The 68928-nt window shown below is 40.2% G+C and overlaps 1 protein-coding gene and 2 pseudogenes across 1 annotated transcript; 2 read left to right on the top strand and 1 right to left on the bottom strand.

The window, feature by feature from the left end:
* Window positions 1–13831: 13831 nt before the first annotated feature.
* Window positions 13832–14864, bottom strand: LOC121434085 (vomeronasal type-1 receptor 4-like). The gene has a single exon (XM_041632891.1). It carries the CDS (start codon window positions 14768–14770, stop codon window positions 13832–13834), a length of 939 nt encoding a protein of 312 aa, XP_041488825.1. The 5' UTR covers window positions 14771–14864.
* A 32717-nt stretch (window positions 14865–47581) lies between these two features.
* Window positions 47582–56595, top strand: LOC121433977 (annotated as a pseudogene).
* A 1146-nt stretch (window positions 56596–57741) lies between these two features.
* Window positions 57742–58730, top strand: LOC121433978 (annotated as a pseudogene).
* Window positions 58731–68928: the final 10198 nt, after the last annotated feature.

Here is a 68928-nt window from a genome sequence, read left to right on the forward strand (position 1 = left end):
CCTTGCCTCTGTCTTTCTAATGTTGACATTACAGGAATGAATCATGATATTTTTCAGGGTTTACAGACATCTGAAAAATCTTAGGTATCTTATTGATCCATTTGGAAAGGTAACTTAGGCAAACACCCAGCCAGAGCTCTGTCATGATACTCCAGCCTGAGGATGGAGAGCAATGCCTCAGCATTTCTGTTCCATCTCTGTATCTACAGGAACTAGTCTCCTTTGATCTTTCTGGTGCCAGGGACAGAAGGAAAGTGGAGGTCCTGAGGTTTACTGCTGCCTGGATTAGTTAGAGAGACTCTTCTGCTTTAATGAAACTCTCCATGGCACAGCTGAGGGGATGGAAGATCTTACCTCCATGTACTGACCTGAACCTCTGTGGTGCAGACAGGATCTGGAGCAGCTCTGGGAAGGTGACATTTGTCAGGTCATATTTGTACTGTTAGGATTTGTGGGGCTCTTGGCTGACATCAGATGTTGCAGACTTCAAGTTTCATGTTGTCACGGTGTCAAGGGGAAGGAAGGCCTCTGCAGAGCCCCAGTCCCTGCCTCTCTCCACAATTACTATATCTATTTTGTTCAACAGTTATTTCAAGCTTAATTATGGTTTAATTATTTTGACAAGAAAAACAAGAGGTGAGAAAATGAACAACTAACTTAAGTTTCTGTGTACGGAGTGCCCTGCATCTTCTGACTGGTTTTCATCTTCTCAAAGTGCCAAACTGGGACCTGGGCAGGACCTGTTTCTGACACATAAACCAGGTGTTGTGCTTTTCTTTCTAAAATCCCTCATTGTACAGGAGAAGAATAAATGAGGCTAAGCACTGAAGATTCTGCTTTCTGAGCTAGTCCCAAACATGGACCAGGATGATTTAAAGTCCCTTGTTCTACTTGTAAAGTACTCTTCTGTAAATGATTCTTTCATTCCTACCAATTAAGTACTTTAAATTTCATATGAGCCTTGAAATATAAATGCCTCCCCAATACTGACTTTATTCTGAAAGTAATCTTTACTTACAATATTTTAAGGGAGTTTTTTTTTTAACTTAGTGGTGTCCAAAAGGGGTCCTTCTGTGTATTTTTCAAGCTAGTTCTTAGGAAACCCTTCCTATGCCAAATTAAACATGATGTAAATAAAGTGGGTTCAGGACTGAGATTAAAAATGATGGTATCATCATTGTATTCTTGAAAAATGCACAACAGGGTTGCCTTGGGAGATGAGTTCAAAGTTATGGCTCTTTCTCTGTGCCTTGAATTGTGGTGTCTCCACACATATAGGTGCAACTGGCACATTACAGAAGCTAAACATGCTTCTGTATAAATGAAATGAGAGATTTTGAGGAAACCAGGATTACTATTCTTTCTATTGAAAGGGGAATCCAGAAACATGGAAACAAAGGTATATATTACATATGTCAGGATCAATTGAAATTGAAAAATAAGAGTTGCTGGCCAAATGGGCCTTATGGGAATCCAAACAATCCAGGATACTTCTTAGACTGTAGGATGTTCCTCACAAACTCATAGCAAGGCCCCACTGCTGAAGATAACACCTGCTTAGCTAATTAAAATGGACAGGTGGGATCATTGCCTACATAGAGGCTTTATCCTGTGTTTCAGCTTCTTTGGTGCAGGAATGTACTCTCTATGCTTTCAAAAGAGAAATAAAACAGCAACCCAGCCACAAACCCTTTATCTGCAATGGTGTCTTACCTGCCTGCAAGAAAAGCCAAGGTATGGTGAAACAAAGCTTGTGGCAGTAACCAACCGATGAGTGATTCGTCTTATGGTGTCCATCAGATGAAACCCATGTCTAATCCTGCTAAGGTGATCAAGAACCTGAGAACATATTGCCAAGGGATCTAGAGTAAAACCAAGTAGGACTGGTTCAAGAAAAGAGAAAAATGTAGTAATTAAATGACTCCTAATGATATTCTATTGCATTCCTAGATCAGTGTCTTGTCCAGACATCATCAGAGAAGCTTCCTCCCAGCAGATGGGAACAAATACACAGACCCACAATCAGACAATACACAGTTAAAGAGAGACCTGAAACACTCAGTTCTTTTTTTTTTTTTTTTTTTTTTTTTAGAAAACACTCAGTTCTTAAATGGGATGTCTACATCAAATTTTTCCCTCAGAGAATCCTGTAGAGAGTAGGTGAAAAGAATGTTAGAACCAAATGGAATGCAGGATATCAAGAAAACCAGACTCTCTAAATGGACATGAGCAAAGCCCATGTGAACTCACAGCGACTGAAGAAGCATGCCCAAGGACTGCAGGTCCTCTGTGTATATATCATGGCTTAAAGTTTAGTGTTTTTATAGGATTCCTGAGTGTAAAAATGAGTTGTTCCCTGATTCTTGTGCCTTCTTTGGGTTATTTTCCTTCTGTTTGTCTTAGCCAACATCAGTATAATAGCACTTATTTTATCTTATATTTTTTTAAAAAATGAATGAATTGACTAAATGAATTAAAACCTAACCAGTGGGTTAAAGGTTAATGACTACACTGTCACTTATCCTTTCTCTGAAAGCAAAAATCAGTTTTCTCCAAGAGTCACACAGGGTGTACCATCCACTCCAGGATAGGTCTCAGGGGGAGGAGTAGCTGAAAGTATATGATTGCACTACAGAAACTTTGTTTCTGTTTGGTTGGTTTTGTTAAAATTTTTGGGTGCTTTTATTTGGTTAAAGTTTGGTGTCTGTTGTTGTGATTTTTTTGAATGTTTTTTTTTCTGGTTTTGTTGGTTTTGTGTGATTTTGCTGTTATATCCATTTTTGCATGTGTTGTGAGAAAGAGTTAAGTTTGGGTAGGTCGAGATGGGAAAATGATCTTGAAGGATTTAGAACAGAGGGAGAATTATAATCAAAATGTATTTAAATTTTAAAATTGTTTTAAATAGTAAGGTAAAAATAATAAAAAATTAAAATAATTATCTCTGATTCAACAAAGAGCACTTCCTTATGTCTTTTTATTTTGCTCAGAAAAAATTCTAAATATCTTTGTTGTCTTTGAAATAACGAAAAAAATGTTGCAGTTTAAAGGTTGCAAGGCTTGGAATAAGTTGATCTATAAGAGATGAGAAAATACCAGAAAGAGAACCCTGCATGTAGCTTCAATCTGGGAGGAGATGTGATGAGAAAATTGGCTCCCACAAGGAGAGTACATGGTGGGGTCACTGGTGACCTCTATTTTGTCCCACACTCTAACTTCATATGAAGGATATTACCTTGTAACAGGGTAGCACTGAAGAGTAATAAACCCTGGCTGGAGAGAGTGCTCAGTGCTTAGAATGCTTTGCTTCCAAGTCTGAGTGTCCCCTCAGTTAACACCTGGGGCAGGGGTGGGGGCAGCTTGCCTGTAATTCCAGACTCAGGAGCCAGGGACAGGCTATCTCTAGAGGAACTGGGTAGTGAGATTGGCCATTTGTTTTGCTCTGTGATTGACTGACAGCTCCTGAGGCAGTAAAGAGGACAATGGAGGATGATTCCTGACACCAACCTCAGTCTCCTGCATGCAGAGGAGCACAAATGTGCGTGTGCACCTCCTCACACACGAGTGCCCGTCCAGTCCCAAAGATGTAAACACACATGAAAATCAACACTACGAAAAAATCCACAAGGCCACTGGTTCTTTGAGAAATTAGGAGCCAAACTGACAAAGCAAATTGCTTTGTTTATTTTTGGCTAAAGCAGGGAAAAAGACTTCCTTTCTCTCCCTCTTGTCTGCAGCAAAGTTACAATTTTATAACAAAATAGAAAATTTAGAAAATGTCCATGTGCCCTCATTACTATCAGAACTTTCTTGCAGGGGTGCAAATTCCTCCTCTGGGAACAGAACATTATATTTTTGATTGTGAGCCTAGCCTTTGATGACTGAGCCATTTCTCCAGCCCAAGTTCCTTTTTTGACAGTGCCAGGGCTCCAGCCTTCTCCACCCCCACAAGGGTGGGACAGGCTCACGGGCAAATTTTAGTTATCTTTGAAATTTTTGTAAAAAGTTGGGAACATACGTCCCTTTTTAGAATATCTGATCTTCTGCCATGCCAGTGACATCCTGACACCTCTTTCCCTGTTTGTCTCATGCTCTTTGTCCCTGACAGAGCCTATGATAAACAGGCAATGGTGGGGTATTTCCCTGTCATGATAACCATGGGAGCACATTGAGGGGACACAAATGTGGATGATCATTAGCTCTTCCCTCTTGTTTGTAGCCCTACGTTCCTGGCAATGGGGTCTCCTTCAGTGTTTTTGACAAGTGAACACGAGATCCCAAGTCACATGATGGGTGCAGTGGAGAGGGAGGCAGGTAGGGATCTGTCCAGCATCCATCCAGGGAAATGTTTCTGCCAATTGAAACATCTATTTGGATGATTTAGTTATCTATTTTGTGTTGTTATGTTTAAGTACTTTGTGTAAAGGTCTATTTGGATCACAATTCTATTAACTGGAAGGTACAAATGGCATAGCACTATTGTGCTGGTGAGGGACTCCTGGATGCTTCACAATGTGTGAAGAAAAAGAACAGGAAAGGTATACATACAGAAGAGGTCTTGTTATATAACACACTTCCATAAGGATGACTTAATCCTTGACATCTCCACTTTGGAAGAGTCACCGATGAACAGACTCCATTCCAAATAAGGTTCTACATCATCAGTACTGCCAGATGGGCACCACACTTCCAACACATAGATTAGTAAGAGACCCTTAAACTATATGAAACCACAGGATTTGTTTAATATGCAAATAATATTTTAACATATCTTATACTCTACTTGTTGTATGCAATCTAATCCTCCAAACCATATTCATCCAATGAATTACCATCAACAGTTACCGAGGATTTCAAGTTAAAAATAAATCTGTCAAACTAAGCATTGAAGTCTACAGTAAACATTATTGATTCTATCTTAAATTATTGGAAATCAAGCTAAATCATACTATCCCTATAATTACTAACATCCAAATCCAAACATCTCGCATTTTTATATCTACAGAGATTGCTTGATCACATCTCACGTGACAACATCATGCTCTTTCTGTCAAAGAGGACCAGCTCTTGCATGGGGATTTTGAGTTTAAACTTCCACATTTTCTGTGGCTCATCCCCGATGGTGAGGCACAGGGAGTGTAAAATACATTTTCTGTTTTGGTTTCTGTTGAGAGTATTTTAATTACTGCTTCTGTCTGCTCCGATTTAACTGGATTTAGAGATCTGTTTACATTGTTCATTTGTTTGATCTTAATTTAACCGTGATAGGTTGCATGTATCAAGAATTTCTTTGATGTCTGCCAGGTTTTCCAGTTTGGTGGTGTTTCACTCTGACTGTTGGTTGTTTTTTTTTTGTTTTTTTGTGTTTGTTTTGTTTTGTTTTTCGAGACAGGGTTTCTCTGTGGCTTTGGAGACTGTCCTGGAACTAGCTCTGTAGACCAGGCTGGTCTCGAACTCACAGAGATCTGCCTGCCTCTGCCTCCCGAGTGCTGGGATCAAAGGCGTGTGCCACCATCGTCTGGCACTCTGACTATTGTTGTATGATGTTTCTGTCCTGTCAGGTTCCCACAGTTGTTAAATCCCAAAGAAATCACATAGAGGTCTACCTTGGTTATAAACTGATTGGCCTAGTAGCTCCAACTTCTTATTAACTCTTATAACTTATATTAGCCTATTATTCTTGTCTATGTCAGCCATGTGGCTCAGTACCTTATTCGGCGAGGCAGATACATGTTGCTTCTTCTGTGGCTGCGTCACCACAGCAGACTGTGCTTCCCTCTTCCCAGCATTCCCATTTCCCCGCCTCTACTTTCTGCTTGGCTTCTGGCCAATCAGCATTTTATTAAAAATAAAACAAGTGGCAGGATAAAAGACCATCGTTCCACAGCACACTGTGAACAGAGATCTGCTCCGAGCTTCAGGTTACTGTAATTATTGTCTAAAAAAACAAACATCTGCTTAAGCTACTGTGACGAGGTTTTGTTTCACATAAAACTCAGAATTCTTTCAAACTCATTTGTTAGCAAAGTGAAAGAAAGAGACTTTTTTTCAATATCTGTGTCTCCTGTTGACATGGCGAAATTCAGCCTCAAGTCCAGCTTTGTGAATGAGCACAAGAGGGCTGATATAGTATAACCAAGGGTCAGAAAGTCATGAATGTTTACTATCAATGAATTGTTCTCTAAAGAGAAACTTACAAGTTCGGGAAACCCACATTCTGTCCATTAAAGTAAAGAAAACACAACTTTAGGAGGAGGACACCGGGCAGCTTTCAACTCAGGATTACATTTTTGGGGAAACTTAAAGTTCTGAAGGTAGAGGACATACCAGTGGTGCTGAAGGAGATGAGACACCATGCAACCACTGTTTTCTCCCACGCCTCTCTGAAACATTGTGGGATGTAGAAGACTGAGAGTGAGGAAAGTCCCTTTCACCTTCTGTCCTTCCTGTAGAAATCAGCAGTGCTGAGCCATCCTCCTCAGCTGTGCTGTGTTCACGCTGATTTTCTGATGGATGGAGGAGATTCATGTTGGTGACCGAATTGTGCATCCAAAAGAAAAGCAGCGAGAGAAGCCCCTGCTGTGCAGATCTCAGCCCGAGTCTCTTCAGACCTGGAGGCTCTGGAGCTCACTGTGATGGTTTGAACTTCCCATAAAACAGAGTAGCCCTGGGACACCCCGTTCATGTAAACAATACCCTTTAGCTTGTATCATCCAGAAAGCTTCTCAAACCAACCGCTGTTATCTAAAGAAATGCTTTTAAAAGAAGCGTTATAATGTTGATAAAATTCAGATGGATGCGAAGAAGGTAGATTTCTTTTCAACTCCTTCACAAGAACCCAGTTGTTCCTCATAATACCAAGCGCAGTCAGAAGATAATTCCCTTGTCAAAATTCAAATCCATTTTGTAGGTCACAGACTGATAAACCTGGATCTTGAAAATACCCTTTTAAAGAAAGCATCAGTAACAATAATATATATCTGCAAATCTCTTTCTTCTCAGAGCTCCTTTCTTCTGTGTAAAGGACAGTCATGCTTGTAAGGTTGCAGTCCCCCATCCTTCCAATAGCTCTGGGCCTTCATCTGTGGTAATGTTTATAGATCATTCTGTATTGCCACGAATGCTGTTGTAAGCTCCACTTTGCTTATACTATCTAATAGATATATGACATCTACTTGTCTTAGTCCCTGTTATTTTGCTGTGAAGAGACACCACGAGCAACGCAGTCGTCAAAGGAAGCATTTATCTGGGGATATGTTTACAGTTTTAGAGGGGTGTCCGTTGTCATCATTTGGGGGCAAGGTGGGAGCATGGTGGAACTCATGGCACTGGAGCAGCAGTGGAGAGTTATGTCCTAGTCTGCAGGTAGAGAGGAGGTGTGGCGTGGGGAGGGAGAAAGAGAAAGAGATAAAGATTGGGCCAGGAGTGGGCTTTTGAAACCACCAAGCTTCCCCTGCTGACATAATTCTACCACCAAGGTCACAGCTCCTAATCCTGCTCATATATGTCCCCACCATGATGACTAAACTTTCAAATATAGGAGCCTGTGAGGGTCATTCTTATGCAAATCACCACATTCAAATTGCTACATTTCTGTCCCTGAGTCTTTCTCTGTCCAACCAGACACATGTCCAATAATGACACAGAGACTTCTTATTAATTATGAAAGTTTGGCCTCAGCTTAGGCTGCTTTCTACCTAGCTCTTACAACTTAAATTAACCCATTTCTATTAATTTACATGCTGTTATGTAGCTCGTGGCTTTTCTCTCTCCTCCTGCATCTCCTGCTTCCTCTGCCACCAGCAGGTGACTCTGCCTTTCTTCCTCTCTGAGTTGTCTCTGTCTCCAGAAGTCCCACCTGTACTCTTCCTGCCTAGCTATTGGCCATTTAGCACTTTACTGAGCCAATCACAGTGGCACATCTTCACACAGTGTAAAGGAATATTCAACAACACAGAACAAATATCAAAATTTTCTAGCTACACTGCTTGAGCCCCATAGTGGAAAATCAAGTTGTTTGAATCCTTGTTTATTCTGCCCATGGTCAAGCTCAGGATGGTTGAAAATAACCTATTTTTTTCCTAACTTGTGGAGTTATTTCTTATTTCATTTCCATTATCTCATTCTATCATATTACCATCATGCAATTCCAAATGGCAGGGGCTAAATCAGTGCATCCTATCTATGTCCTATGTACAGACACTTGGAGAATTTGCTGATTCAAGCTCTTTTACATCTCAGAGTCTATGGGTGTTGCAGCTTCTACTCTGCCTAAAGATACAATTTTATATCTTTAAAAACATTGATTTGTTTTATGTCTGTATATATGTGTATGTTTGGGCACACAAAAACTCTATGGTGTGTGTGTGTAAGTTGGAGGACAATTCCTAGGAATTGTTTCTTTCCACCATGGTTCTGGGATGAAACTCATATGTCACACTAGGCAGGAAGCATGTTTTCCTTGCAGAGCAGTCCCGTTGTCACACTAATTTGGTTTAGTTTTCCCTTCTGTCTCTCCCTTTAGTAAACATGGTGACCTCTGTCTTTGTTCCATGGCTTTAATATTTCCTGGGCTACATTTGAATCTCCTGGGTTGTCTTTGAAGTAGAATGATTTGCTGTTGTGTATTGTCAAGGGATTCAGAAAATTTCTGGAGTCGATGGCCTTACCCATATCCTTTCCCTCAATACTGTTAATAACCAGGTCACTGTGATCTCTGTCAGATCAAGTTGATTTTCTGATTTCTAGATGGAGCAGAAGTTTACTGTTTCACATCCAGGAACTCCATCATTACATCTCCCATATAGACATATTCATATGATAAAGGAAGCTATGCTGTTTAGTCCCCAAACATAGTTAGAAATTCAAACTGATCCCTGGCTCTTCTACTTCCTAGTTATTATTACAGGATTGCTTTAGAGTTTTCTGCCCTGCAGGTTTCTGCACACTTGACCTTTGTGAATCCTGGCCTGCACCTAGAATTGGTAGCCGGTAGCACCTAGCTTTAGGTTCTGCCTTTCAACTCCTGCTTCTTCCACTGTATGTGGGGACACCAGATGCCAGCAACATAGTGATGGAAGCAGTATCCAATGCTGAGTCTCTAACAATTAATGAATTATGTGAAAATTTTCGATGAGAAGAGCATTAGAGGTCATTAACAAATTCCCAAATGAATAACTATAGAGTCAGAAATTGGAAGCTCTTAAACATGACTTCCCTCAGCCAGATATGGTGCTGAATGTCTTTAATCCCAGTACTGGGAAGCTGAGACAGGCAGATCACTGTGAGTTTGAATCCAGGCTGGTCCATATGGTCAGTTCTATCCCAGCCATGGTGACGTAGTGAGACCACGTCAAAATAAAAAAAATAAAAAATAAAAACCTCAACCGAAGGAAAAAAATAAACAAAAAATAAAGTGAGTGCAAACTTGTATTACCAGCACCAGGGAGACTGCAGCAGGATGACTGTGACTTAGAAGCTACCTAGAGATAAACAGTAAGAAATTGTCACAAACCACCCTAGCACTACACTCAAGTCAACTAAAGGGTTTCAAGGTCTCCTTGCTGTGTGAGCCCAAAGGTGAGTGCTGGCCCAAGTCTGCAGTGTAAGCAATTCCAGGTCCTATCTGAAACTGAGAAGCTTCTGTAAAGCAAAAGACACAGTCAACAAGACAAAAAGGCAACCTACTGGATGGGTAAGAATCTTCACCAATACACTATCAGACAAAGGACTGATCTCTAAAATCTATTAAAAAAAACTCAAGAAATTAGACATCAAAATGCCAAATAACCCAATTTTAAAAATGGGGTGCAGATCTAAACAGAGAATTCTCATCAGAAGAATTTCAAACGGTTGAAAGATACTTAAGGAAATGTTCAACATTCTTAGCCATCAGGGAAATGCAAATCAACATGACTTACACCTGTCAGAATGGCTAAGATCAAAAACACCAATGATAGCTTATGCTGGAGAGGATGTGGAATAAGGGAAACACTCCTTCATTCCTGGAGGGAATGCAAACTTGTACAACCACTCTGGAAATCAGTATGGCGCTTTCTCAGAAAATTGGGAATCACCCTACCACAAGATCCAGCAATACCACTCTTGGGCATATACCCAAAAGATGCTCAATCATACCCCAAGGGCATTTATTCAACTATGTTCATAGCAGCATTATTTGTAATAGACAGAACATGGAAACAACCGAGATGCCCCTCAACCAAAGAATGGATAAAGAAAATGTGGCACATTTCCACAATGGAGTACTACTCAGCAGTAAAATAAAATGACATCTTGAAATTTGCATGCAAATGAGTAGATCTAGAAAAAAAATATCCTGAGTGAGGTAACCCAGACCCAGAAAGATGAACATGGTATGTGTTCACTTATAAATGGATACTAGCTATAAAGCAAAGGATAAGGAGCCTATAGTTCATGATCTTAGAGAAACTAAGTAACAAAGTGAATCCTAATAAAAACATACATAGATTCACCTGGAAAGGGGAAATAGACAAGATTACCTGACAAAAAGTGGACACATGGAAGTTGGAGGAGATGGGAGCGTGTAAGGGGAAGAGGAGAGGAGAAGAGCAGGGGCGAGGAGAACTTAAGGGAACAGGATAGCCCAGATGAAGGTAGGACAAAAATGAGAGCAAAGAAGGAGATATTTTAATTGATGACACCATTATGGGGCTATCAAGAAACCTGATACTAGAAAAAAATCTCAGGAATCCACATGGATGACTCCAGCTAAGGCCCTAAGCAATAGAGGAGAAGGTTCCCAAATTGGCCTTGCCGTATATAGTCAGACTGATATCTTAAATGTCACCATAAAACCTTCATCCAGCAACTGATGGAAACAGAGGCAGAGACCTTCAGTGGAGCACTGGGTTGAGCTAACAAAGTCCAGTTGAAGAGTGGGAGGAGTGAGAATATGAACAAAGAGGTCAAGAATGTGATGGGGACACCCACTGAAACAGTTTACCTGAGCTATGGAAGCTCACCAACTCCAGTAGGACAGGGAAGGAACCAGCATATATCCAATCTAGACCCCTTGAATATGGGTGGCAATTGTATGGCTGGGGCAGACTGTGGGGCCACTGGGCAATGGCACCAGGATTTATCCATAGTGCCTAGATTGGCTTTTGGGGAAGCTATTCTCTTTGGATGGATACCTTGCTCAGCCTAGATATAGTAGGGAGGGCCTTGGATCTTCTCCAAAGCAATGTGCCTTACCCTCTCTGAGGAGGGAATGGGTGAGGTGGAGTGTGGGGTTTGTGGAGGGACTGGCAGGAGGGGAGGGAGTGGGAATTGGGATTGATATGTAAAATAAAAAAGACAGTTTTATTTTAAGAAAAATAAAATAAATTAAAAAAGAAATACCACCAAGCAAAACATTTTTAATTATTTTACGGTTAATTTTTTGTGTTTATGCATGTGTCACAGCATGCATGTGGAGGTCAGAGGACAACATGTGGGAGTCAGTCTTCTTCATGAGAGAAAGATCAGGTTGTCTAGTTTGTTGGCAGATGCTTTTACCATGGGGCATCTCTCATGAACCCTCTCTATTCGTAATGTTGAACAATCTTTTCATCATTCAGATGTAACACATCTTTCTTCACTCCTCCTCCATGTTCATACATAGCTTCCCTTTGAGTCAAATAACACAGACTGACTGAGAAAGTGTTCTTTAGTCTGGTCCTCTATGTAACAGAAGAGGGTGAGACTCAGAGAAGTAGTGGTGTTCCCTACAAACAAGTCACATTATATGAGAAATGTGAGAAGGAGCTGCAGGGATGGTTAGGAGACCTGCTACTCTTGCAGAGGACCCTGGTTCCTTACCCAGCACTCACATCTAGGACTCATGACGGCCTGTAGCTCTTGCTCCTAAGGACCCAGTGTCCTTTTCTGGGTACCTGTTAAAATGTGGCACACACACTCACACAGACAACAAAACATACAGATAAATAAAAACAAATCTTTATGTTAGAAAACCAAGTTAATTAATAAACTATAGTACAATATGATACAAATCACTCACTTTTGTATATAGAGTGTAATACATAGAGTTTTGTATATAGAGTGTAATCAAGAAAAAAATGTACTCATCATGGTAGAGTAGAACTACAGTGTACCCCAAACCCAGACTGTTATAGCTGTTTTAATTGGATGTGACACATCTGAAAATTAGTTGTGGATATGATAACTGAAAATAAAACTGTACAATTGTTAGCTGTAGGCAGAGTTGTCTGTCTAGACAGCCAATCAGCTCTATCTTGTCAGCTGCTCCCCAAATAACCACACAGAGACTTATTATTAATTATAAATGCTTCACCAATATCTCAGGGTTCTTACTAGCTAACTCTCATATTTTTGAATTAACTCATATTTCTTGTCTACATGCTACCACCTGGCTCAGTACCTATACTCAGTAGGCAAGTTCATCTTCTGCTTCCTCTGAATCTCCTTGAGACTCCCGAGAATCTTTCCCTTCTTCTTTGAACTCTCTTTTGATTTGCCAGTTCCTCCTAACCTCTACCTGTTTAGCTACTGGCCAGTCAGCTTCTTTATTAAACTAATCACAGTGACATAAATACACAGTGTAAAGGAATATTGCACATTAGAGGTAGGTTTATGCCTTAATTTTTAAGCGTCACATCTGACATCCTTCATTTAAATTAGTGTAGAATCAGACCCTCTGCAGCTCTGGTGACAAACAGTTGGATAGTGTTGTGCAGAGAACCTGGCATTAACTAAGGGCAGCTGCAAACAAGCCTCCGTCTCTTTTCTTTTCTTTTTTCTTTCTTTCTTTTTTAAAGGTGAACCCTTAATTGAAAACTTGAAACACTCTTCAGCATCACATCTTCATCAAAGCTCTTACAAAGCCTGCACAGAAAACTGAGCTTTTCAACATGGAGGGTCAGTCACCTTCCATGTACATTTCTTTACGTATTTTGAAAAAGGCAAATTCACATTTTATTACTCAGCATAGAAGCTATAGACAGATAAAGAATGAAACTTAACTGGGTATTCATTAATCAGTTTATCCTTTATGTACAGTGTTTATTCCTGCAGAGAATGTTCACGAATATAAGACCAGTGAGAAGTTTCAGGGCATTTAAGTGCAGTGACTGAGCATTGGTCGTCTAGTGACTGACTGCACAGTACATGTCAGCCTCTCACAATTCTGTAAAGTCTTTTATGTGGGTGGAATCTTATAGACAGACATTTTGAACATTCCCAAAATAGCCTTGTGGTACTAAAATTTAGAAAAAAAAAAAGAGTGTCAGGTACCAGATATTGAATTTCTTGGACTAACAGAATTAAATCACTTGAATTTTGATAAATTTTACAAAATGCATCTTTATGCTTCCAGTCATGGTAGTAATAAATCAATTTTACAAATCCCAATTAAAACCATTTTCTCAGTGCTTGAGAGATGGTTCACTTAAGAGTACTACCTGGTTTTGCTGACGATCCAGGTTCAATTCCTAGCAAACATACTTTGGTTCAGAACCATAAGTCTTATTCCAGTCAGTAACAGGGCATTTTATGGACTCTTCCAGCATCTAGAGGCACACACAAGATATACAAACATAATACAGGACTATTCATACATAAGGAATGAATACAAATATGAGAAAGTTTAAAGAATAAAGTCCCTTCAAAGTGTGGCAATAAAGAGAATGAAGTTTCTATTTTGCTAGGGTCACCCCTTCTCTCTGCTTAAGACTTGAGGCTCTAGGAAGATAGTCTGAAAATAAAGACAAGCCTATGCTAATTTGAGATATTTTGACTTATGCACAATATTGTAGAATTGAAAGTTGATCCACATTCATTGCACAGAAAAATGGGAGAAATAGTTTCTTGAATGCTCCCAATGAGCATGCCAGCACTCAGCCAGAAGTCTGTCCCTGTGAATCAACACAATGGGGCTAACAGTTGCATAACCAAGGGTTATAAGTTTGTGAATATTTACCGTCAAGGAATTGTTCACTAAAGAGAGACTTAAAAATAGAGAAAAAGCACAGTCAGCCCAATAGAAGAAAACAAAACAGAGCATCAGAAGGAGGACACTCTGAGCAGCTCTCAGCTCAGGGGGAGTTCTGTAGAGAAGCTTGGAGTTCTGGAGGTGGAGGACATGCTGGTGGTGCTTGTGGAGAAGAAGTACCATGTAGCCACTGGCGCCTCCCATGGCTCCCTGAAACACAGCATCTCTCAGGACCATGAGAGGGAGAACAATCCACTTTATTTTCTGACTTTCTAGCATTAAGTAACAATAGCTGTCACCATTCTTAAACTGTGATATATTCAGGCTTGTACTTGTGATGGATTGGATTAGGTTCATACTTATTAAAGCACTGAGTATCCAAAAGAATGAAAAGAATGGAAGGATGTGCCATGCAGACTGTGGTCTGAGCCTCCTCCACCCAGATGCTCTGGGACTGATGATGATGGCCTGGACCACAGTGAGGAGACTGCTGGTGCAGATGGAGACCCCACGGGCCACCCTCTCCAAGTAAACAATGATCTTACATCCAATGTCATCTAGGAAGCTTCTCAAACCAAAAGCTGCTATTGTCTTTGGCAATCCTTTTGCAAGAAGGATTATGATGTTTGCCAAGGCCAAGTGGATGAGAATAAGGTGTATGTTTTTCTTCTCAGGGCCTCCCCACCAGCTGCACATATAATTCACAGAAACAGCAATATTCCCCAAAGTACCAACTGTAGTCATTAAGAGAAAAATTGTCTCCTTAATAAAATTCAAAACCATTTCTTTCTTCCTAGGTAGAAAACTTTGTGTCCAGGATGCAAAGACTTTTTCAAGAAAGTGTCAGTAATGCTACACGTGGATCTGAAAAACACATATTGCCGTATTAACTTCTAGTGTGCAAGATGCAGCAATGGACACATACAATGTTGCAGATTAGATCCCTGACATTCCTCCTTTTCCCCCCATTGTGGACTCTGGGATGTTTTGTGTGCTCTAACAGGTTAGTTTGGTAATTGCTATTCAAAATCTAAGCTTTTAGAGGAGAGGTTTTTTTTTTTTAGTTCTACACTAGGAGAAAATGACTTGTTCACATTGTGTGTCTGTGTGTCTGTCTGATTGCATGCATGTATTATTCTAGTTAACTCTCAGCATAGCTGAATTGAACTCCAAGTTCTCTATCCAAAAGTTCTTTCTGTTTCTCATTCTATTTTATTTTCCCCATGCAATTCCCCAAATCTGAGCCTCTTGCTGACCCTGTCTGCCTTCCCCACATCACACTTACAGACACTGGGAAACACTGCTGGGTCAGCACCTGTAACATCTCTCAGATCTTCTAACTTTACCCTCCACACTGCCCTCTCCTTTGTCTGATATTCCTTCCTTTTCTGCATCTCAAGTAATATAATAATTTCTAGATTTTCCTTTGGCTTCGAAGCTTTATAACTTTTGTTCCTATATTAACATTTTAAAGGTTACTATGTTGACCATTCTGTGACTTCACTCCATATACATGTTATTGGTTATTTTTTTAATGTAATCCTCAATGCCATGTCAAATTGTAAAACCTTTCCAGATAGGACCTGACAATTAATACTGAGTCATAAAAAGATATGCTGAAAAATTCAAGGATCCACCTGGTAGCAGCTAAGGAGTGTGTCTAGCAGAACCCTGTAGTTCTTCCTAGGAGAGGGGGTAGCAGAGAACTGTGACTCCAGTGGATGAGTTCAGGACATTTGTGACTCCAGTGAGTGACTTCAGGGCATCTCAGGGAGCAGGGATCAGCTCTCCACCAAAGGAGCAGATGAGGAGGATGGAAGAAAGGAATTAATGAAGGTGCTGTGGTGAGATGAGTGCAGTTAATGTCTGATGACCCCTCAGCATTGGTTTAGGTATACTGGGATGAGTAGGAATTCTCCCATCAAAGAAGCCATGGTGGCCTTTGCCTCTGTGGGGTTGTGCAAGCCTCAGTTATATCAGCTTGCTTTGAAATGTGCTTCTACTCTTGTTTTTTTCCAGTCTATTTATCAGTCAGGCTGCTTTATTCTACATCAATCTCAGCTGATTCCAGAACTTTAGCTCTCGGCGGGATGCTATTCTTCATGCATGCAAGTTCCGTTTACATTTCTCAGGGATTTGTGATAACTATTGGCACCTTTTCTAGAAGAAGGAGTCTGCATGTTTCATGAGTTTGTGTGTTATGAGTACTTGGAATGCCTCTGTTCACACTGCTCTTCATCCTGTGAAATTCACAAGATTGGTTTAAATGTCTGTGTCTTGATGATGTCACCTGTGCCCTGCATAAACTGAGCTGTGCTCCCAGGTTTAAGTTTATGTTGCTTCATGACATGAGAAATGTCAGTTATTGTTGTTCAACTGCTCCTCTGACAGAGGGGTAATTGTTGCCTGAATTATCAGTACTTCCTAGAAATCACAATAGCAACTCAAATATCTGCACATAATGAAATATGCTCCAGGTGTTAATACCAAGCACATAATCATTCATCAACATATTTGGAATAAAAATTAAGTGTTTAATCAGAGGTTGGAATCTGTAAAAATCCCTTCAATAATTCACCTTAAATACTGATGGAAAATATTAACACTTTCCTGTTCATTTAATGTTTGATTTTCTGATAATTCCTATTTTTCTAGTCTTCTCTTTTTTCCCCAAAAAGTTTCAATCATATTTCAGAACAGATTCTGATCTTCTAATAAGGGATTCCTTCTACTGGAATGCACTGTTAGAGGGGAGAGAGATGACTCATTTTCCAAATTATATTAAATAATGCTATAGGAAATTAATTTAAAAGACAGGGATAGACTTGGTTTTGGCTATATGGATAATCCCATGTCTGGGAATAAACCCCAATACCTGATAGATTACATCCTATCAGGTTTTCTAAAAACAAGCAAACAAAAGCAAAACAGATTATTTGTCTTTACTACTTAGCACTGGAATAAAACTAAAATGAACTATCTCAAGATGTTCTAGTTCACAACCTTAATCCATTATAGCAGGACTTCTTAAGATGGTAATGATAACTCTTTCACTTAGTGGTTTAAGTTTCTCCACATACACTAGCCACACAAAGACTATAATTGGCATAAATGTGTGTGTGTGTGTGTGTGTGTGTGTGTGTGTGTGTGTGTGTGTGTGAAAAACTGCAGAGACTAAGGGTAGATACAGAAGGAAAACCTTCAAATTAGGAGTTATGATATCACTGTAAAAGAAATATGTGCCAATACTTGAAAAGTGGAAACGCACCAAAAGTGAAAAGAGCCAATGTCACAAGAACTAGTGATACTGTAAGAGTCACAAGGCTGACAAACATGGTGACAAAAACAAGAAAGTTTGTTTGCTTTTCTTTTGTCTTGTTATTTTTGAGACGTGTGTAAACCAGGGTAGCTCTGAGCAGCAATAACCTTGCCTCAGTTTCTCTAGTGCTGACATTACACGAGTGTGTCATTATTATCTCCAGAGTTTGACAGACATCTGAAAATCTTCTATATACCAATGATTGCTTTAAGAAAAACAAACAACCACTTCGCCCCCACTGCCCTCTTTTGGCGCGTGGCATCGCCTAGCCCAGCCTATCTGGGCGCTGGGTCCGAGTACCCGGGGCTCCCAGGCGGGCAGCAGTTCCTTTGTTTCTGTGGCCTGCCTGCACCAAGCGGGGTAGGCGCTTTGTCTGCGAGCTGCCCAACCAGCACGGAGGCCTGATCTTTCGGCGCCAGGAGACTCAGCATTGGGGTGAGTTTCTGGCCCACGGCGCCAGCCTGGGACGGGGAGCTCGGAGGTTTCTTGGCCCCCTGTCCTGCTTGGGCTCTCTGCAGGGCCTCTACTCCCCGGGTGCTGCCTCTTTCTTCCTGGCCCACCCAGCTTCCATCCAGAGCCCTCCCCACTTCGCCCCCACTGCCCTCTTTTGGTGCGTGGCATCGCCCAGCCCAGCCTATCTGGCCGCTGGGTCCGAGTACCCGGGGCTCCCGGGCGGGCAGCAGTTCCTTTGTTTCAGTGGCCTGCCTGCACCAAGCGGGGTAGGCGCTTTGTCTGCGAGCTGCCCAACCAGCACGGAGGCCTGATCTTTCGGCGCCAAGAGACCCAGCATTGGGAGAGCCAACATTGGGGAGAGACAGCGTTTGGTAGGCAAGGAGACCTGATCCGGTAAAAGAAGATCCATAGGGAGCATTTGGAAGAAGAGATGGGCCGACATCAAGGCAAGAATTCGCCCAACAAGCTGAAAAGCAACATGAAGCTACCAGAAACAAGCGACCTCACAACGGGAGGACAAGAACCCCTTAATCAAGAGGAAGGAGAAAAGATTGACTTCATGAAAGTGATTGACACCCTTAAACAGCATGTAAAAAACGCCCTTATAGAAATGGATGAGAAATATAACAGAAAGTTTGAAGAATTGAATAAATCAGTGAATGATTCCCTAGAAAACCAAGGAAAAACAATCAAACAGATAATGGAAACAGTTCAAGACCTGAAAACTGAAATGGAGGCAAAGAAGAAAACACAAACAGAGGGCCGCCTGGACATGGAAAATCTAGGTAAATGAATAGAGACTACAGAAACAAGCATAACCAGCAGAATACAAGAGATAGAAGAAAGACTCTCGGATTCTGAAGATACCATAGAGAAAATAAACACACTGATCAAAGAAAACAGCAAGTCCAACAAACTCTCCTCACAAAACATTCAGGAAATATGGGACACAATAAAAAGACCAAACCTAAGAATAATAGGAGTAGAAGAAGGAGAAGAAGGGCAGCTCAATGGTCCAGAAAATATATTTAATAAAATTATAGAAGAAAACTTTCCCAACCTAAAGAAAGATTTTCCTATGAAGGTGCAAGAAGCATACAGAACACCGAATAGGCTGGATCAAAAAAAACATCCCCTCGCCATATAATTATCAAAACACAAAGCATACAGAATAAGGAAAGAATATTAAGAGCTGCAAAGGAAAAAGGCCAAATTACTTATAAAGGTAAACCTATCAGACTTACACCTGACTTCTCCATGGAAACCATGAAAGCCAGAAGGTCCTGGATAGATGTACTGCAGAAACTGAGAGACCATGGGTGCAAGCCCAGATTACTATACCCAGCCAAGCTTTCATTCACTATAAATGGAGAAAATAAAATTTTCCAGGATAAAAACAAATTTAAACAATACGCAGCCACAAATCCAGCCTTACAGAAAGTAATTGAAGGAAAATCACTAACCAAGGAGTCCAACAATGACCACAATAACTCAGACATCTAGAGACCCTTCACCAACGCAAAACAAAGAAGGGAAACACACAAACTCTACGACTAAAAAAAAATGACCGGAGTTAACAACCACTGGTCATTAATATCACTTAATGTCAATAGACTCAACTCACCTATAAAAAGGCACAGGCTAAGAGATTGGATAAGAAAACATGATCCAACATTCTGCTGTTTACAAGAAACACACCTCAACCACAAAGACAGACACCTACTCAGAGTAAAGGGCTGGGAAAAGGCCTATCAAGCAAATGGACCTAAGAAACAGGCAGGTGTGGCCATACTAATCACTAACAAAGTTGACTTTAATCTTAAATCAATCAGAAGAGATGGAGAGGGGCATTTTATACTCATAACAGGAACAGTTCATCAGGATGAAGTCTCAATCCTGAACATCTATGCCCCTAATATAAAAGCACCCACGTACATAAAAGAAACATTGCTAAAATTCAAGGCAGCCATCAAACCGCACACACTAATAGTAGGAGACTTCAACACTCCTCTCTCACCAATGGACAGGTCAATCAGACAGAAACCTAACAGAGAAATAAGAGAATTAATGGAGGTAATGAATCAAATGGACTTAACAGACATCTATAGAACATTCCATCCAAATAGGAAAGAATATACCTTCTTCTCTGCAGCTCATGGAACCTTCTCGAAAATCGACCACATAGTCGGTAACAAAGCAAACATCCACAGTTACAAAAAAATATTAGTAACCACCTGTGTCTTATCAGATCACCATGGATTAAAGTTAGAATTCAACAACAATGCTACCCCCAGAAATCATACAAAGTCATGGAAACTGAACAGTCAACTATTGAACCATACCTGGATTAAGGAAGAAATAAAGAAAGAAATTAAAGTCTTCCTGGAATTCAATGAAAATAAAGAAACAACATACTCAAACTTATGGGACACTATGAAAGCAGTCCTAAGAGGAAAGTTCATAGCACTAAGTGCCCACTTAAAGAAAACAGAGAAAGCTCACATTGGAGACTTAACAGCCCACCTGAAAGCTCTAGAAAGAAAAGAAGCAGACTCACCTAGGAGGAGTAGAAGACTGGAAATAATCAAAATGAGGGCTGAAATCAACAAAATAGAAACACAGAAAACAATACAAAAAATCAATGAAACAAAAAGCTGGTTCCTGGAGAAAATCAACAAGATTGACAAACCACTATCCAAGCTAATCAAACGGCAGAGAGAGAATTTGCAAATTAATAAGATCAGAAATGAAAAGGGGGACATAACCACAGACACAGAGGAAATTCAGAGAATCATTAGATCTTACTACAAAAGCCTATATGCCACAAAATTGGAAAATGTAAAGGAAATGGATACTTTTTTAGATAAATATCATATACCAAAGTTAAATCAGGACCTGGTGAACAATCTAAATAGACCTGTTAGTCGCGAAGAATTAGAAGAGGTTATCAAAAACCTCCCTACCAAAAAAAGCCCAGGACCAGATGGTTTCAATACGGAATTCTACCAGATCTTCCAAGAAGATCTAATACCTATACTCCTTAATGTATTCCACAAGATAGAAACAGAAGGGTCATTACCAAACTCCTTTTTTGAAGCCACAATTACTCTGATACCAAAACCACTCAAAGACTCAACCAGGAAAGAGAACTACAGGCCAATCTCACTCATGAATATCGACGCAAAAATCCTCAACAAAATACTGGCAAATCGAATCCAAGAACACATCCGAAAAATTATCCATTATGATCAAGTAGGCTTCATTCCTGAGATGCAGGGCTGGTTCAACATACGAAAATCTATCAATGTAATCCAGCATATAAATAAACTGAAAGAAAAAAACCATATGATCATTTCATTAGATGCTGAAAAAGCATTTGACAAAATTCAACATCCATTTATGTTAAAAGTCTTGGAGAGATTAGGGATACAAGGGTCATACCTAAATATAATAAAAGCTATATACAGCAAGCCGACAGCTAACATCAAATTAAACGGAGAGAAACTCAAAGCCATCCCGCTTAACTCAGGAACACGACAAGGCTGTCCACTCTCGCCATACCTCTTCAATATAGTGCTTGAAGTTCTAGCAATAGCAATAAGACAACATAATGGAATCAAGGGGATTCGAATTGGAAAGGAAGAAGTTAAACTTTCGTTATTTGCAGATGATATGATAGTGTACATAAGCGACCCCAAAAACTCCACCAAAGAACTTTTACAGCTGATAAACAGCTTTAGTAATGTGGCAGGATACAAGATCAACTCCAAAAAATCAGTCGCCCTCTTATACACAAAGGATATGGAAGCAGAGAGGGAAATCAGAGAAGCTTCACCATTCACAATAGCCAAAAGCAGCATAAAATATCTTGGGGTACATCTAACCAAGGAAGTGAAAGATCTATTTGACAAGAACTTTAAGGCATTGAAGAAAGAAATTGAAGAGGATACCAAAAAATGGATGGACCTCCCTTGCTCTTGGATTGGGAGGATCAACATAGTAAAAATGGCAATTCTACCAAAGGCAATTTATAAATTCAATGCAATCCCCATCAAGATCCCATCAAAATTCTTCACAGATCTGGAGAGGACAATAATCAACTTTGTATGGAAAAACAAAAAACCCAGGATAGCCAAAACAATCCTATACAATAAAGGATCTTCTGGAGGCATTACCATCCCTGACTTCAAACTCTATTACAGAGCTACAGTAATGAAAACAGTGTGGTACTGGCATAAAAACAGAGAAGTCGACCAATGGAATCGTATAGAAGACCCGGATTTTATCCCACAAACCTATGAACACCTGATTTTCGATAAAGGAGCTAAAAGTATACAATGGAAGAAAGAAAATATCTTCAACAAATGGTGCTGGCACAACTGGATGTCATCCTGTAGAAGAATGAAAATAGACCCTTATCTATCACCGTGCACAAAACTCAAGTCCAAATGGATTAAAGACCTCAATATCAGCCCGAACACACTGAACCTGATAGAAGAGAAAGTGGGAAATACCCTACAACAGATGGGCACAGGAGATCGCTTCCTATGTATAACCCCAGAAGCACAGACATTAAGGGCAACATTGAATAAATGGGACCTACTTAAACTGAGAACCTTCTGTAAAGCAAAGGACACTGTCACTAAGACACAAAGGCAACCTACTGACTGGGAGAAGATCTTCACCAACCCCACCACAGACAAAGGTCTGATCTCCAAAATATATAAAGAACTCAAGAAACTAGACTTTAAAATGCTAATTAACCCAATTAAAAAATGGGGCACTGAACTGAACAGAGAACTCTCAGCAGAGGAAGTTCAAATGGCCAAAAGACACTTAAAGTCGTGCTCAACTTCCTTAGCAATCAGGGAAATGCAAATCAAAACAACTTTGAGATATCATCTTACACCTGTCAGAATGGCTAAAGTCAAAAACACCAAGGATAACCTTTGCTGGAGAGGCTGTGGAGGAACGGGTACCCTCATCCATTGCTGGTGGGAATGCAATCTTGTGCAACCACTGTGGAAGTCAGTGTTTCGGTTTCTCAGGAAATTCGGGATCAACTTACCCCTGGACCCAGCAATACCACTCCTGGGAATATACCCAAGAGATGCTCTATCATATGACAAAAGCATTTGTTCAACTATGTTCATAGCAGTATTATTTGTAATAGCCAGAACCTGGAAACAACCTAGATGCCCTTCAATGGAAGAATGGATGAAGAAAGTATGGAATATATACACGCTAGAGTACTACGCTGCGGTAAAAAACAATGACTTCTCGAATTTTGCATGCAAATGGATGGAAATAGAAAACACTATCCTGAGTGAGGTGTCCCAGACCCAAAAAGATGAATATGGGATGTACTCGCTCATAATTGGTTTCTAGCCATAAATAAGGGCCACGGAGTCTACAATAGGTGAACCTAAAGAAGCTAAGTAAGAAGGTGAACCCAAGGAAAAACATATAGTTGTCCTCTTGGCTAAGGGAAGTAGACCAAATTGCCGGGGAGAAAATTAGGATCTTGGGGGTGGGGTGGGATGGGGGAAAGGGGAGATGGGGAGAGAAAAGGTAGAAGGGAAGGAGGGGGTACTTGGGGAATCAGGATAATTGGGATAAAGGAAAGGTGGATAGGGGAGCACGGAACCACAATTCTTAGTTAAGGGAACCACTTTAGGGTGAGCAAGAGATTTGACCCTAGAGGGGCTCCCAAGTGCCCAACATGAGGTTCCCAGTTAGTTCCTTGGGCAGCTGAGGATTGGGAACCTGAAATGACCCTATCCTAGAGCAATACTGACGAATATCTTGCATATCATCATAGAACCTTCATCTGGTGATGGATAGAGATAGAGACAGAGACCCACACATGAGCACTGGACTGAACTCCCAAGGTCCAAATGAGGAGCAGAAGGAGGGAGAACATGAGCAAAGAAGTCGGGACCACGAGGCGTGCACCCACCCACTGAGACAGTGGAGCTGATCTATTGGGAGCTCACCAAGGCCAGCTGGACTGTGACCGAAAAAGCATGGGATAAAACCGGACTCTCTGAACATGGCGAACAATGAGGGCTGATGAGACGCCAAGGACAATGGCACGGGGTTTTGATCCTACTTAATGTGCTGGCTTTGTGGAAGCCTAGCCAGTTTGGATGTTCACCTTCCTAGATATGGACGGAGGGGGGAGGACCTAGGACTTACCACAGGGCAGGGAACCCGGACTGCTCTGTGGACTGGAGAGGGAGGGGGAGAGGAGTGGGGGGAGGGGGAGAAGGGTGGGAGGAGGGAGAGAAGGGTGGGAGGAGGGGGGGGAAATGGGAGGCTGGGAGGAGGTGGAAACTTGTTTTTTGTTTATGTTTTTTTTTCTTCTTTTCTTAATAAAAAAATTATATAAAAAAAAGAAAGAAAAACAAACAAAAAAAACCAAGAAAGAAACCTTAATAAAAAGACCTAGCCAGAGCTCTGTCAGGATACTCCAGCCTGAGGATGGAGAGCAATGCCTCAGCATTTCTGTTCCATCTCTGTATCTCCAAGAACTAGTCCCCTTTGATCTTTCTGGAGCCAGGAACAGAAAGAAAATGGAGGTTCTGAGGATCACAGAGCCTGGAACCTGCTCCCTGGATTAGCCAGAGAGAATCTTCTGCTTTAATGAAACTCTCCATAGCACAGCTAAGAGAATCGAAGATCTTACCTCCATGTACTCACCTGGACCTCTGTGGTGCAGACAGGATCTGGAGTAGTTCTGGGAAGGTGGCACTTGTCAGGTCATTTTATACTTCAGGATTTGTGGACTCTTGGCTGCCATCAGGTATTGCAGACTTCAAGTTTCATGTGGTCACAGTGTCAGGGGAACGAAAGCCTCTTCCGAGCCCAGGTCACTGAAGTACAGCTTCCCTCTTTCCATGATTACTACATCTATTTTGCTCAGAACGTATTTCAAGCTTAATTAAGGATTAATTTTTTTGAGAGGAAAGATATGAGGTGAGAAAATGAACTAAATTTCTGTGTACAGAGCTCTCCTGATTCTTTCATTTCCATCACATTAAATGTCATATGGGACTTGAAATGATGCCTTCTTGGCCTTATTCGAAAAGCAATATTTACTCATCATGAAACTTCAGTGACATTTCTAAAACTTATGCTTACACAAGAGTGGACATTCAATTTACATTCCATTCTAGCTCCTAAAAGGCTCTACCTGTCCTAGATGGAAAATGGCATAAAGAAAAATACAGGGCTAAGATTAGAAGTGATGGCATCATTATTTTTTTATTAAAGAAAAGTACCATTGGGTTGACATAGGAGATGAGTTTTAGGTCATGGCTCTTACTCTGTGTCCTGCTTGATGGTGTCTCCATACATTTAGGTGAAGCTACACATGTTAAAATCCAAAAATGCTTCTTCTGTAAATGAAATGATAGGTTTTGAGTAAACCAGATTTTCTCTGATATGGGATTTCCCTTTGTATGTTATAAATACGTTTTATTGCCATTGGTTAATAAAGAAGCTGCTTTTGGACAATAGCTTCACAGAATATAGCCAGGCTGGGAAAGATAAAGAGAGAGAGAGAGAGAGAGTCGTCTGAGTCAAAGAGAAGCCATGGAGCCACCCTAGGAGACAGATGCCGGAAACCGGATAAACCTTATTGGTAGGCTACAACCACATGGCTAGAAATATGCACTTCCTAAATACAACCCCAGTAGCACAGACACTAAGAGAAACAATAAATAAATGGGAGCTCCTGAAACTAAGAAGCTTCTATAAAGCAAAGGACACAGTCAATAGGACAAAAAGGCAGCCTGCAGAATGAGAAAAGATCTTCACCAACCCACATCAGACAAAGGACAGATCTCCAACGTATATAAAGAACTCAAGAAATTAGAGTTAATAAGAAGCCTGAGCTAATGGGCCAATCCGATTATCATTAATATAGACCTCTGTGTGATTTCTTTGGGGTTAAATGGCCGTGGGACCTAGTGGGAGGACAGAATCCAGGCAAGACAGAAACCCCAACAACACAAGTGTAAGACTTGTATGACAAGAACTTTAAATCTTTGAAGAAAGAAATTGAAGGAGACACCAGAAAGTGGAAAGATCTCCCATGATCATGGATAGGCAGAATTAACATAGTAAAAATAGCAATCTTACCAAAAGCAACCTACACATTCAATGCAATGCCAATCAAAACACAGCAAAATTCTTCACAGACTATGAAAGAACGGTACTCAACTTCATATGGAAAAGCAAAAAACCCAGAATAGCCAAAACAATCCTGTACAATAAAAGAACTTCTAGAAGCATCACAATCCCTCACTTCAAACTCTACTACACATCTACAGTACTGAAAACAGCCTGGTATTGGCATAAAAACAGACAGGAGGACCAACGGAACTGAATTAAAGATCCAGATATCAATCCACACACCTTGGAACAGCTGATTTTTGACAAAGAAGCAAAAAGTATCAAGTGGAAAAAAGAAAGCATATTTAACAAATGGTGCTGGCAAACTGGATATCAACATGTAGAAGAATGAAAATTGACCCATATCTATCACTATGCACAAAACTCAAGTCCAAATAGATCAAAGACCTCAACATAAAGCCAGCTTCACTGAACTTTATAGAAGAGAAAGTGGGAAGTATACTTGAACACATTGGCACAGGAGACCACTTCCTAAACATAACCCCAGTAGTACAGACACTGAGAGAAACAATAAATGGGATCTCCTGAAACTGAAAAGCTTCTGTAAAACAAGGACATGTTTAACAGGACAAAATGGCAGCCTACAGAGTGGGAAAAGATATTTACTAACCCCACATCAGACAGACATCTGATCTCCAAAATATACAAAGAACTCAAGAAATTGGTCATCAAAAGAACAAATAATACAATAAAAAAATGGAGTACAGACCTAAACAGAGAATTCTCAACAGAGAAATCTAAAATGGCTGAAAGACACTTAAGAAAATGTTCAACATCCTTATTCTTCAGAGAAATGCAAATCAAAACAACTCTGAGATTCCATCTTGCACCTGCGTGAATGGCCAAGATCAAAAACATTGATGATAACTTATACTGGAGAGGTTGTTGGATAAAGGTAATACTCCTGCATTGCTGGTGGGAATGAAAGCTGGTACAGCCCCTTTGGATGTCAGTGTGGCGATTTCTCAGAAAATTAGGAAACAACCTTCCTCAAGACCCAGTAATACTACTTTTGGGTATATATCCAAAGGATGCTCAATCGTGCCACAAGGACGTATGCTCAACTATGTTCATAGCAGCATTGTTTGTCATAGCCAGAACCTGGAAACAACCTCAATACTCCTCAACCAAAGAGTGGATAAGGAAAATTTGGTACATTTACACAATGGAGTACTACACAGCGGAAAAATTAATGACATCTTGAATTTTGCAGGCAAATGAATAGAGCTAGAAAACATCATTTTGAGTGAGGTAACCCATATCCAGAAAAACAACTGTACTCACTCATAAGTGGTTTTTGAACATAAATTAAAGAAAACAAGCCCACAAATCACAATCCCAGAGAACTTATACAACAATGAGGACCTTAAGAGAGAAATACATAGATCTAATCTACATGGGTAGTAGAAAAGATACGATCTTTTGAGTATATTGGGAGCATGGGAACCTTGGGAAAGGGTTGAAGGAGAGGGGAAAGGTAGGAAGGGGGAAAGAGAATAATGTAGAACTCAATAAAAATAAAAAAAGAAGGTAGAAAAAATAGAAAACACTAACCTCAGTGAGGTAACTCAGACCCCCCAAAAATGAATATAGTATGTACTCACTCATAAGTGGATACTAGATATAAACATAGGACAATGAGCCTATATAGTTCATAATCTTAGAGAAGCTAAGTCATAAGGTGAACCCAAAGAAAAACATACAGACCCACTGAAAATTGGAAACAGACATGATCACCTGACAAAATTGGGAGCTTGGGGGCAGAGGGGAGAAGAGGAGCATTGAGGAGAACTTGAGGGAATGGGATAGTCAAGATGGAGGAAGGACAGATAGGAGAGCAAGGAAAGAGATATCTTGATTGAGGGAGCCATTATTGGGTTAGCAAGAAACTTGGCTCTAGAAAAATTTCCGGAAAACCACAAAGATGACCCCAGCTAAGACACTAAGCAATAGAGGAGAGGGTGCCCAAACTGGCCTTGCCCTGTAGTCAGACTGATGATTATCTTAAATATCACCACAGAACCTTCATCCAACAACAGATGGGAACAGAGGCAGAGACCCACATCGGAGCACTGGACTGAGCTCGCAAGGTCCAGTTCAAGAGTGGAAGTAATGAGAATATGAACAAAGAGGTCAAGACCATGAAGGGTTCATCCACTGAAACAGTTTCCCTGAGCTAATGGGAGCTCACCAGCTCCAGATGGACTGGGAAGGAACAAGAACAGCACCAAAATAGTCCCTCTGAATGTGGTTGACAGTTGTATGGCTGGGGCAGACTGAGGGGCCACTGGCAGTGGCACTGGGATTTATCTCTGCTGCATGTACTGGATTTTGAGATCCTATTCTCTTTGGATGGATATCTTGCCCAGGCTAGATGTAATAGGGAGGACCTTGGACCTTCCACAAAGCAAAGTGCTTTACCCTCTCTTAGGATTAGAGGAAATGGGGTGGGAGGGTATGGGAGGAGGGGAGGAAGTGGGAATATGGATTGGTATTTTTTTTAAAAAATCTAATAAAAAAGGTTTCATCATCCATCTTAGAGTTGTTGAAGAAATTATCCATCTCTTTCTCATGGTGTCTGCCCCATTATTCTCACTCATCTCCTTCCGTGAGGGGCCCCACTCTCTGATTTCATAGCCAATTTCAGGTTTCTTTTCAAGCACCACTTGTCACTCTCCAGAGGTAGAGGGACCTGGGAGAAGGAGGTGGACTGGAGTCTCATGCAACAGCCAAATTTATTCAGAGCAGCAGACAAGTATACTCTGAGGGTAAGAAAGTTCACATGAGGTCACACTGTATACAATGACAAAGATAAGCTGAGCATGACAAAATAATGCTTTTCACAGAAACACACAAAGGACTTTTTACACATTTAAGTGAATATTGATAGCAAGCAATAAGAGGCAATCTGAAATAAACCACTCTTTTCGCTATGCCTGGACGGAGCGTGGAAACACAGTAAAAAAAAAATACTATGATTTGAAGAAACAGAAAGAAAAGATTTTTGTCCTGTTTTCTTGGAATGTTTCCATGAGCATCAGGATTCTCAAACTGTTTCACTCCTCGTCATGTTCTTAAACGAAGAAAAGGTTTGTTTGGTTTATGCTTCCACATCACTGTTTATCATCAAGGTATCAGGACAGGAACTTACCTAGCGCAGGAACCTGGAGGCACAAGCTGATACAGAAGTTATGGAGGGGTGCTGCTTATGGGATTGTTCACCATGGTTGCTTGGTCTAATTTGTATAGAACCCAGAACCATTTGCCCAAGGATGGCACTACTCACAAAGGGCTGGGAACTCCCCCATCAATCACTCATTAATAAAACACCCTACATTTGGATCTTATGGCTGCATTTTCTCAATCGAGGTGTCCTCCTTTTAGGTAATTCTAGCTTGTCTCGAGTTGACAGAACTAGACAGTCCATGGCCATTGGCCACCATGAAGCAGTGTCTATAGACCACAGAATCCCTTTGACACAGTAGAGTGGGAGCCTTCCCTATGGTACTGGTAATGAGACAGTTAGAATCTCATGGGGATGTGGAGGCCATTTTCACAGCTTCATCTTAGATTTCAGTCTCCACTTCTTCCGAGTAGCCACAGCTGCTGCTTGGCTTGGGGAGTACATAGGAGGTAGAATCTTGATTGAGGCCTGGAATCTTTTCTCATACAGATTTTTTTTGTAGGTTGTCACCTATGTTGGAGCCAGAATTTCTGGTCATGCAGGTGCGTTTGAGTTTCCCATGCCCTATAAACTACAATGTATTCTGGTAATCCAAGTAACATGGTTCACACAATTCATCTTAGATGGCTAATTCTTTGCACAGTTTTTACCCTATCAGAGGTAAAATATTTTTTTCAATCTCTTCCTAGGAAAAGTCACGTGATAGAAAGAATTTGAAGGTGAAGACCGTAAAGCTCTGAGTAGCCACAGCTTCATATTCCTGATTATAAGGAGGAAGCAGCCACCAGCAGGTTCACAAACGGAGGCAGTTTCTGAGGGCTGTAGGGTACACACCACACTCTGAAGGCTCTATTCTCTGTTCTATCAGGTTCCACTTATTAGTTAAAATTACGTGGTAATTGTGTATATGCAGCTGACTTATATCATTTATCATTATGTCCCACAGGTCGTTGCTAGTGATGAGAAATCTGTCCAGCTTAAGGAAATGATGAATTCACTTATACCAATTCATGTGTCCAATCTCATGTGCTTTACCTGAAGGGCATAAATGAATCTGATATCCAGGTTGCCTTTACTATCCTCTATATATTTAGAATTTTCACCATATGTTAAATTTTAATTTATGTTATGATAAAGCTTTTATTTTATATTTTTCCCAATCTACTTTTTTTAGGGAAAAATTCACAATAGCAACTCTATATGCCACTCAGAGTCCAGTGTCAACAGGTATGTATCTCTTGTCTGTTTTTTTTTTTATTTTAAATTAAAGTTTTTGTAGTGAGTTCAAGTGTGAACGTCCAGCATGAAAATGGAGGTCAAAAGACGACATGTGGGAGTCAGTTTTCTTCATCAGAGATAGATCAAGTTATCTGACCTTTTGGCAGGTGCTTTTACCCAACAAGTTATCTCTCCAGAACTCTCTCTATTCTTAATGGTGAACACTGTCTCCATTATTCAGGTTAAACACAACTTCTTTCCCTCTTTCTCCATGTTCTCACATCACGTCCTTTTGAGTCAAATGACATGAAAGTGTTTGTTAGTCTCACCTTTCATGTCAGTTTCTGAACAATGGCTGTAACAGAAGAGGGTGAGACTCAGAGAAGTAGTGGATGTTCCCTACAAACAAGTCACATTATGTAAGAAGGACCTGCAGGGATGGTTAGGAGACCTGCTCCTCTTGCAGAGGACCCTGGTTCCTTACCCAGCACTCACATCTAGGACTCATGACTGCCTGTAGCTCTCGCTCCCTGTGGTCAGTGCCCTCTTCTGGTCTGTGTGGGAGACTGTACCAATGTGACACACTCACACAGACACACACTCATAGACATACACTCATAGAGACACATACATAAAATAAATTTTATGTTTGAAAAACAAGCTATTTAATAACCTGTATCACAATACAATACACATCACTTGCTTAAATAATTTGTATATACACTGCAACCAAGCAAAATATAAAACTTATACATCATTGTAAAGTAAAGCCATGAGGAATCCAAACTGTTACAGTTTAGTCAGAGAGAAAAGAGCAGTTTTTTTAAACAAAGCAAAAACCCACCTCTAGCAATTCAATACTTTCACGATCAATGATTATATCAATAAATATTTTTCAGAATGGGTCTATAATATTCTTAGAACTATGTCGATATCTTATTGTATGGATCTAAGTTAAGAAATCAGATAACGAATCCTTCACTTAAATGGATGTAGAATGAGATCCTTTTGAAGCTCTTTGAAACTGGATAGTGTTGTGGAGAGCAACCAGGCATTAACAAAGGGCAGCTGCAAACAAGCCTCAGTCTGCTTCACACTGCATATTAATCTTGAAAAAAGGATAATCCACATTTTTAAATCAACATAGAAACTATAGATGGATAAAATAAAACTTTACTGTGTATTCCTTATCCAGTTTATCCCATATGGACAACCTTCATTCCTAAAGAGAACCTTCATAAATATAAGACCACAGAAACATTCCAGTACAATTGAGTTCTGTGACTAGTGCACTGGGATTCCAGGAAGTGGATGTAGTTCTTACCGTTTTCCACAATTCTGTAAAAACAGTTTCTACAGAAGGAAACATACAAACACTTTGCAGAACCCCAAATCACATCATAGCTAAACTAACATTTAGCAAGTACAGCATCAGGTACAAGATATGGATTTCTTTGGATAACATGACTAAATCACTATGACACTGATAAATTTGATCAATTTCATCTGTGTGCTTCCTGTCTTGGTGACAGTCAAAAACAATTTTATAAAATATAATTACGACCATTTTCTCTGTGCTGAAGAGAGTTCAGGAATGGAGAGCTCTAACTTTTCTTCCAGAAAACCCATGTTTAATTCCTAGCAACCACACTTTGGTTGAGAGCAACCATCCCAACTCCAGTAAGTCACAGGGCATTTAATGACCTGTTCTACCCTTTACAGGCACCAGGCATGGATGTGCTACAAGGACATAATGCAGGTAAATTATTCATACACAAAAATATAGGAATTAAAATAATCACTTGAAAAAAGAGGAAAATTGGAGAATAAGATCTCTTTTATCACCATATGTTTCTAAGAACTCTCTCTCTCTCTCTCTCTCTCTCTCTCTCTCTCTCTATCTCTCTCTCAGGTCAAGGCTGTGGCCACCAGGAAGAGAGTGTGAGAATAACCCCAATCTAACTTGCTCTGTGAGAATTTTTTGGTCTTATCCACAAAATTGCAGAACTGAGAACTCATTCACACTCATTGAACAGAAAAATGAAAGAGATAGTTTCTCAATTTCTCCCACTGAGCATGCCAACACTCAGGCAGAAGTCCATCCCTGTGAATCAACACAGTGGGGCTAAAAGTTGCATAACCAAGGGTTAAAAATTCTTGAATATTTCCCGTCAAGGATTTGTCCACAAAAGAAAGACTTAAAACTAGAGAAAAAGCAGAGTCAGCCCAATAGAAGAAAACAAAACAGAGCATCAGAAGGAGGACACTCTGAGCAGCTCTCAGCTCAGGGGAAGTTCTGTAGAGAAGCTTGGAGTTCTGAAGGTAGAGGACATGCTGGTGGTGCTTGTGGAGAAGAAGTACCATGTAGCCACTGCCCCTCCCATGGCTCCCTGAAACACAGCATCTCCCAGGACCATAAATGAAATAACAGTCCAGGGAAGGCGGCCAGAACACTGGGCGGCAGAAGGCGGCCGGAACAGACACCGGACGGCCGGAGGACGCCCAGTGCAGCCCACGGGGACCGACTGGGACAGGCTGGAACTGGCTGGGACCAGAGCGGCAGCAGAGGACACAGGCAGCTGGGGGCGGGAACCCTCCCAGCAGCAGAAGCAGGCTGCAGGGACCGCCGGAAACACCAAGAACAGATCGCCCCCCTTCTGAGGGGAGAGAGGTATCTTGGCCCCCGGCAGGAACCAGGAAACAGAGCAAGGGCATTTTGTAAGAGGAGTCCCTGGCCAGCATGTAAACCTGAACCAGTTTTAACAGACCCCTTAGATAGCATCGATAGGAGGAGATGGGCAGGCGCCAAGGAAAGAATTCACCCAATAATCTGAAAAACAACATGAAAACACCAGAACCCAATGATCTTACAACAGAAGGTCTCCAACACCCTAACACAGAAGAAGTGGAAAAAATTGACTTTTTGAAAGCAGTAGAGTCCCTTAAACAACATGTGAAAAATGCCCTTATAGAAATGGATGAGAGATACCTCAGCCCGCCCACACTTCCAGGCCATCCTACAGGGGCTATACTGCCCAAACCGCCTCTCTATTTCTATCCCATTCAGCTTACATCCAGATCCCCACACCCCCTGTCTCCCTCCCTCTCTCCCTCCTTTGGGGCATAGCGCCTCCCTGCCCAGCCTGCTAGGACGCTGGGACCGAATCCGAACTGGGAGGACAAAGGGGTGGCCGGTAGCTCCTTTGTTCCCATAGCCTGCCCGCAGCGAGCGGGGTGGGCCCTTTGTTCGCGAGCTAACCAAGCAGCGCGGAGTTTCGATCTGGGCACCGAGTGAAACATCATTGTGGAGAAACATCTCTGGGGAGTGACATCACTGGGAAGGTACATCAGTGGGCAAGAAGACCTGATCCTGTAAAAGAAGATCCAAAGGGGAGTCTTGGGAGGAAGAGATGGGCAGACGCCAATGCAGGAATTCTCCCAACAATCTGAAAAACAACACGAAACCACCAGAAGCCAGTGACCCCACAACAGGAGGACATGAACACCTTAATCAAGAAGAAGTAGAAAAAACTGACTTCATGAAAGTGATTGACACCCTTAAACAGCATATAAAAAAACGCCCTTATGGAAATGGATGAGAAGTATAATAGAAAGTTCGAGGAATTGAGTAAATCAGTGAATGATACCCTAGGAAACCAAGGAAAAACAATCAAGCAGATAAAGGAAACAGTTCATGACTTGAAAACTGAAATGGAGGCAAAGAAGAAAACACAAACAGAGGGCCGACTGGACATGGAAAATCTAGGTAAACGAATAGAGACTACAGAATCAAGTATAACCAGCAGAATACAAGAGATAGAAGAAAGAATCTCAGATTCTGAGGATAACATAGAGAAAATAAACACTCTGATCAAAGAAAACAGCAAGTCCAACAAACTCTCATCACAAAACATTCAGGAAATATGGGACACAATAAAAAGACCAAACCTAAGAATAATTGGAGTAGAAGAAGGAGAAGAAGTGCAGCTCAACGGTACAGAAAATATACTTAATAAAATTATAGAAGAAAACTTTCCCAAACTGAAGACAGATGTACCTATGAAGGTTCAAGAAGCATACAGAACACCAAATAGGCTGGATCAAAAGAAAACATCCCCTCGCCATATAATAATCAAAACACAAAATATACAGAATAAAGAAAGAATATTAAGAGCCGCAAAGGAAAAAGGCCAAGTTACTTATAAAGGTAAACCTATCAGACTTACACCTGACTTCTCTATGGAAACCATGAAAGCCAGAAGGTCCTGGATAGATGTTCTCCAAAAACTAAGAGACCACGGATGCAAGCCCAGACTACGATATCCAGCCAAACTTTCATTCACTATAAATGGAGAAAACAAAATTTTCCAGGATAAAAACAAATTTAAACAATACGTAGCCACAAATCCAGCCTTACAGAAAATAATAGAAGGAAAATCACTAACCAAGGAGTCCAACAATGACCACAATAACTCAGACATCTAGAGACTCTTCACCAGCGCAAATCTAAGAAGGAAAACACACAAACCCTACTACTAAAAAAGTGACCGGAGTTAACAACCACTGGTCATTAATATCACTTAATATCAATGGGCTCAACTCACCTATAAAAAGGCACAGGCTAAGAGATTGGATAAGAAAACAGGATCCAACATTCTGCTGTCTACAAGAAACACACCTCAACCACAAAGACAGGCACCTACTCAGAGTAAAGGGCTGGGAAAAGGCCTATCAAGCAAATGGACCTAAGAAACATGCGGGTGTGGCCATACTAATTTCTAACAAAGTTGACTTCAAACTTAAATCAATCAGAAGAGATGGAAAGGGACATTTTATACTCATAACAGGAACAATTCATCAGGAAGAAGTCTCAATCCTGAATATCGATGCCCCTAATATAAAAGCACCCACGTATGTAAAAGAAACATTACTAAAACTCAAGGCAGACATCAAACCACACACACTAATAGTAGGAGACTTCAACACTCCTCTCTCACCAATGGACAGGTCAATCAGACAGAAACCTAACAGAGAAATTAGAGAATTAATGGAGGTAATGAAGCAAATGGACTTAACAGACATCTATAGATTATTCCACCCAAAGAGGAAAGAATATACCTTCTTCTCTGCAGCTCATGGAACCTTCTCGAAAATTGACCATATACTTGGTAACAAAGCTAACTTACACAGTTACAAAAAAATATTAGTAACCACCTGTGTCTTATCAGATCACCATGGATTAAAGTTAGAATTCAACAACAATGCTACCCCCAGAAAGCCTACAAACTCATGGAAACTGAACAGTCAACTACTGAACCATACCTGGATTAAGGAAGAAATAAAGAAAGAAATTAAAGTCTTCCTTGAATTCAATGAAAATAAAGAAAGAACATACTCAAACTTATGGGACACTATGAAAGCAGTCCTGAGAGGAAAGTTCATAGCACTAAGTGCCCACCTAAAGAAAACAGAGAAAGCACATATTGAAGACTTAACAGCCCACTTGAAAGCTCTAGAAAAAAAAGAGGCAGACTCACCTAGGAGGAGTAGAAGACTGGAAATAATCAAATTGAGGGCTGAAATCAACAAAATAGAAACACAGAAAACAATCCAAAGAATCAATGAAACAAAAAGCTGGTTCCTGGAGAAAATCAACAAGATTGATAAACCCCTATCCAAACTAATCAAACAACAGAGAGAGAACACGCAAATTAATAAGATCAGAAATGAAAAGGGGGACATAACCACAGACACAGAGGAAATTCAGAGAATCATTAGATCTTACTACAAAAGCCTGTATGCCACAAAACTGGAAAATGTAAAAGAAATGGACGCTTTTTTAGATAAATACCATTTACCAAAACTAAACCAGGACCAGGTGAACAATCTAAACAGACCTGTAAGTCGCAAAGAATTAGAAGCTGTTATCAAAAACCTCCCAACCAAAAAAAGCCCAGGACCAGATGGTTTCAATGCAGAATTCTACCAGAACTTCCAAGAAGACCTAATACCTATACTCCTTAATGTATTCCACAATATAGAAACAGAAGGGTCATTACCAAATTCCTTTTATGAAGCCACAATTACTCTGATACCAAAACCACTCAAAGACTCAACCAGGAAAGAGAACTACAGGCCAATCCCACTCATGAATATCGACGCAAAAATCCTCAACAAAATACTGGCAAATTGAATCCAAGAACACATCCGAAAAATTATCCATTATGATCAAGTAGGCTTCATTCCTGAGATGCAGGGCTGGTTCAACTTACAAAAATCTATCAATGTAATCCAGCATATAAATAAACTGAAAGAAAAAAACCATATGATCATTTCATTAGATGCTGAAAAAGCATTTGACAAAATTCAACATCCATTTATGTTAAAAGTCTTGGAGAGATTAGGGATACGAGGGTCATACCTAAATATAATAAAAGCTATATACAGCAAGCCGACAGCTAACATCAAATTAAACGGAGAGAAACTCAAAGCCATCCCACTTAACTCAGGAACACGACAAGGCTGTCCACTCTCGCCATACCTCTTCAATATAGTGCTTGAAGTTCTAGCAATAGCAATAAGACAACATAATGGGATCAAGGGGATTCGAATTGGAAAGGAAGAAGTTAAACTTTCGTTATTTGCAGATGATATGATAGTGTACATAAGCAACCCCCAAAACTCCACCAAAGAACTTTTACAGCTGATAAACAGCTTTAGTAATGTGGCAGGATACAAGATCAACTCCAAAAAATCAGTCGCCCTCTTATACACAAAGGATATGGAAGCAGAGAGGGAAATCAGAAAAGCTTCACCATTCACGATAGCCACAAACAGCATAAAATATCTTGGGGTAAATCTAACCAAGGAAGTGAAAGATTTATTTGACAAGAACTTTAAGGCATTGAAGAAAGAAATTGAAGAGGATACCAAAAAATGGATGGACCTCCCTTGCTCTTGGATTGGGAGGATCAACATAGTAAAAATGGCAATTCTACCAAAGGCAATTTATAGATTCAATGCAATCCCCATCAAGATCCCATCAAAATTCTTCACAGATCTGGAGAGGACAATAATCAACTTTATATGGAAAAACAAAAAACCCAGGATAGCCAAAACAATCCTATACAATAAAGGATCTTCTGGAGGCATTACCATCCCTGACTTCAAACTCTATTACAGAGCTACAGTAATGAAAACAGTGTGGTACTGGCATAAAAACAGAGAAGTCGACCAATGGAATCATATAGAAGACCCGGATTTTATCCCACAAACCTATGAACACCTCATTTTCGATAAAGGAGCTAAAAGTATACAATGGAAGAAAGAAAGCATCTTCAACAAATGGTGCTGGCACAACTGGATGTCAACCTGTAGAAGAATGAAAATAGACCCATATCTCTCACCGTGCACAAAACTCAAGTCCAAATGGATTAAAGACCTCAATATCAGCCCGAACACACTGAACCTGATAGAAGAGAAAGTGGGAAATACCCTACAACAGATGGGCACAGGAGATTGCTTCCTATGTATAACCCCAGAAGCACAGACATTAAGGGCAACATTGAATAAATGGGACCTACTTAAACTGAGAACCTTCTGTAAAGCAAAGGACATGGTCACTAAGACACAAAGGCAAACTACTGACTGGGAGAAGATTTTCACCAACCCCACAACAGACAAAGGTCTGATCTCCAAAATATATAGAGAACTCAAGAAACTAGACTTTAAAATGCTAATTAACCCAATTAAAAAATGGGGCACTGAACTGAACAGAGAATTCTCAACAGAAGAAGTTCAAATGGCCAAAAGACACTTAAAGTCGTGCTCAACTTCCTTAGCAATCAGGGAAATGCAAATCAAAACAACTTTGAGATATCATCTTACACCTGTCAGAATGGCTAAAGTCAAAAACACCAAGGATAACCTTTGCTGGAGAGGCTGTGGAGGAACGGGTACCCTCATCCATTGCTGGTGGGAATGCAATCTTGTGCAACCACTGTGGAAGTCAGTGTTTCGGTTTCTCAGGAAATTCGGGATCAACTTACCCCTGGACCCAGCAATACCACTCTTGGGAATATACCCAAGAGATGCTTTATCAAATGACAAAAGCATTTGTTCAACTATGTTCATAGCAGTATTATTTGTAATAGCCAGAACCTGGAAACAACCTAGATGCCCTTCAATGGAAGAATGGATGAAGAAAGTATGGAATATATACACGCTAGAGTACTACGCTGCGGTAAAAAACAATGACTTCTCGAATTTTGCATGCAAATGGATGGAAATAGAAAACACTATCCTGAGTGAGGTGTCCCAGACCCAAAAAGATGAATATGGGATGTATTCACTCATAATTGGTTTCTAGCCATAAATAAGGACCACGGAGTCTACAAGAGGTGAACCTAAAGAAGCTAAGTAAGAAGGTGAACCCAAGGAAAAACATATAGTTGTCCTCTTGGCTAAGGGAAGTAGACCAAATTTCCGGGGAGAAAATGGGATCTTGGGGATGGGGTGGGATGGGGGTAAAGGGAGATGGGGAGAGAAAAGGTAGAAGGGAAGGAGGGGGGACCTGGGAAACAGGATAATTGGGATAAAGGAAAGGTGGATAGGGGAGCACGGAACCACAATTCTTAGTTAAGGGAGCCACTTTAGGGTGGGCAAGAGACTTGACCCTAGAGGGGCTCCCTAGTGCCCAAGATGAGGTTCCCAGTTAGTTCCTTGGGCAGCTGAGGATTGGGAACCTGAAATGACCCTATCCTAGAGCAATACTGACGAATATCTTGCATATCATCATAGAATCTTCATCTGGTGATGGATAGAGATAGAGACAGAGACCCACACAGGAGCACTGGACTGAGCTCCCAAGGTCCCAAGGAGGAGCAGAAGGAGGGAGAACATGAGCAAAGAATTCGGGACCACGAGGCGTGCATCCACCCACTGAGACAGTGGAGCTGATCTACAGGGAGCTCACCAAGGCCAGCTGGACTGTGACCGAAAAAGTATGGGATAAAACCGGACTCTCTGAACATGGCGAACAATGAGGACTGATGAGACACCAAGGACAATGGCAGGGGGTTTTGATCCTACTTAATGTGCTGGCTTTGTGGGAGCCTAGCCAGTTTGGATGTTCACCTTCCTAGATATGGACGGAGGGGGGAGGACCTAGGACTTACCACAGGGCAGGGAACCCGGACTGCTCTGTGGACTGGAGAGGGAGGGGGGAGAGAGGAGTGGGGGGAGGGGGAGAAGGGTGGGAGGAGGGGAAGGGAAATGGGAGGCTGGGAGGAGGTGGAAACTTGTTTTTTTGTTTATGTTTTTTTTTCTTCTTTTCGCAATAAAAAAAATTAAAAAAAAAAAGAATAGAGTGGGATCTTGAGGGATGCCTTGGTGGGTCAAAGCACCTGCTGCATGTCAGACATGATCCATTTCTGTAGAAGGAAACTCACTCCCACATGTTGTCCTCTGACCTCCATATTCATGCTCAGCCATACAATATGAGCGCACACATGAAAACTTTAATTTAAAATTTTTAAAAAGTCATAATCAGGATATATATACACAACATGAACTAGGATGATCTGGATTCTGAGTGGCGTACAGTGTTGCTATTGTAAATTTTTCCTAAAAGAAGAGAGTAGTTTGGTAAAAAATAGAAAATCAAAGTTTGATCAGAACATAAATTAAATTTTAATATATGGTGAAAATTCTAAATAAATAGAGGATAGTGAAGGCAAATGGAAATAGTTATGCCCTTCAGGTAAAAGCACATGGGATTGGACAGATGAATTTGTATAAATGACTTTATCATTTTCTTATGCTGGACACATTGATTGTCATTAGCATCGACCTGTGGGACATTATGCTAAATGATATAGGTCAGCTGCATATGTACAAGTTCCTCTTGATTTTATTACCAAGTGGAATCTAATAGAACAGAGAGTAAAGCCTTCAGAGTGTGGTGCGCAGCCTACAGCCCTCAGAAACTGCCTCCATTTGTGAACCTGCTAGTGCCTGGTTCCTCAATATAATCATAAATATGAAGCTGTGGCTACTCAGAGCTTATCAATCTTCATCTTCAAATCCTTCCTGTCATGTGACTTTTCCTAGGAAGACATTGAAAAAAATTTTTCACCCCTGTTAGGGTAAAAACTGTGCAAAGAATTGACCATCCAAGCTGAATTGAGTGAACCAGGTTATTTCGATTACCAGAATACACTGTAGTTTATAGCACATGGGAGATTCAAATGCACCCACATGACCAGGAAATTGACCTAATATAACCTCTGAAGTTCCCAAGAATGATGGCGTCCTACAATAATGAATCTACTTGGCATGTGGTAATGCCACTAAGTTGACAAACACTATCCAAAGATCAGCACTGAGTTACAAACTGCTCAAGACATTCAAATCACTAAGTTCATATTAGATTGACACTAACATTTTACCAGAAATGATGATCCCAACATAGGTGACAACCAACACACACACACACACACACACACACACACACACACACACACACACACTGTGAGAAAAGATCCCAAGCCTCAATGCACTTCCCAAGTAAATTAGCGCAATGGCAGGAAGAAGTGGAGACTGGAAACTTGGGCAAATGGTGAAAACGGCCTCCATGTCCCCATGAGATTCTAACTGTCTCATTCCCAGTACCATAGGATATACTACCACTCTACTGTGCCGAAGATATTCTGTGGGCCTTACAGTCACTGCTTCATGGTGGCCAATGGCCATGTACTGACTAGTTCCATCAACTTGACACAGGCTAGAGTTACCTAAAAGGAGGAAAGAGCCATTGATAAAAAACCATAATAATATCCAAATGTATGTTATTTTCTTAATTACTGGTTGAAGACTAACTGCCAGTTATGGCCCCAGTGAGAGGCAGTTATGGTGAGAGACAGCAATGGGCAGACTACTGTAACTGGTGAGGCACTCAGATGCAAGGACCTAGTGAATGCCAGGTTCTCAGCTGCTCCAGTGAAATTTTGCTTTGCCCTAATGTACTAACATTTCAGATCATTAAGTTAATCAATGTTTTTTAAAAATAGATATGTATATTACCCTGAAACCCAAACCACATAAAGACATTACAAAGAAAGAGAATTACAGACGAATCTCACTCATGAACATTGATGCAAAACTATGCAATAAAATACTGGCAAATTGAATCCAAGAACACATCAAAAAATCATCCACCATGATCAAGTTGGCTTCATCCCAGAGATGCAGGTATGCTCAACATAATGAAAATCTATCAATGTAACCCACCACATAAACAAAATAAAAAATAAAAAACACATAATCATCTCATTAGATGCTGAAAAAAAAACCTTCAACAAAATACAACATCCTTTTATGATAAAGGTCTTGGAAAAAGAAGGGATACAAGGAACATACCTAAACATAATAAAGGCAATATACAGCAAGCCAACAGCCAACATCAAACTAAATGAAGAGAAACTCACAGTGATCCCACTGAAATCAGGAATAAGATAAGGTTGTCCACTCTATCCATATCTATTCAATACAGTTTTTGAGGCCCTAGCTAGAGAAATAAGACAACAAAGGAAGATTGAGTGGATAAAGATTGGAAAAGAAGAAGTCAAACTCTCACTATTTGCTGATGATATGATAATTTACATAAGTGGCCTCAAAAATTCTACCAAGAAGCTTCTACAACTCATAAACACTTTCAGTAATGTAGCAGGACACAAGATTAACTCAAAAAAAAATCAGTAGTCCTCCTTTATACAGATGATAATGGGCTGAGAAAAAAATCAAAGAAAAATCACCCTTCACAATAGCCACAAATAATATAAAATATCGCAGAGTAACTGTAACCAAACAAGTGGAAGACCTGTATGACAAGAACTTTAAATTTTTGAAGAAAGAAATTGAAGAAGACACCAGAAAATGGAAATATCTCCCATGCACTTGGGTAGGTAAATTAACACAGTAAAAATGGCAATCTACAGATTCAATACAATGCCCATCAAAATCCAGGAAAATTCTTAACAGACCTCAAAAGAAGAACACTCAACTTCATATGGAAAAGAAAAAACCCAGGATAGCCAAAACAATCCTGTACAATAAAAGAACTTCTGGCAGCATCAGAATCCCTGACCTCAAACTCTATTACAGAGCTACAGTATTGAAAATAGCCTGGTATTGGCATAAAAACAGACAGGAGAACCAATGGAACAGAATTGAAGACCCAGATACAATCCACATCTATGAAAACCTGATTTTTGACAAAGAAGCAAAATATATCAAATGGAAAAAGAAAATAAATTTAACAAATGGTGCTGTCATAACCTGATATCAACATGTAGAAGAATGAAAATAGACCCATATCTATCACCATGCTCAAAGCTCAAGTACAAATGGATCAAAGACCTCAACATAAAGCCAACCACAGTGAATCTCATAGAAAAGAAAGTGGGAAATATACTTGAATGCATTGGCATAGGAGACCACTTCCTAAATATAACCCCAGCAGCCCAGACACTGAGAGAAACAATTAATAAATGGGACCCCCTGAAACTGAAAAGCTTTTGTAAAGCAAAGAACATCGTCAACATGACAAAACGACAGTCTACAGATTGGGAAAAGATCTTCACTAACCCCACATAAGACAGAGGTCTGATCTCCAAAATATGCAAAGAAATCAAGAAATTGAACATTAAAAGAACAAATTATCCAATAAAAATTGGAGTACAGACATAAACAAAGAACTCTCAATAGGGGAATCTAAAATGACTGAAAGACACTTAAGGAGATGCTCAGCATCCTTCCCCATCATCTCTGAGCATAAAATCAAAACAACTCTGAGATTCTGTCTTACACCTGTAAGAATGGCCAAGATTAAAAACATTGGTGACAACTTTTGCTGGAGAGGATGTGGGATAAGGGGAACACTCCTAAATGACTGGTGGGAGTGCAAGCTGTTACAGCCCCTTTGGGTATCAATGTGGTGATTTCTCAGAAAATTAGGAAACAACCTTCCTCAAGACCGAGCAATACTACTTTTTGGTATATACCCAAGGGATACTCAACTGTACCACAAGGACATGTGCTCAACTATGTTCATTGCAGCATTGTTAGTCATAGCCAGATTCTGGAAACAGCCTAAATGCCCCCTTTCCAAAGAATGGATAAAGAAAATGTGGCACATTTACACAACGAAGTACTACACAGCAAATAATAATAATAACAACAACATCTTGAAATTTGCAGGCAAATGGATGGAGCTAGAAAACACAATTTTGAGTGAGGCAACCCAGACCCAGAAAGACAAATATCATATGTACTCACTCATAAGTGACTTTTATACGTAAAGCCTACAATTCACAATCCCAGAGAACCTAGACAACAATGAAGACCCTAAGAGAGACAAACATGGATCTAATCTACATAGAAAGTTGAAAAAGACAAGATCTCCTGATTAAATTGGGAGCATGAGGACCATGGTAGAGGGTTGAAGGAAAGGAGAGAGGAAGGGAGGGGAGTAGAGAAAAATGTATAGCTCAACAAAATCAATAAAAAAAATAGGTTTGTATTGTTTTACTTAAAATCTGTACTGTGCATTGTAAGATCTCAGGAATCAAGAAAACTGGACAGATTCTTCCCTTTTCACATTTCTTAAGTCCATTCATGCAATGGGTTAATTTTCTTTGCAAATAACTAGACATATTAGAAGAAAGAATATCCAACCTGTAATATTTTGAAGGAACAGGAAGCTCAGCTTTAATCTCAAAAGAAAATACAACTCAGAGCAATTTTATTTTTTATATTTTAAAATTTAACTCATTTTTATGTTTTTTACTGTTTTTATTTAAGACAAGTCTTTACTATCTAGCTCTAACTATCCTGGCACTCACTATGTAGATCAGTCTAGGCTCCTCGCACAGAAATTTGCCAGTTCTGCTTCTGTTCTGGGATTAAAGGCATGCAAAATATACTCAGCATATCTCTCTGCTTATCTTAATATTCAATATTTCCAGTACCATGTGGTCAGCATACAATTATATTATATACATACAAGTAATACATAAAGTCTGAGCATACTGTATCGATATAATTTGAAACACACATATACACTCGCATACATGTACACACAAAGCAGTATTAAAGAGAAAAGTTCCAGAGGTGATAAACTTGAAAAAGAAAAATGGGCTAGGTATGCAGGAGAATTTAGAGGGAGGAAATAGAAGAGGGAGATTATATGCTTATATTTTAATTTAAAAATTATTACAGAATTGTGACCAAAGACACTATCCACTAGTGAAAGCAAAAACAAAGCAGGAGAGTAGTATTTTCCATGTGGACTTTTGTGTAAGAGCATTCTTATTTCTGACAGATGGAAGGCATGCAAATGATGAGATAGGGATCAGGACTATCCAACAAAATGTTAGTAATAGTCACTATGTTTAGGCTTGGCAATGAGAATAACAGGAAGACACTGAAGAACTTTCAGTAAAACAATGGCAAATAACAGCACATTTTAAAAGCCACCCTGGTGTGGGATTTCCCTCTGTATGCTGTGATTACCGTTGATTAATAAAGAAACTCCTTTGGACATATAGCAGGACAGAACTTAGCTAGGCAGGGAAAATTAAACTGAATGCTTGGGAGAAGGAGGTGGAGCCAAAAAGGAGGCAGAGTCAAAAAGAAGCCATTTAGTCCCTGTCACAGACAAACATGGGACAGAACTTGCCCAGTAAGCTACAGCCATGTGGTGATAGACAGATTAATAGTGATGGATTAGTTTAAGATATGAGTTAGTCAGAAATATGCTCAAGCTATTGACCAAACAATATTGCAAATAATAGGGTTTCTGTGTAATTATTTCAGGGCTGAGGAGCTGGGAACCAACAAGCAACCTCATACAACCAATTGGCACTCCAAAGTGTGCTAGCTAAATCCGCATAAAACCTGAGAAAGCTTGAAAAGTAATTCTAGACACAAAAGAACAGAATTAAGCATGGCTTCTTGTTAGGCAGCATTTTGCTGGTGGTGTGTCACAGTCCCTTTAAGAGAGGACTTCCTGATTCAGTGATAGCAGAAAAATAGCCATGCCATTTTTAAATGGTAGCTTCCTGGTCTGTACTTCCAGTACAAACTCTGACAAGGTTTGGTCATGGAGCATTTAAATGGGTTTTGTGAGCAGAGTGATACAGTTTGCTTAATGACAGCATAGACCAGCTGTGTGCCTAAAAGTAGGGCGATGTACATGGCTCTCAGAGGCAGTGAACATGCTGGACTGGGTGGGGAAAGCAGGCAGTGGTTATTCCCCTTGCAATGCTGCAGCTTGGGTTCTTAGAGAAGTGCTTAGCATTTTAATAAGCCATCCTGGTGAGAAAATATTTACAGAAACACAATAAAGACAGATTCAGACAGATATAGACCTCTAAATGGGTCACTTCTAATCTTAGCACTGTATATTTCTTTACATCATTTTCCATCTGGGACAGGTAGATTCTGTTGGGAACTAGAATGGAATGTAAATGGAATGTCTGCCTTTGTGTACACATAAGCATTAGAAATGTCACTGAAGTTTTATGATGAGTAAATATTGGTTCTGGAATAAGACCAAGAAAGTATTCATTTCAAGTCCCATATAACATTCAATGTGAAGGAATGAAAAGATCAGTTACAACAAAGACTTTCACTACCAACGGGGAAAGGTAGAACAAAGGACTCTCAACTTGTTCTAGTCCATATGTGAAACTTGCACATGAATCCCCAGGGTTGAGCATCATTCATTCTAATCCGGTCTAGGAATGGATTTAAGAAAGGAAAGCCAGTGACTTGATCTGTGTGTCACAAGTTGGTCCATGCCAGGCCATAGCTTGGCACAAGGAACTCTAAACTTGTCTTGGTCCATGTCTGGAATTTACTTAGAAAGCAGAATTCCTAGAGCTGAGAATCATTTATTCTGCTCCTGTTTAAAATGGGATTTAAAGAGGGACTTTGGCTGTCATTCAGGAGTTGTTGCCTGCCAGACCACAGCTTGGTACTTTGGAAAGATGAAAAACAGTTAGGAGTTGTGGGGAGCTCTGCATACAGAAGCATGGTTAATTGTTCATGTTCTCACCTCACATACTCCCTCTCAAAATAATTAAGCCCTGATTATATTTGAAATTACTTCTGAGAAAAGACAATGTATTAATTATGGAAAGAGGGAAGATATGCTTCAGGGACCGGGGCTCAGCAGAGGCCTTCCTTCCCCTGACACTGTGACAACATGAAACTTGAAGTCTTCAAAACCTGATGTCAGCCAAGAGCCCACAAATCCTGAAGTACAAATAAGATCTGGCAAGTGTCCCCCTCTCAGAGCTGCTCCAGATCCTGTCTGCACCACAGAGGTTCAGGTGAGTGCATGGAGGTAAGATCTTCTATCCCCTCAGCTAGGCCATGGAGAGTTTCATTAAAGCAGAAGACTCCCTCTGACTAATCCAGGGAGCAGGTGCCAGGCTCTGTGATCCTCAGGATCTTGACTTTCTTTCTGAACCTGACAAAGCTGGTCCCTGCTCCAGAAAGATCAAAGGGGACTAGTTCCTGGAGATATAGAGATGGAACAGAAATGCTGACATATTGCTATTTGTTCTCAGAATGAAGTATCATGACAGAACTCTCGTTGGGTCTTTGATTAAGGTTTCTTCCTTGTTTTCTTTTTTTTTTCTTTTTTTAGGAATCAATAGTATATAGAAAATTTTCAGATGTCTGTCAAACCCTGGAGATGATCATGACACACTCCTGTCACGTCGAGACTAGAGAAATTGAGGCAAGGTACTTGCTGTTCAGGGCTAGCCTGGTTTACATAGAGAGACTCTGTCTCAAAAAATAGCAAGACGAAAGAAATATGAATTTTCTTGTTTTAACAACTATGTTTGCCAGTCTTGTGACTCATACAGCATTACTAGTGTTTGTAACAGAAAAATGTTAATATCTTTCCGTTAGGTTTTAGGGTGAATTATTGAAGGATTTTTACAGATTCCAACCTCTGGCTAGACACATAATTTTATTGTAAAAATGTTAATGAATGCTGATGTGTTTGGTATTAATATCTGGAGCACATTTCATTATGTGCAGATACTTGGGGTGGTATTGTGATTTCTAGACTTACCGATAACACAGGCAACAAATACCCCTCTGTCAGAGGAGCAGTTAAAAAACAATAACTGACATTTCTAGAGCCATGAGGCAACATAAACCCAAACCTGGGAACATGGCTCGGTTTATGCAGGACACAGGTGACATCATCAGGACATAAGCATTTAAAACAATCCTGTGAGTTTCACAGGAAGAAGAGCAGTGTGAACAGAGGCATTCCAAGTACTCAGAGCACACAAACTCATGGAACATGCAGACTCTGCTTCTTCTAGAAAAGGTGCCAATGCTTACCACAAATCCCTGAGAAATGAGACTGGAGCTCCCGGAAATAAAGAGTAGCGTCTTTCCGAGAGCTAAAGTTCTGGAATCAACTCAGATGGAAAAAGAATATAGCAGCATGCCTGATAAACAGATTGGAAAGGAAACAGGGAGAGAACCAGGCTTCAGAGCAAGCTGACATGACTTTAGCACACAAAGCCCTACAGAGAGGCAAATGACATCATGACTTTTTTTTGATGGGAAAATTCCTACTCATCTCAGTATGCCTGAATCTACGGTACTGTGCAAAGCCAATACTGAGGAGTCATAAGCTGTTAACTGTACTCATCTCAGGGCTGCACCTAATACCTCATTAATCCCTTTCTTCCATCCCCCTCATCTTCTCCCCTGGTAGAGAGCTGATCCCTGCTTCCTGAGATGCCCTGATGACACTCACAGGAGTCACAAATGTCCTGAACTCATCCACTGGAGTCACAGTTCTCTGCTACCCCCTCTCCTAGGAAGCACTACAGGGTTCTGCTAGACACACTCCTTAGCTGCTACCAGGTGGATCCTTGAATTTTTCAGCATATCTTTTTATGATTCAGCTGTAACTGTCAGCTCCTACCTGAAAAGGTTTTACTATTTGATTTGACAATGAGAACTACCTTAAAAATTGACCAGTGAGGATTTCTGCCTCGTCCCCACACAGGCAGAAATCCTTAATAAATAAATAAATTTAAAAAAAATATTAAAAAATAAAAAAAAAGAATATTTGGGCAACACATATTGGTATTGATGGGCTTTTTTAAAAAGGACACAAAGTTGGGTAGGTAGTGAAGGGGATGGGTCTTGGGAGAGTTGGGTAGTTGGGTGAATGTGATCAAAGATCTAATGTACATATTATTATTATTATAATATTATCTAATATATATTAGAACTTTGGTCATATGTATATGACATTCAAAGACTTTATGTAAGAATAAAGCAGATATCTGTTATCAACTACCTTCAAAGAGAACATTGTGAGTAGTTTTGCACTCATTTCACTGAAGTAGTTATTATGAATACAGCCTAACTTATCTACCCTTCTTATTGTTTATCGGCATTTAACAATCATAAACCATGCTGCACAAAAAAAAAAATTGACCAGTGAATATTTATACGGGATTAAATCAGAAATAGAAGTTACAAAGCTTCGACACCAAAGGCAAACCTAGAAATTGTTATGTTAGTAAAGATGCAGATAAGAAAGGAATATCAGAAAAAGAAGGAAGCAGTGTGGAGGGTAAAGTTAGCAGATCTGAGAGATGTTACAGCTGCTGACCCAGCAGGTTTTCCCAGTGTCTGTGATGTGGGGAAGGCAGACAGGGTCAGTGTGAACCTCAGATTTTGGGAAATGGGTGGAGAAATATGAAATAGAATGAGAAACAGAGGAAGAAATCTTGGTAGGAGAATCTTGGAGTTCAGTTCAGCTGTGCTGAGCGGTAACTAGGATAAGCCATGCACACAGACAGAAACACACACACACAAACACACACACACACACACACACGACATCAACAAGTCAGTTTTGCTAGTGTAGTGTTCAAAAATAAAAATCTTCTTTAAAACTTGACATTTTGAATAGCAGTTACCAAACTCACCTGTGAGAGCACACACAATATCCCAGAGTCCACAGTGTGGAAAAAGGAGGTATTTCAAGGATTTAATTTTCGACATTACATCTGGCCATTGCTGCCTCTTGAACACTAGAAAATGCTATTGTGTAAAATGTGTTTTTCAGTTCCTCTTGTAACATTATTGATGCTTTCTTGAAAAGTGTTTGAATCCTGGGCACAAATTCTTCTACGTGGAAAGGAAGAAATCGTTTTGAATTTTATTATGAAAGTGATTTTCGTCTTTATGACTGTGTTTGGCACTCTGGGAAATATTTCTGTTTCTGTGAATAATATGATCAGTTGGTGCGGAGGACCTGAAAAGAAACCCATACACATTATTCTCATCCACTTGGCTTTTACAAATATCATGATCCTTCTTGCAAAGGGATTGCCAAAGACTATGGCAGATTTTGGTTTGAGAAACTTCCCAGGTAACATAGGATGTAAGATCTTCATTTATCTACAGAGAGTGTCCCGTGGGGTCTCCATCTGCACCAGCAGTTTCCTCACTGTGGTCCAGGCCATCATCATCAGTCCCAGAGCATCTGGGTGGAGAAGGCTCAGACCACAGTCTGCATGGCACATCCTCCCATTCTTTTCATTCTTTTGGATACTCAACGCTTTAATAGCTATGAACCTAATACATTCCATCACAAGTACAAGTTTGAACATATCACAGTTTAAGAGTGAAGACGGCTACTGCTATTTTATGCAAGAAAGTCAGCAAACAAAATGGATTGTTCTCCCTCTCATGGTCCTGAGAGATGCTGTGTTTCAGGGAGCCATGGGAGGCGCCAGTGGCTACATGGTACTTCTTCTCCACAAGCACCACCAGCATGTCCTCTACCTTCAGAACTCCAAGCTTCTCTACAGAACTCCCCCTGAGCTGAGAGCTGCTCAGAGTGTCCTCCTTCTGATGCTCTGTTTTGTTTTCTTCTATTGGGCTGACTGTGCTTTTTCTTTAATTTTAAGTCTCTCTTTAGCAGAAAAATCCTTCATAGGAAGTATTCAAAAATTTCTGGCTCTTGGTTATGCAACTTTTAGCCCTGTTGTGTTGATTCACAGGGATGGATTCCTGCCTGAGTGTTGGCATGCTCAGTGAAAGAAATAGAGAAACTATCTCTAATTTTTCTGTTCAATAAGTGTGAAAGAACTCTCAGTTCTGTAATGCTGTGGGTAACACAAAATCTCACCCTGCAGTTTAAGCATGTGTTTATTCTCAGACAATCTTCCTGGAGACCCAAGCCTAGAGTGGAGAGAGGAAGACCATAGCAAATTATAGTCATATAGAAACGTCATTCTGTTTATTTCCACACTTGGAAGGGACTTTATTCTTTAAACTTTTTCATGTTTATATTCATTCCTTGTGTATGAATAGTTTGCCTGAATTATGTCTGTATAGCTTGTGTGTGTCTGGTGCCTTTGGAGAGTGGAAGAGGCCATCAAGTGCCCTGTTACTGACTGGAGTAAGACGTATGGTTCTGAACCAAAATATGGTTATCAGGAATTGAACCAGGATCCTTAGCAAAACTAGTTAGTGCTCATAACTGAACAATCTCTCAGGCACTAAAAAAAAATGGCTTTAATTAGGATTCATAAAATTGGTTTACTTCTACCATGACTAGAAACATGAAGATGAATTTGGTAAATTTTATCATAATTCATATTAACTTAATCCTGTCTATCCAAGGAATTCCATATCTTGTTCCTGATGTTTTTGATTGCTTAATGTTAGTCCCACAAGTCTATTATGGGATTATTCAAAGTGTCTGTAAGATTCCACCCACATAAAAGACTTTACAGAATTGTGAAAGGCTGACATGTGCTGTGCAGTCAGTCACTAGATGATCAATGCTTAGTCACACTGCACTTAAATGCCCTGAAACTTCTCACTGGTCTTATATTTGTGAACATTCTCTGCAGGAATAAACATTGCATGTGTAATAAAAAATTTTATTACTCAACATAGAAACGTGGGATAATGTAGATCAAGGTAAAAAAAAGTGAGAACTCTTTTTAAAAGGGTTACAAACACACGAAAACAGAGCCGAGCATGGCTTCTTGGTAACCACCTTTTCTTTGGTAGGCTTATTGCTAGTGGCAATCAGAGGCACAGCCACTTTAAGTGGCCCTGCTACTGAGCACTTAAATGGGGTTTATGAGCTGTGTGCAGTGTGCTACTTGGTGGTAAAGCAGACCCAACAACTTTCCAGAGCTGGAGCAGTGAAGGTGGCTCCTGCTGGTACCTTGGCCATGAAGCTAAACTGTCCGGGAGCCAAGAGGCAAGGAGCCAACCACATGTTCTATGCCAACACATGTGGTAAGCTGAGTAGTGCCAGTGACTACCATAGCAGTTTAAGATCATCTCAGGCAATGAAAGAACAATACAGATTCAGATGGAGAAATACTCTAAACAGGTTGCAAGGTGTTTATAAATATACATAGGCCTGAGAGAGAGAAGAGAAAATGTATATGCAGTTATAAAATAAAAAAATAGTTTAAAGATGATAGTAAAGTCTTTAGACATTTTTAGTTTAAAACTTTTAAAGTTAAAAAATTAATAATAAGCCACATAAAGATGGGAAATACACAGAGAGTCTGAATCCTGCATGTTACTGTGCGAACTTTAGATACTTTGCTTACTAATGAAGGAATGGCAGCTGCTAAAACACATTGGATTGTGAAAACTTCTGGATTAAACTAACCTATATATTTTAAAAATGTCGACTTCATATTGAAATATGCTACTTTGAAGAAGAGAGATGGGTGGGCAGTGGCTACATGGTACTTTTTCTCCACAAGTACCACTGGCACACGCAGAACCCTACGTTTTCCAACCAAACCCCCCTGAGCTGAGAGTTGCACAGAGTCCTCCTCCTAATGCTGTGTGTTCTTTACTTTAGTGGACAGGATGTGGTTTCCTGCATTTTTAAGTTTCTCCTTAGACAACAATTCCTTGACAGTAAATAACAAAACTAAATCTCATCACAGTAGCTGAAGAAGACTTTTTTTTTTTTTTTTTTTTTTGAGACAGGGTTTCTCTGTGGCTTTGGAGCCTGTCCTGGCACTAGCTCTTGTAGACCAGGCTGGTCTCGAACTCACAGAGATCCACCTGCCTCTGCCTCCCGAGTGCTGGGATTAAAGGCGTGCGCCACCACCGCCCGGCTCTGAAGAAGACTTTTATTTAGAACAGAATTATGGTAAATTGAAGCTCTAAGCAGACCTAAAGTTCACAGTCGAGTGAAACAGACACCTCATTCTCCATTCTGCTGCTCGTGAAGTAATTTAACTGTAAATCTTCCAAGTCTCCAGACTGAGTTTTCACTAGTATTATAGACCAGGAATCATTTGCCAAATTTTTATCAAGATTAGGATTTGTTGCTTCATTTTCCCTGGATCTCCTTTTCTAAAACCTGACCCTCCAAACATACTTGCTTTGAGAAACACAGCAGGAAATGCTGTAGATGGGGATGCTCATTATTTCATAGAGATAAATGGCAACAGCAGGGAAGGCGTTTGGTTCATTTACAAGGTCTGGGTGGCCAAGTGTGGTGGCTTACACTCAGTGCAAGCATGTATGGTAGTCTCACTAGTAGAAACTGGCAGGTTTCAACATTGCAGTCATAATGACTCTGCCTCCCACGTGCTGGAATACAGAGGTATTCCATGTATTACACTCAGTCACAAAGCATAATTTCATTCACTAGAACAGCATGGCAGAATAATGGGTTAAAACTGAAGTGAATCATTTCTATCATGTTAACTGCCCTCCCCAAACCTCTCCTCCTCAGTCAATGAAAAGTCCTCTTCAGCGCTACACTGGATCCACAGTGCTGGGCACTGCTCCTTTCACCCAGGCCAGGGAGGGAGAGGACACGTGACCACACATGACCTTTGGACCAGGGTGTGTAAATGCACTTATTCTTCACAATCTCCAATTTATGAACATCATCTCTGCATACCAGTGGGAATCTGCATCATTTATGGGACCTCTTAGCCTTTTAAACAGAAACACTCTTGCTTTCTTTGTTTCTTGCATCCTTCCTTCTTCATTCCTTTCTCCATCATTTCTCTCTCTCTCTCTCTCTCTCTCTCTCTCTCTCTCTCTCTCCCTTCTTTCCTCCCTCCCTCCCCTCTCTCTCTTTCTTTCTTTTTTCTACTTCCAATCCATCCAGTCCAGGATCTGAAATACAACTATGTATATTATCACCGAGAACTGAGTGAAAAATAGACGCAAGGCCACACAGTAATACCTTTAGAAAATGGTTCTTAAACACATGCTGCTAGTTTACATAAAGAGTTTGTACCCCAGATCATTGAATCTGCAATAGTTGCCAGTACATTATGTGACCTGGCTCCCCCAGGAACAATGTGCATAAGAGAAAAATGAGGAAGAAGAGTCAGGAGATGTCTCTTATCAGGGTCCAGTTTACAGGGCCCAGTGGAGGTGGCCAGAGAAAGTAGCAAACTCTCCAGAGTACAGTGGCCTCCTCTAGGCATTACTTGGTGCTCCTTCCAAAAGTGCTAAAGAAACTTGTAAGGATAAATGAATAAATCATAAAATTCATGCGCATTGAGTCATGAATGATGGGCACAAAGTACACAGGAAAGTACAGGGGATAAATTCTTCTCCAAGGGTGCTATGTGGGTTTAATAGTCCAGGTGAGGCTCAAATTCAAAATCCAGCCATCACTCCTCATGTGGAAATATCCCACACCAACAGATTGCATCATGGGGGCATTGCTGCATAGCTATTTCCTTCAGATTGAATTATTTCCTCTGGATGTGGCAAGAGACACACAAGCCAGGGGAAGCTTACTAAACTTAGCACACTCACAAGGTCCTCTTCCCAGGGAGACATAGCAGGAAACACTTGTTGGGGGGAGTGAAACAGCTTTCTGCAAATCGGGCAGGAAATGCCTGTGTGATCTTTAGTTTCTTCACTACAGATGGGCACAATTAGAACAAGGGACTCTAAATTGTCCTGGTCCATGTTTGGAACTTTCTTATTAAGCAGAATCCCTAGAGCTGAGAATCATTTATTCTACTCCTGTCCAATGAGGGATTTGATAAAGAACAGCAAGAGACTTGTCCATGTGTCAGAAGCAGATTCTGCCCAGGTCACAGCTTGGCACTTTGTGAGGATGAAAAACAGTCAGGAACTACAGGGAGCTCCATACACAGAAACATAGTCAGTTGTTCATTTTCTCAACTCACATTCTTCCTATCAAAATAATTAATCCCTAAGAAAGCTTAAAATAGGTTCTGAGCAAAACAGATGTAGTAATTGTGGAAAAAATTAGGGACCAGGGCTCTGCAGAGGCCTTCCTTCCCCCTGACACTGTGACAACATGAAACTTGCAGTCCGCAATACCTGGTGGAAGCCAAGAGCCCACAAATCCTGAAGTACAAATATGACCTGGAAAGTGTCACCTTCCCAGAGCTGCTCCAGATCCTGTCTGCACCACAGAGGTCCAGGTGAGTACATGGAGGTAAGAGCTTCGATCCCCTCTGCTGTGCCATGGAGAGTTTCATTAAAGCAGAGAAATCTCCCTGACTAATTCAGGGAGCAGTAGAGAGGCTCTGTAAATCTCAGGACCTCCACTTTCCTTCTGTCCCTGCCTCCAGAAAGATCAAAGGAAACACATTCCTCGAGATACTGAAATGGAACCGAAATGCTGAAGCATCAGTAGCCATTTGCAGGCTGGAGGATCATGATTGATCTCTGACTGGGTCTTTGACTAAGGCTACCTTTCTAAATGAATTAATAAGACAGATAAGATTTTCAGATGTCTCTCAAACCCTGGAGGCAATCATGATACATTACTGTAACATCAAGACTAGAAAGACTGGGGCAAGGGAATTGTCATTCAGGGCTAGTGTCGTTTACAGAGAAAGTCTTTCTCTCTCTCTCTCTCTCTCTCTCTCTCTCTCTCTCTCTCTCTCTCAAAAATAATTAGATACATGAAAGAAAAAAGTTATTTATTTCTGGTGTCAGTTTGCCAGCACTGTGACTTCAACAGTGTGACTAGTATTAGTAACAGTTGTACTTTTCTCTTTTGATGCATTTTCATTTTTCTAATATGTGGCATAGTTTTTACAATAGCCTTCTAACTCTGTTTGATGGGTTTTCATTTGTATTTATCCTTAAAGGCTCTAGATTTTATCACATACTGTTATGTAACACTTGTCTTAAATTCAGTCATTATTTGCCTGAATTTATGAAGAATATAACACTCAGTGTACAGTTATTGTTACCATCTTGAGAACTGCACTATTTAGGATCCAGGCTGTGGAGGAGGACACCCTGAAACAGCTCATCTTAAGTTTATCCCATGCTATGCAGCAAAAAACAATAATCTTTTTAGTTTGGTCTGTTTGCCTGCTTGCTCACTTCTTTTAGAGAAAAACAGGATGAGTGGATGTAACTTACTTCATCAATTTAAGCATAAGTCCATTCCACCTTTTAAATTCATTTCCTTTAGCATTTCACAAATAATGTGGAAGATGAGACATCTCTTCCTCCACTTACAGTAATTTCAGTAGAAAAGAATCAATTATTAGAAGATCAGAGCCTGGTCTCAATTATGACTTAAAGCTTGGAAAAGGGAAGAGGGGACTGGAAAAAAATCCCTATGAAAACAAGGATTAAAGAAACAGGAAAATGTTAATATCTTCCATCAGTACTTGAGTGAACTGATATCAGGGATTTTGACAGATTCCAATCTCTGACAAAACACTTAATTTTTTATTCTTAATATGGCAGTGAATGCTGATGTGTCTTCTATTAATATCTGGAACACATTTCATTTGTACAGATATTTAGATGGTACTGTGCCTTCTAGGACTCAGTTACACAGGCAATAATTACCTCTTTGCTAAAGGAGCAGTTGAAAGCAATAACTGACATTTCTAGAGTCGTGAGGCCACCTATCACAAATCTCAGAACAAGGCTAGGTTGATGAAGGTCACCAGTAAGATCATCCGGACATAGACATGTAAAGTTATCCTGTCAGTTTAACAGGAAGGAGGGCAGGGAACAGAGACATTGCAAGTACTAAGAACTCTTAAACCCTTGCAGCCACTCTAATGTTCAGATTCCTCTTATCCTAGAACAGAGCCCAAAGCTTACCACAAATCCCTGAAAAATGAGAATGGAGCTCCAGAAGTTGAAGAATAGCATCCTACCCAGAACCAAATTCTGGAATCACCTGGGACTGGTAAATAAAAAGCAGCCTGCCTGACAAACAGGTTGGAGGAAAATCAGGCTGCAAAACAATCTGACATAATTGCTGTTCAAAAGGCCCCACAGAAGCAAATGCTAACACGAACTCTTACATAGTGGAACACCTGCTCACACCGTTGCCCCTACTTACTGTGCTACATGCAGTTGACATTGAGGACTCATGACTCAAAATGCACTCATCTCATGGCAGTATATAACCCCTCATTAATCCAGTTCTTAGGTTTACCTCATCAGCATCCCCTGGTCCAGAGCTGTTCCCTGTTCCCTTATGTGTCCTGAGGTAACTGAGTGGGCTACAGATGCCCTGAAGTCATCCGCTAGGATCACAGCTCTCTGCTAGCCCTCTTCTAGGAAGCAACACAAGGTTCTGCTAGACACCATCCCTAACTGCAGCCTGGTAGTTCTATGAAATTTTTCACATTCTATTTTGATGATTCAGCTTTAACTGAAGGCCTCTATCTGGACAGGTTGTGCAATTGGACTTGACATTTAGAACTATTTATTAAAAATAACTAGAAAACATTTATATTGAATGAAATCATAGAAGAGTCAACATAAAAACTTTAAAAATATTAATATGTAGAAATTGAAGTTACAAAGCTTTGAAGCCAAATGCATAACTAGAAACTGTTACACTAAGATAAAAATAAGAAAGGAGCCTTTGTCTTTGAACCTGGGGGGGGTATGATGAAATAGAGAAAAAAGGAAGAAATTTGGTTGCAGAAAAATGAAGTTCAATTCAGGTATGCTGAGAGGTAGTTAGCATAATCCATGCACACAGATAAACAGGGACACACACACAGACACATTCACAGAAGTCAATTTTGCTAGTAGAGAGTTCAAACACATCTCCTTTAAAACCTTAGAGTCTTATTCCAGTTTCCAAACTCACCTGTCAGAGCACACACATAACTCAGAATCTACAGGGAAGAGGAGGAGTTCGGGGACCCAGTCTACAGCAGCACATGTGTCCATCACTGACTCTCGTATATCAGAAAATGCTATTATGTGAATTGTTTTTCACATAAATGTCTAGAACTACTGATGCTTTCTTGAAAACTCTTTGTATCCTGAATACAAGGTTTTCTACCCAGAAATGAAAAAATGTTTTTGAAATTTATTAAGCACATAGTTTTCCTCTTCATGACTGTGTTTGGCATGCTGGGGAACATTTCTGTTTCTGTGAATTATATGATAAGATGGTGTGGAGGACCTGAGAAGAAACCCATACATCTTATTCTCATCCACTTGGCTTTTACAAACATCATAATGCTTCTTGCAAACGGGTTGCCAAAGACTATGGCAGCTTTTGGTTTGAGAAACTTCCTAGATGATATAGGATGCAAGATCACCATTTACCTGCAGAGGGTTGCCCGTGGGGTCTCCATCTGCACCAGCAGTCTCCTCACTGTGGTCCAGGCCATCATCATCAGTCCCAAAGCATCTGGGTGGAGGAGGCTCAGACCACAGTCTGCATGGCACATCCTTCCATTCTTTTCATTCTTTTGGATATTCAACGCTTTAATACCTATGAACCTAATCCATTCCATCACAAGTACAAGTCTGAACATATCACAGTTTAAGAGTGAAGACGGCTACTGCTATTTTATGTTAGAAAGTCAGCAAACAAAATGGATTGTTCTCCCTCTCATGGTCCTGAGAGATGCTGTGTTTCAGGGAGCCATGGGAGCGGCCAGTGGCTACCTCATATTTCTTCTCCACAAGCACCACCAGCATGTCCTCTACCTTCAGAACTCTGAGCTTCTCTACAGAACTCCCCCTGAGCTGAGAGCTGCTCAGAGTGTCCTCCTTCTGATGCTCTGTTTTGTTTTCTTCTATTGGGCTGACTGTGCTTTTTCTCTATTTTTAAGTCTCTCTTTAGCAGAAAAATCCTTGATGCCAAATGTTCAAAAGTTTCTGGCTCTTGGTTATGCAACTTTTAGCCCACTTGTGTTGATTCACAGGGATGGACTTCTGCCTGAGTGTTGTGAGAAATTGAGAAACTATCTCTTTCATGTTTCTGTTCAGTGACTGTTGAAGAACTCTCACTTCTGCAATATTGTAGGTAAGACAAAATTTTCATAAAGTAGGTTAAGCATGTATTTATTCTCACTTATTCTTCCTGGTGACTCACAAACTTGTCCTGAGAGAGAAATCTTAGAGAATTACAGTGATAAAAGAAACCTTATTCTCCAATTTTCTTCTCCTTTGAAGGGATTTGCTAAATTACTATATTAGTATTGTGTATGGATAATTTACCTGCATTATGTCCATGAAGCACAGACAAACCTCTTTCCCATAAAGGGTAGAAGAGGTCATCAAATGCCCTGTGACTGACTGGAATTAGAGAGGTTGCTCTCAACCAAAGTGTGGTTGCTAGGACTTAAACCTGACCTCTTGAAGACTAGCTAGTGCTCTCAACTAAGGAGTCATGTCTCCAGCACAGGGAAAATGGTCTTAATTATATTTAGTAAAACTGTCATCATGAATTTGGTCAATTTTATTAACTTCATAGTGATTTAGTCATGTTAGACAAAGAAATTCGTATCTTGTACCAGATGTTGTACTTGCTAAATGTTAGTTTAGTTATGATGCTATTTAACGTGTCTGTATTTTTCCATTTGTAGATAATATTATACAGAATTTTGAAAAATGATATTGAACTACCTCCACTTCCTGGAATCCCAGTGCACCAGTCACAGAACTTAAATGCACTGAAATGTTTCTATGGTTTTATATTCATGGAGGTTCGCTACAGGAATTAACATTGTCCATATGGGATAAATTAGATAAGAAATACACAATAAAGTTTTATTTTATATCCATCTATAGTTTCTATGTTGATAAAAAACTTGGATTTGCCAATTTGCAAGATTAATGTGTTATATGACTGAAGCAGACTGAGGCTTGTTAGCAGCTGCCCTTTGTTAATGCCTGGTTGCTCTCCACAACACTATCCAGCTGTTTGTCATCAAAGAGCTGCAAAAGGATCTGATTCTACATCCATTTAATTGAAGGATTCGCTGCTTGATTTCTTAAATTGGATCCACACAATGAGATACTGACATGGTTCTAAAAACATAATAGACCTATTCTGAAAAATACTTATTAATATAATTATTGATCATGAAAGTATGGAATTTCTAGAGGTGGATTTATGCCTTTTTTCAAAAAAAGAAACTGTTCTGTCATATTTGACCCTTGAAACATTTTCGCTTCCTTATGGTTCTACTTTACAATGATGCATAAGTATTTATATTTTCCTTGGTTACATTGTATAAATATGCAAAATATTTAAGTACGTGATGTGTATTGTGCTATAGATTATTAAATAGCTGGATTTCTAATATAAAGATTTATTTTACTTATGTTTCTCTGTGAGTGTGTGTCACATTTGTACATTTCCCCACACAGACCAGAAGTGGACAGTGACCACAGGGATCTAGAGCTACAGGCAGTCATGAGTCCTAGATGCGAGTGCTAGGTAAGGAACCAGGGTCCTCTGCAAGAGGAACATGTCTCCTAACCATCCCTGCAGCTCCTTCTCCTATTTCTCATGTAATGTGACTTGTTTGTAGGGAACATCTACTACTTCTCTGAGTCACACCCTCTTCAGTTACATAGAGGAACAGACTAAAGAACACTTTCTCAGTCAGTCTGTGTAATTTGACTCAAAGGGAAGCTATATATAAACATGGAGAAGGAGTAAAGAAAGATGTGTTTAATCTCAAATTGGCAATGAGATTGTTCAGTGTTAAGAATAGAGAGAGGTGGCAGGGTGGTGGTGGTTCATGCCTTTAATCCCAGCACTCAGGAGTCAGAGGCAGGTGGATGTTTGTGAATTTGAGGCCAGCCTTGTCTATAAGAGTTAGTTCCAGGACAGGCTCCAAAGCAACAGAGAAATTCTTCCTTGAAAAACAAAACAACAACAACAACAAAACCAACAACAACAAAATAGATGCCTTGGTGGGGAAAAGCACCTGCTGACTGGTCAGAAAAGCTGATCTACCTCTGACAAAGAAAACTGACTCCCATGCCTTGCCCTCTGGCCTCCATATTCATGTTGAGACATGCACACATGAATAAACACACAAAATCTTTAATTTGAAATTAAAAAATAAACAGACAGGAGATACATAACAGTTGACACAGCATGAACTAGGATGGTCTGGACTCTGAGTGGCATATAGAGTTGGTATTGTGCATTTTTCTCTAAACAAAACAGTAGATTGGAAAATATAAAATAAAAGCTTGATCAGAACATAAATTAAAATTTTAACATATGATGAAAATTGCAAATAAGTAGTAGATAGTAAAGGCAACCAGGAAATCGGATTCAGTTATGCCCTTCAAGTAAAGCACATAATATTAGACAGATGGGTTAGATAATAACTTCATCATTTCCTTATTCTGGACACATTGTAACTAGCGTGGACCTGTGGGTATTATGCTAAGTGACATCGGTCATCTGCATACAGACAAACACCACGTGATTTTACTACTAATTGGAACCTTATAGAAGAGAGAATAGAGCCTTCAGAGTGTGGTGTGCAGCCTACAGCCCTCAGAAACTACCTCATATTTGTGAGGTGTTTGTGCTGGTGCCTGGTTTCTCCATATAACCAAAAATATGAAGGGGTGGCTACTCAGAGCTTACCAGTCTTCACCTTCAAATTCTCCCTGTCATGTGACTTCCTAGGAAGACATTTAAAAAAATCATTGACCCTAGATCAGGGTAAAAACTGTGCAAGGAATTGGTTCATCTAAGCTGAGTTGAGTGGACCAGTTTACTTGGATATCCAGATTACATTGTAATTTATAGGTCATGGGAGGCTAAAACGCAGAATTTCTGCATGACCAGAAATTCTGGCTCCAACATAGGCGACAACCTACAAAAAAATCTGTATGAGAAAAGATCCAAAGCCTTGATAATGATTCTACCTCCTATGTACTCCCCCTAGTCAATAAGCAGCTATGGCAGGAAGAAGTGGAGACTGGTGTCTTAAGTGAAGCTGTGAAAACAGGCTCCAGCTCTCCAAAAGATTCTAACCGTCTCATTACCACTCTATTGTGCCAAAGGTATATACTGTAGGACTTACAGTCACTATTTCAAGGTGGCCAATGATTCTGTCAACTTGACACAAGCTAGAATTGCCTGAAAGGAGGAAACCTCCATTGGGAAAATGCCATAATCATATCTAAATGTAGGGTATTTTCTTAATCACTGATTGAATGAGGAGTTCCCAGACTTTGTGGATAGTGCCATCTTTGAGCAAATGGTCCTGGGCTCTATACAAAAGTAGACTGAGCAACCATGGTGAACAAGCCAGTAAGTAGCACTCCTCCATAAGTAACTTCTGTCTCAGCTTGTGCCTCCAGGTTCCTGCACTAGGTGAGTTCCTGTCCTGATTCCTTGATGATCAACAGTGATGTGGAAGCATAAGCCAAACCCTTCCCTCCATTTAAGAACAAACTACTCCATTTAAGAACATTTATGAAAATGGAGAAGTTTGAGAATTCTGAGTGCTTGAAGAAACACTCCAAGAAAACAGGACAAAAATCTTCTCTCTCCGTTTCTCCAAATCACAGAACTTTTCGTGGAATGTGTTTCCAAGCTCTGTCCAGGCAGAGCAGAAAGGAGTGGGTTTATTTCTGATTGCCGCTTATTGCTTGTTATCGATAATCATTTAAATGTTTAAAAAGTCCTTTCTGTGTTTCTGTGATTCTGTGAAGAACACGATTTTGCCATGCTCAGCTTGTCCTTGACAATGTACACAGCATGACCTCATGTGAACTTTCTTACCCTCAGAGTATAACTTGTCTGCTGCTCTGAATAAAGTTGGCTGTTGCATGAGACTCCAGTCCACCTCCTTCTCCCAGGTCCCACTACCTCTGGAGGGTGACAAGTGGTGCCTGAAAAGGGACCTGAAATTGGCTTTGGAATCAGAGAGTGGGGACCCTCATGGAAGGAGATGAGTGAGAATAATGGGGCAGACACCAGGGAAGGCTTTGTCTTACACTGAGTTTCTGCTTCATTTTTTAAAGAAAAAAGGAACACCACTATCAAAATCACAGCTATTAAGTTGTTTGTGAGTACAAACCCTGGCTTTCGGAAGAAGGAACTTTACATGAGGAAGTATGGAACAGAGTCCCAAAAACACGTTGAAAAGACCTATAAACAAGATGAAAAGATCCCAGATCAATTCTGGGTCACTTGGGCATTAATCTGGACAGTCGTAAAAATACTTAGGGAAAATGAGGATGTTATTAATCATGAGAAACAGATAGCTAATTCCTTTCATGACTATAAGCTGGATAATGAAACCTTAAAATTGATTTTCAAAAAACAAGACAAAAGATTTTCCCATTCAGGAAAAATGGAAAGTGAAAATGCCCCACTGACAAATCTGGGGTGATTGCTCCCCAGCTCCCTTACTGGAGCCTCTTTCAGATATGTGCCTTCCCTTTTCTGAAGATTTCCCTAAAGCATGGGTGAGGAATTTGATGACCAATCTAATCTTGAAATCTTGACATTTTTTAATGAGGACTTAGGAGAGCCTGTGGAAATCTAAGTTTAGAACTCAGGGAAGCTAGGAGACCCAGGTAAAAGAAATTCATTTACCAATTCCTCTCCAGCCTCATGAGCTGAGCTTGGTAATTCCAGTTCAATTTCAACAAAGTCAAAATGTATGTCAGTGATTGAACTTGGACATAAGGAAAGATTTTTGTAAAGGCCTATGCTCCCTATGGGACTATTCCATACTGTTATGAATATCTTACTGTCACAATAACACTACATAATGATGGCCATGATTTTTTGTTTATTTCTATTTTTTATTTTTTTGGGTTGTTTTTTATTTTTTTATTAAAAATTTCCACCTCCTCCCATTTTCCTCCCACTCCCCCTACTCGTCCTCCCCCTCCATTTCCAGTCCTAAGAGCAGTCAGGGTTCTCTGCCCTGTAGGAAGTCCAAGGTCCTCCCCCACTCCATCCAGGTCTAGGAAGGTGAGCATCCAAACAGACTAGGCTCCCACAAAGCCAGTACATGCAAAAGAATCAAAACCCAGTGTCATTGTTCTTGGCTTCTCAATCAGCCCTCATTGTCAGCCACATTCAGAGAATCCGGTTTGATCACAAGGTCCAGCTGGCCTTGGTGAGCTCCCATTAGATCAGTCCCACTGTCTCAGTGGGTGGATGCATCCCTCAAGGTCCTGATTTCCTTGCTCATGTTCTCCCTCCTTCTGCTCTTCATTTGGACCTTGGGAGCTTAGTCCAGTGCCCCAATGTGGGTCTCTGTCTCTATCTCCATCCATCGCCAGATGAAGGTTCTATGGTGATATGCAAAATATTCATCAGTGTGACTATAAGATTAGGTCGGTTCAGGCACCCTCTTCTCTGCTGCCCAAGAAACAAGCTGGGGACATCTGCTTGGACAGCTGGAACCCCTCTAGAGTCAAGTCTCTTGCCAACCCCAAAATGGCTCCCTTGATTAAGATATCTACTTCCCTGCTCCCATATCCACCCTTCCTCCATCTCAACCATACCATTCCTCCAAGCTCTCCCCAATCCTTCCCTTCTCCCTTCTGCTTCCCCATCTCACCTTACCCCCACCGCACCCCTATGCTCCCAACTTTTGCCAGGCAATCTTGTCTACTTCCAGGAGGATGAATATATGTTTTTCTTTGGGTTCACCTTCTTATTTAGATTCTCTAGGATCACGAATTATGGGCTCAATGTCCATTATTTATGGCTAGACTCCACTTATAAGTGAGTACATACCATATACATCTTTTTGGGTCTGGGTTATCTCACTCAGTAAAGAGTTTTCTCTTTCCATCCTTTTGCATTCAAATTTCAAGATGTCATTGTTTTTTACTGCTGAGTAAAACTCTAAAGTGTATACCTTCTTTATCCATTCTTCTATTGAGGGGCACCTAGGTTGTTTCCAGGTTCTGGCTATTACAAATAGTGCTGCTAGGGGGCTGAAGAGATGGCTCAGAGATTAATAGCACTGACTGTTGTTGTAATAGGAGTGGTGGGGCTGCGTCCCCAGCACCCCGGCCGCCTGGATAGCTTATACCCTGAAATAATTACATGGACACTGTATTCTTTTAAACACTGTTTGGCCCATTATATTTAGCCTCTTCTCGGCTAACTCTCACACCTGGACTAGCCCATTTCCAATCAGGTGTGTAGCACCCCAAGGTGCGCTTACCAGGAAGATTCTAGCCTACATCCATCCTGGGTAGGAGCTGAATCACATCTGCCTCGGAGAGAGGAGCATGGTATCTCTGTCTGAGGTGTCTTACCTCACTTCCTCTTCCTCCCAGCATTCTGTTCTATATACTCCACCCACTATGTTCTAAGCTATGAGCCCAAGCAGTTTGTTTATTACTTAACCAATGAAATCAACAGATTGATATATGACACTCCCACATCAGACTGTTCTTCCAGAGGTCCTGAGTTCAATTCCCAGCAACCACATGGTGGCTCACAACCATCTGTACTGAGATCTGGCACCCTCCTCTGGCGTGTGGGCAGAATGTTGTATACATAATAAATAAATCTTAAAAAAAATAATGCTGCTATGGACACATTTGAACAAATGCTTTTGTAGTATGATTGAACATCTCTTGGGTATTTTCCCAAGAGGGGAATTGCTAGGTCTTGAGGTAGGTTTACTCCCAGTTTCCTGAGAAACTGCCACACTGATTTCCAAAGTGGTTGCACAAGTTTGCATTCCCACCAGCAATGGATGAGTGTTCCCCTAACTTCACATCCTCTCCAGCATAGGCTAGCATTGGTGTTTTTGATTTTAGCCATTCTGACAGGTGTAAGATGGCATCTCAAAGTTGTTTTGATTTGCATTTCCCTGATAGCTAAGGAGGTCGAGCATGACCTTAAGTGTCTTTTGGCCATTTGAACTTCTTCTGTGGAGAATTCTCTGTTCAGTTCAGTACCCCATTTTTTTTAAATTGGGTTAATTAGAGTTTTAATGTCTAGTTTCTTGAGTTCTTTATATATTTTGGAGATCAGATCTTTGTCTGATACGGGGTTGGTGAAGATCTTCCATTCAGTAAGTTGACTTTTTGTCTTAATTACAGTGTCCTTTGCATTACAGAAGCTTCTCAGCTTCAGAAAATCCCATTTATTCATTGTTGCTCTTATTGTCTGTGCTACTGGGGTTCTATGTATGAAGTGGTCTCCTGTGCCCATGTATTGCAGACTACTAGCCACTTTCTCTTTTATCAAGTTCAGTGTGGTCAAATTAATATTGAGGTCTTTAATCCATTTGGACTTGAGTTTCGTGCATGGTGATAGGTATGGATCTATTTTTATTCTTCTACAGGTTGACATCCAGTTATGCCAGCACCATTTGTTAAAGATGCTTTCTTTCTTCCATTGTATACTTTTAGCTCCTTTGTCGAAAATCAGGTGTTCATAGGATTGTGGATTCATATCCGGGCCTTCGATTCAGTTCCATTGGTCAACATCTCTGTTGTTGTACCAGTACCAAGCTGTTTTCATTACTGTGGCTCTGTAATAGAGTATGAAGTCAGGGATGCTAATGCCTCCGGAAGTACTTTTATTGTATAGGATTGTTTTGGCTATCTTGGGTTTTCCGTTTTTCCATATAAAGTTTTATTGTTCTCTCAAGGTCTGTGAAGAATTTTTTTTTGGATTTTGATGGGGATTGCATTGAATCTATAGATTGCTTTTGGTAGGATTGCCATTTTTACTATGTTGATCCTCCCAATCCATGAGCATGGGAAATCCTTCCATTTTCTGGTATCCTCTTCAATTTCTTTCTTCAGGGACTTAAAGTTCTTGCCAAATAGATCTTTCACTTCCTTGGTTAGAGTTACCCCCAAGTTATAATATGCTATTTGTGGCTATCATAAAAGGTGATGTTTCTCTGATTTCCCTCTCTGCTTCTTTGTTCTTTGTGTATAGAAGGGCGACTGATTTTTTGGAGTTGATCTTGTATCCTGCCACATTACTAAAGGTGTTTATCAGCTGTAGGAGGTCTTTGGTGGAGTTTTTGGGGTCACTTATGTACACTATCATATCATCTGCAAATAACAAAAGTTTGACTTCTTCCTTTCCAATTCAAATCCACTTGATCTCCTTATGCTGTCTTATTACTATTGCTAGAACTTCATGCACTATATTGAAGAGCTATGGAGAGAGTAGACAATCTTGTCTTGTTCCTGATTTTAGTGAAATGGCTTTGAGTTTCTCTCTATTTAATTTAATGTTAGCTGTCAGCATGTTGTATATTGTTTTTATTATATTTAGGAATGAACTTTGTTTGAACTCTCCAAGACCTTTATTATAAAGGGATGTTGAATTTTGTCAAATGCTTTTTCAGCATCTAATGAAATGATCATATGTTTTTTTCCTTCAGTTTATTTATATGATGGATTACATTGATAGATTTTCATATGTTGAACCAGTACTGCCTCTCTGGGATAAAGCCTACTTGATCATAATGTATAATTTTTTGGATATGTTCTTGGATTCAGTTTGCCAGTATTTTATTGAGAATTTTTGCATCGATGTTCATGAGTGAGATTGGTCTGTAATTCTCTTTCTTGGTTAAGTCTTTGTGTGCTTTTGGTATCAGGGTAACTGTATCTTCATAAAAGGAGTTTGGCAATGACCCTCTGTTTCTATTTTGTGAAACACATTAAGGAGTATAGGTATTAGCTCTTCTTGGAAATTCTGGTAGAATTCTGCATTGAAACTATCTAGTCCAGGGCTTTTTTTTTTTTTGGTAGGGAGGTTTCTGATGACAGCTTCTAATTCCTCACAACTTATAGGTCTATTTAAATTGTTCACCTGGTCTTGATTTAATTTTGGTATATGGTACTTATCTAAAAAAAAGTCCATTTCTTTCACATTTTCCAATTTTGTGTTATACAGGCTTTTGTAGTAAGATCTAATGACTCTCTGAATTTCCTCTGTGTCTGTGGTTATGTCCCCCTTTTCATTTCTGATCTTGTTCATTTGCATGTTCTCTCTGCCGTTTGATTAGTTTGGATAAGGGTTTGTCAATCTGTTGATTTTCTCCAAGAACCAGCATTTTGTTTCATTGATTCTTTGGATTGTTTTCTGTGTTTCTATTTTGTTGATTTCAGCCCTCAGTTTGATTATTTCCACTCCTCCTGGGTGAGTCTGCTTCTTTTTTTTTTCTAGAGCTTTCATGTGTGCTGTTAAGTCTCTAATGTGAGCTTTCTTCTGTTTTCTTTATGTGGGCACTTAGTGCTATGAACTTTTTTCTTAGCACTGCTTTCATTGTGTCCCATAGGTTTGGGTATGATGTGTCTTTATCTTCGATAAAATCACTCTTAGCCCTTCGAAAATTCTCCAATGGTAAATGTATCTTACTTTCATGAAAAGTTTCGATAACTAGGACTAAGGAATTATTCTGGAAATGCAACATATGAAATGCTGACAGGAGTTGGAAGATGCGTTGCCAGAAATTATCAGTTGCTCAATAAACCTCCCACAGCCTGTCCACTTGTCAGGGATGTAGCTATAGCTACCTGGATGAAAACTGATATAGGATCTGGCTTTGGGTCTAGTTATATAAAAAACTATACTTGACCTTCTCTGAGCCTCTGCTGATTGCATAGGGAGACTCAAAGATGCTTTTGAAAACCAAGTAAAGGGAATCAAATTCAAAAGCTTGCCAAGGATTAATCAGGGCTTGGTGGGGAGGAAGAGAGACAAAGAGAGAGAGAGAGAGAGAGAGAGAGAGAGAGAGAGAGAGAGAGAGAGAGAAAGAGAGAGAGAAGAAATGTAGTTATATAAAATGTGGGAACCTACAAACATAAGAGCATAATTAACTGCTTTAGAAACAGATACTGTTCAAGAACAAATGTCAGCAAAATGTTTCAATTATGGCTGACCTGGCCACTTCAAGAAACAATGTAAATTGCCTTTGTAACAAATTTATGCCCTAGTTGCAAAGGAGGAAAGCACTGGTCTATGGAATGCCAAACTAAATTTGATAAAGACAGCAGTTCATTACCCAGCAACATTAGCAATATCAACAATAACTGGGGATCCCGGAGATTTCAGGGGCTTCCACATTACCCATCATATGATAAGGAAGAAGCAGGTGATATGGAAACTTAGCTTATCCGTGAGATTTCAAATTTGTATTAAAAGTATGTTTATTGACGGTTAATTATAAATCAGTTTTATTTTTAATAATGTAAGGGAAAATATAGAAAATGAATAGGGTTTGGATAGAAATG

Source organism: Microtus oregoni, unplaced genomic scaffold (assembly GCF_018167655.1).
Source record: "Microtus oregoni isolate MIOR12 unplaced genomic scaffold, Mior012 000042F_ref0000377, whole genome shotgun sequence".
Classification (NCBI taxonomy): domain Eukaryota; kingdom Metazoa; phylum Chordata; class Mammalia; order Rodentia; family Cricetidae; genus Microtus; species Microtus oregoni.

What these genes read in the sequence shown, in the direction of transcription:
- LOC121434085 (XM_041632891.1), bottom strand. Translation starts at nt 14,770, where the DNA reads ATGGTTTTGAATTTTATTAAGGAGACAATTTTTCTCTTAATGACTACA.